We start from the raw sequence: 72,089 nt of genomic DNA, 5'->3' as shown, positions 1-72,089 counted from the left end.
TTGTGAACGTTCGAGTCCCATAGGCTTTAATAGGGTTCTAAAGTTCACACAAAGTTTAGGTCTGTTCGCAGGTTCTGGTGCGAACCGAACAGGGGGGTGTTCGGCTCATCCCTATTCACTGGAGGCCATCATCAATTCTTAACTGTAACGCAAGTACACAGTATCCAGAAGTTGGTATATGGATGGAGGTGTCACCGATTTCCATAATCTGGTTATGGATATTCTGGCTGCCAGGAGAATATGTGTCGTTAAATGACGAAAAGGGTAGGGTATGTCCTCTATAGTCAGGTTTAAGAGAGCTAAACCAGGGGTAGATGAAATTTGTATTTGGGTTATGTCTGTTAATATAAGGAAAACGGTTTTCCAGAAGTTTTGGAGTTTATTACAACTCCAAAAAACATGAAGCATGTCACCTTTAGCAGAGTTACATCTCCAGCATAAGTCTGATAAAGTTGAATTGTAGGATGTTAACCTTGATGATGTCAGATACCACCTAAGTGTTATTTTTTGAGTTAGTTCCCATAGTGCTGAACTTTTAGTAGCTTTGTAAATGCTTTTTAACGCTTGTTCCCATTGTTGGTCTGTAAAGGACGTTTGTAAGTCATTTTCCCAGTGTGTATGAGAGGTTGATTTTGTGAAAATACTTTTGAGGTGTAGGATATTATATACTAAGGATATTCCTTTTTTGTGAGAAGAAGAAGAGTTGAGAAACTCCCATATTGTTGGCGAGATATTGTATAGAGGAAGTTTGAGTTTGTTGAGGCATTGTTGTATGTGGGTATATGTAGAGATGTCTTAATGTAGTAACTTAAATTGGTTTTGTAAGACAGAAAAGGGTTGCGCATGTGTACCTATGAGAAGTTGGTTTATGTATTTGATGCCTTTTTGAGACCAATGTTGTAGTGATAGATCAGGTGATAGATGGTGTAAAGATTCGATAGGGATCGAGATTTGTGTTATATTTGGTTCATAGTGTATTTCTTGATTTAAAATTTTCCAGGCTTTGGTTGTGGCTATCATGGTAGGAGGTAGATCTTTGGGCAGCTTTGTCCCCAGTGAAGTGCTCAGTAGCCATTCCTTTAATCCGGGACTTAGTAGCGAGGTATGTTCAATGTTACTCCAGAGTTTACTTGGGGGATTTTGGAACCATTCTTTGGCTTGATCGATTATTACTGCTATATAGTAATCTTCAAAATCTTATAACTCTGAATATAACAGATTGTGCAGGTATTCAACATAATCTCCCAATAGACATATACAGGTATTAAAATATGCTTTCTATCCAGTCACACACGACGAATACGACCATTAAGCACAAACAATATTGGTTTGGGTAAGGCACAATACATAAACTAAGGGTTACATGTTTTACATGTTTTGCCTTATATGTCTCATATTCAGCCTTAAATGGATAGACTTCAGAATCAATACCTGCTGGAAAACTGTTTATGACTGTTGGTTTCTTGTTGTTCTTAACCTATTGTACCATGCATCTAGCGGCTGCGCCCGCAATTATTTGTTTCTGTTTTGCCTTTTTATTATCCTCAATAAAAAAATTTTGAACAGAGTAATCTTCAAAATCTATCGCCCCTGAACCACCCGCCAATTTATGATTTCTTAGTTTGGAATGAGCACATCTAGGTTTGGTTCTGTGCCAGATACATTGGTTGAGTAACCTTTGTAGAGATGTGAAGAAGTATTTAGGGATTGGGATAGGTATAGTTCTAAATAGGTAAAGAATTTGGGGCAAATGCATAATTTTGAACGCTGCTAATCTGCCGGTCCACGAGAGTTCCAATTTAGTGATCTTCTGGGAGTCTATAGGTAATTTATTCAGAAGGGGTTTAAAATTTGACTTAAAAATGTGTTTTGTAGATCTTGTGAGTTGTATTTCCAAATAAGAAATACTGTCGTCAGGCCATGTAAAAGGGTATTGGGCTTGTAGAAGGTGTCTAGTGGTAGCATCTAATTTTAGATCCAATATATGTGATTTGGTTGTATTTAGTTTGTATAAGGATACCCAACCAAACCAGTCCAGTGTTTTGCAAGCTGCGGCTAATGATGATGTAGGGTTTGTTAGTATGAGAATTACATCATCCGCAAAAAGAGTAATTTTATGTGTGGTGGAACCTAGGGTTAGTCCCGTAATCTTAGAATTCTTATGTATGTGTTCAGCCAAGGGTTCCATTGCCAAATTAAAGATTAAAGGTAATAGGGGACAGCCTTGGTGTGTACCATTTGATATGTGGAATGGTTGGGAAAGCATATTGGCGGAAAATACTTGGGCTGATGGGTGCGTGTATAATGCCATGATAGCATTGTATATGTAGTCCTTAAATCCAAATTTTTTGATAGTACCTTTCGCAGATATATCCATTGGACCCGATCGAACGCCTTCTCTGCATCCAAAGAGAGAAGCAGAGAAGGCGTTCCGCTGGATTCCACATGATGAATTAGATCTATCATCCGCCGTGTTGCATCAAGAGCCTGTCTCCCTTTAATGAAACCGGATTGATCTTTATGTATCAGGTCAGGCATAATGGAAACTAGGCATCTAGCTATGGTTTTGGCATAGATTTTTAGGTCAAGGTTAAGTAGGGAAATTGGTCTGAAATTTTGGGGTGAGGTTGGATCTTTCCCAGGTTTCGGGAGTGTGACAATGAGTGCTGACAACGATTCTGTAGGGAAATCAGAAGACGACGCAGCGATATTGAACAATGTCATCAAATGAGGAGTCAAATATGTGGAGAATTGTTTAAAGTATTCTGACAAAAGACCATCGGGACCTGGGGATTTGTTGCTTGGTAATGAAGCAATGGTTGCAAGAATTTCTGTGGCAGAAAATGGCACGTTTAAGTAGGTTAGTTGAGATTCTGTTAGGGTAGGTAGGTTAATTTGGTTAAGAAACTCATCAATTTCCTTCGGGGACGGTTGGTGGGTGGAAGCATCTGTATGAAGATTATAAAGATCACTGTAATAGTCACTAAAAACATTTGCTATATCTTGTGGATTTGATAATTTATCTTTTGAATGTGGGTGAAAGAAATAATGAATTTTAGATTTAGTTCGTATACCTTTAAGTCGTTGAGCTAATTTTTTACCAGCTTTGTTAGATGTGGAATATGACGTGGCTTTAAATTTACGTTGCATGTGTTCATATTTGTGCCTCTAATAACCACTTTATGTGCATTCCACACCATGGCAGGGTCCGACACTGAATCAACATTGAGTTCAAAGTATTCTGTCAGGTGATTAGCAATTTCTTTGGAATATACTGGATGTTATAATATGTAATTATTAACTTGCCATAGAAAGGAATTCCGCTGGGGAGAAGCGTCATCAATGGTAATTGAAATTGGATTGTGGTCAGACCATGTCATGGTGTGGATAGCAGACAAACTAACATTTTGTAATAACCATTTGTCTGTGAGAAACATATCGATTCTGGGATACGACTTATGGTGGGGAGAAAAGTACGTGTAGTCCTTCTCTGATCCGTGATAACATCTCCAGACATCGTAAAGATCGAATGAAGTCAGTATTTGGCCCAAAGGAACTAGGTTGAAGTCTCCGCATACAAGAAGTCCTTGCTTTATAGTTTTGACTTTGGTAAAAATTTTCCTAATGAAAGTTGCTTGATGGGTGTTGGGAGCATTAAGGTTGAGAACTGTGTATTTGATTCCATTAATTGTGCAAATTAGAATGATGAAGCGACCATTAGGATCGTATATTTCTTGTAAAGAAGTAAAGTCTGTGTCTTTTTTAATTTCTATAAGTACACCTCTCTTTTTAGTAGTGAAGGTGGAATGAAAAATAAGAGGGAATTTGTTGTTTCGACATAAAGAAGCTGACGTAGGAGTCAGATGCGTCTCCTGGACACAAAGAATGTCGCTACCAAGCTTTTCTGCTGAGTGCCATAGGGATTGTCTCTTAACCGGATGATTAAGTCCTCTGGCGTTTAAGGACAATATTTTGAATGGCATAGTAGCTGGTACGATCTGAGAGTGATATGTGGAAAAGGGAAACACACTTAAGAGTGATCAAGACTCAGCGTTGTAATGAATTAAGTTGACTGGTGTTTGGATGTATGTCTATTCTTAGTAGACCTGAAACAGAACCGTAATAAAAAAAAAAAACAAGTTGTAAACTTATCAATCACAGATACAACAACAATATTCGGCGGCTTGTGATATACACAGGCAGAAGCTGAAACAGCTAAACCGCTGTTGGAGGAAACAATTACGTCCCGGTGGGACGGAAGACAGAACAAATTTCGAAGAGGGGCTATTGCATACGCTGTAGATGGATCTTTTTAGGAGCCAGATACTTCCATTGGTTGATGATTCCGGGATTCCTGGTTTCGTTGATGTAGCAAAGGTACACGTTTTGGTAGAGATGGATCAATTGCTTTGGGGAGATCAAGAATTCCTTCAGGAGCTTGATGCCCTTTTTGGAGATCATTAATGAAATGTGTCGTTCCATTTCTAGTAATGATCAGTGTGGCTGGGTATCGCCATTTATAAAGGATTTTATGATTGTGCATACTCTTAGTTATTGGATTTAAGTCTCTTCTTAATGGTAGTGTGTACTTGGAAAGATCAGGGAATATTTGTACACCTTCGAACGGGCGTGGAAGTGGTCCTTTGGCTCTAGCTTCATGCATAATTTTTTCTTTAATATGGAAAAAATGAATCCTCATAAGTACATCCCTCAGTACCGAAGCTGCCAAGTGTGTTGGTTTTGCAATTCTGTGTATTCTATCGATAATCAAATCTCTTGGTGTAATTTCTGGTAATATTGTGCGAATCAAGTCTTTGGCGTATTTGGGCAAATCTGGCGTAGCAACACTTTCAGGGACACCCCTTAATTTGACATTGTTACGCCTGGAGCGATCTTCCAAATTGGCCAGCTTGGCTCGGACCCATTCCTGCTCATCTTTCACATCATCAAAGGCGTCTATGAGATCATTCACTGTGTGTGAACATTCTGTCATTCCCCGTTCCATATTCGAAACTCTGTTATCTAATGAGCTCACATCGGTATGTCATTTATGAAATATTTTTGACAAATCTGACACTAATGAGGAATGTAGTGATATTAACATTTCCTTTAACGTAGTGTCTATAACTGGCTGCCCTGATGTGGGGAATGATTCCATAGGAGATTGCAGGGCCTGGTTAGTTTGTATAGAATTAGAAGCCTGGGCCTGTATTTCTTGTATTTTCTGCTGTGCTGCTAGTACATCTATCCTCATTCGTGCCCTTGCAGGGCTATTTAGCATAGGATCAGCATGGGCATCTTGAGTAGAGAATCGTGGCATTTCTCCTTTAATTATTTTCCCCTGTTGTTCTGTGGGGAGAACGGTGTATATTCCCTGAGGTACCGATACTCCGTCGGTGCCATTTTGGATTTCACTGACCTGTTCTCCGGGAGCACACAGTAGTGTTGTAAGTTTTTTCGGTCGGTATTCTCCCATTCTTTTACGTGACATCGTTAAACGGGACGTTCGTTCGCTACTGGGTTGTGTTTTTAGCCGGAATCACAGGCGCGTTCGGGACCAATTCGTTCCGTCATTTCCCCTCACGTTGGAGCTCTGTGTCTAAGCGTCCATCTTCCGTTCCGGCCGGCCACGCCCCCATAATTTCATTTCATTGCTAGATACTTACTGTTTCCTCAAATTATGTATAGATACATTAGCCTCTTCAATATACATCCCTGAAGAAGGCGGTATCTGTATTTCGTAGGGCGCAAGAGGATCCTTTTTGACATTTTAGGATATGGTGACAATGTTATCAATTGTTTAAACATTCTATTCTCTATGTATTTTATCTAATGTGTCTAACAATAAAAAAAAAAAAAAAATCTACGATGTTACTACTCAAAAATACTTGTACTGCTAATTAATTGTGTGCCTAAAAAGTCCACTCTAGGGGGTTTCTTCCTATTTTTGAGGCTTGAGGGGAAAACGTCTATGGAAATCATGGAGGAGGACAGGTGCATGTACGTCCGAGAATGAGACCCAAGAGCGTTCCTCCAGACTGTACCCTTTCCAATGCACCAGGTACTGTATGCACCTACGGAACCTACGAGAGTCAACAATGGACTGTACTTCATACTCTCCTCAAGGCATTGAGGTGGTAAAGCGGTTGCAGACCAAAGGTTTTAATGAGACATGAAACACAGTCGAGATACGCATATTAACCTCCCTGACGGTATTCCCGAGTCTGGCTCGGGGTGGAGATTTTTCTACCAAAATCGGTAACCCCGAGCCAGACTCGGGACCGCATCGCTGAATGCAGGGAGAGTTTACTTACCTTCTCCCCTGGATTCAGCAATGTCCCCCCGTTGTACGAGCGAGCCGTGCTCCGCTCAATCTATCACGGAGCCGATCTCCATTCCCTGCGAGTGTTGTGATGCACGGGGACAGAGGACAGCGCCAAACTCAAAAAGTGAAACACACACATTACATACAGTATAATGTAATCTTACAGATTACATTGCTGTATGTAATTATTTCACATCCCCTTTGTCCCTAGTGTTCTGTCCAGTGTCCTGCATGCAGTTTTATAATATAAAAACTGTTCTTTATGCCTGGAAACTGGAGATTGTCCATAGCAACAAAAACAGAGATAATAAATTTGAATCACTCGCAGAATTGAGCGATAGCGATTTGTGGGGTGATCCGTCATCAAATACTGAAAAGTAATGACAGCGACAAATCTGCAACTGAGCAAATTTCTGTGTTTTTGATTTGATTACATTATTGAATAATTTTTATTATTGTTATATTATTATTTGGTATAATTATTTATTATATTATAATTTATGATTTCATTTTTCAAACTTTATCATACCCGAGATGTCTGCTAGACTCTGGTTTGGACAGATTGAAGTGAGTTATTCCTAAGAATTACAGGACTACAAAATAAAATGCCAAATTTTCATGCAAAATAATTGTACCGCTTTCAGCACCTAAAATCTGAAATAATCATATTGCCAGGGAGGTTAATTGGAATGTGTAATGTGTAAGCCACTGGTTAATCCTGCGAAGAATACAGAAAGGCCCAATAAACCAAGGTGCAAACTTCAGAGAGGGAACACAAAGTCGGAGGTTGCAAGATGACAGCCAGACCCTGTTCCCAACCTGGTAGGAAGGTGCAGGCAGGCGTCTGTGATCAGCATGGAGTCTGTACCTATCATTAGCATGTTGCAAAGCCTCCTGGACTTGTGCCCAAGTGGAAAAAAGACCACAGAGATGCTCCTCTAATGCAGGAATACTCTGCAGAACAACTTAGTCAGGCAACTGGAAGGTTGGAAACCATAGTTTGCCATAAATGGGGACAATCGGCAAGAAAAATTCAAAGTATGGTAAGAGGTCAGAAATATAGCAAGATAGGAATTGCTCCAAGGACTGATTGGCTAATTCGGTGGCCCCATTAGACTGCGAGGGATATGCAGAGGAGGAAGCAAGCTGAATTCCCAACCATGCACAAAAGGCTCGCCAGAAACGAAACACAAACTGACTACCCCTGTCCAAGGTAATCCATGGGTAATCCATGTAAGTGAAAGATCACCCAAGCAAAAATGGAAGCCAGTTCCTTAGAAGTGGGCAACTTCTTAAGTGGAATACAATGAGACATTTTCGAGAACTGGTCAACCACCATAAGTATAACTGTGTTGCCCTGTGAGTTGGGTAACTCCACAATGAAATCCATAGACAGGTGGGTCCAGGGCCTCTCTCCACTGGGTATGGGTTGGGTGGTTGTGGGGGTCTGTGGGTGGGGGGCTTATCAGAATCTTAGAAGCCCCCATTAACAAGGGGACCCCCAGATCTAGGCCCCCCTGTGTGAATTGGTAACGGGGTACAAATACCCCTACCATTTCACAAAAAAAGTGTCACACTTTATGTCACCGGGTGGTCCTGCCATCATTGCTCCTGAAAAAATGTCAGTTTAAAAAAAAAAAAAATGGCATTGATACATGTCTCCTGGGGCAGTACCCGGGTCCCCAAATACTTTTTATGACAATAACTTGCATATAAGCCTTTAAAATTAGCACTTTTGATTATTCATGTTCGTGTCCCATATACTTTAACAGTGTCTGTTGAATTTTCTGCCTGTTCGCATGTTCTGCTGTGAACCGAACAGGAGGGTGTTCAGCTCATCCCTAATAACTAGACGTTGGAGAACAAATACTACTCCAACAATCACATACATAGTTGTATTAGTACAATCACATTACACATATGAATCTTTAATGTCACAAGGAAAACCTGCGTACTCTAAACTACATAACCTATGGCTTCCTTGGGAACGATGGTATGCTAAAAGACTTACTTAAAAATCTTTTGACACTACTTTACATTCGGTCCGAATTGCTATACCAAATGTAGTTTCTGTTGTGCTCTCTTCCTTCTCCCTCCTCTCATCCCCTCCTTCTCATCCCCTTTACCCCCCTCCAACCCCTTCCTTTTATTTTCTTCCTATACTTAAATGTTTACCACAGTTAAACATGCGTACACACACCTTGTTTTGTGCATATATTGTTAACCACTTCACGCAAAATGACAAGTACCCGTATGTCGGTACTTTGACACTAAATACCGGGATTATGGCAGCAGATAGCTGCCATAACCTCAGTATTTTCAGGAATGCCATGCATTTTTCTTTAAGTTAAAAGTGGACTCCATGGCGGATTTGCTGCAAGATCACTTTTATCCTCATGTGAGAGGTGCCCACCCCCCTCCCGCCATGCTCTGGTCATCTCCCCCACTTACCGGACCCGCTGGTAGTGGCGGAGAAGATTGCGTTCTCTCCTATGGATGCCTGCCTGCCGAATGAGGGGAAGATGTCCCCCACTCGGCTCATAACTCTTAAAGGAGATTTTTTTTAAATTTGTTTTTCAAGTGACTTTTATTTTTTTATTGCATTTTAGTGTAAATATGAGATCTGAGGTTTTTTGACCCCAGATGTCATATTTAAGAGGTCCTGTCATGCTTTTTTCTATTACAAGGGATGGTTACATTCCTTGTAATAGCGATAAAAGCGACACATTTTTTTTTTAAAGACATTGTCAAAATACAATTTTTTAAGTAAAATAAATAATAAAAAACATGTTTTTTAAATCGCCCCGTCGCAACGAGCTCGTGTGCAGAAGTGAACGCATGCACGAATAGTGCCCGCATAGGAAAACAGTGTTCAAACCACACATGTGAGGTATTGCCACAATCGTTAGAGCGAGAGCAATAATTCTAGCTCTAGACTTCCTCTGTAACGCAAAACTGGTAACCTGTAGACATTTTTAAAAATTGCCTATGGAGATTTTTAAGGGTAAAAGTTTGTCACCATTCCACGAGCGGACGCAATTTTGAAACATGACAAGCTGAGTATACATTTACTCAAGGTAACATTATCTTTCGCAATATAAAAAAAAAATTGGGCTAACTTTATTGTTTTCTTATTTTTTATTCAAACAAGGTTTATTTTTATTTTTTTAAAACTGCACGTGTAAGACCACTGCACAATTATGGTGCGACAGAAAGTAGTGCAAGAACCGCCATTTTATTCTCTGGGGTGCTAGATAAAAAATGTATAATATTTGGAGGTTCTGAGTAATTTTATAGCAAAGAAAATTGATTTTAAAAACAACAAAAAGTGCATAAAAGAGGCTCGGTACTTAATTGGTTAAAACAAATTTATATAAATGTACCAAATTTTTGTACTGCTTTATAATTGAACAATTCAATGACTGTACAGTTGTATTATTGAAAAAACAATAAAAATCTATTTGGGGGAAAAAAAGACAAATCCACTGGAAAACAATAAGCCATATTAAAAAAATGTAGAGAAGAGAAAAGAAGTGGAGTTTTAATTTAGATAGGTGACTCATTATTTTCATGCACTTTGTAAAAGAGTTGAGTTAGTGTAGGGCTCCCCACTTCAGGCAGACATTAAAAAAAATAACCTAGTCATATATTTATTAAAAAATAATTGCATTTGTTTTTCAAACTAGCATATGTACAATAATCTCTCCACAGAACTCTCAGGCTGGGAGGTCAGTCTAATATTGAGAGACTGCTGACAGACGCAGATGATAACCTCATCAGTGTTTTACTGCTGACAACTAATTATTCATGCTGTCAAGTTTGCCAGGGGAACTCATTTGCACATTGAGGACTGTTTTGCAGATTTAACAGGAACAAAAATGTACTATAATAAATGTCCACGTATTTATAGTATAGTAATGAAATATACTGTATATTACATTTGTGATTGAATCTAAAGTTGTTCTTTTTGGAAACACATACTGTATAATATAATATTTTATAGTTTGTTTACTACTTTATTTTATACACTTAGAACCTTGATCATTTTGTACTACTGTTGATATGCAGGGCCAGAACTTTCATGAAGCCATTTAGACCAAGGATGACATGGCCACTGTGGGCAGTGCCTTGCACAACTAGGTCATTGAATTCTACTTATACTGACATTTATCAATAGGCTGATGGAGCTTACATTGGTTTTTCAGTCTCCTGGACAGTTACCTGTTCAGGGATTCTTAAATTGGCTTTGGGTCCAGGAGCCAGCATCTTTACTAAGGGAAACTGGCAGTGAAGCCATGCGGCTACTGTGCATGTGTGAGCTGAGCTGTGCTTTATGAATGGCCCCGCAGTCTTCTGGGACCTGTGATGTGTCCCAGAAGGCTACAGGAACAGGTACCCGCTCCTCCCTGCTCGCCCCCCTCCCAAAAAGTGCCAAATGCCAAGTTTGGATGCAAATAAGCCAAATTTTACCTTTTGGGTAAAGTTACACTTTAATATCTGGATATTTGACACCCTTTCTTACCTCCATGAATAACTCAGATTAGTTAAGTTCAGATTCGACCCTGGCAAACAACATTTCCTAGGCAGGCACTGGCCTCTGAACACTGCACTGCCATGAAGGTCTGTTCTAATACTATTAATATGAACTTTTTTTTTTTCCTTAGTGAGTCCAGAACTTAAATGCATTTATTTTAGAAGTTGTCTTCAACCTTGTAAACACAGGCCAAACGTCGGGGGCAAATGCCGGTTCAATAGAAACAGGCCGTCATTCAGCCCGTGCGTGTGTACTCCAGTCCATTCGGTCTGTCTTCTCTCAAAGGGGCATGACCGAAAAAGGTCTGCTTATCGACTCCCAACCAGTGCTTTCAGCCAATGGCTGAGAGTGCTGACCGGAGTGTTCTGGTGGGAGGCAGCAGGGAAGATCGCTGTACTGGCATCATATAGTTAGTACAGCGACTCCTCCTGAACTATCAGTTTTTTTAGTTCAGCCTTGTTGGGTTGAACAAAAAAATAACTATCAGTGTGTATTAAGCTTTATGCTCCTTTTAAGACCCAATCCTGTTAATGATGCATTACACAAGACCACCAAACTGCTCATTACCTGACTGTATTCTGCTCTCTCACTACTGAATGAGGTTCTGCAGCATTTTGGCTAACAAAGGATGTGATACAATAGGAGCAGGGGAGTGGTCTAATTATCTATCCTGGTACTAGCAACAGAATTGTTAAACGTTCCTTACACGCAGTAAGGCTAGGTTCACACTGCTGCAATCTCTGAAGATGAGAAAGGTTCAGCTATTTTACCATCAGCAGGTTCCTAAGACATTTTGTCAAATTATATGTTTTCCAAACCAGGAATATGTTTCAGATTAAGAGGAATAATGAGAACCAGTAAAGCAAGGAAATAAAACTGTTGCAAAAACCATTTATCAGTAAATTAGTCATTGGTTTGTATGGATACATTTGTAACCACGACAACAAGCTTGGATGCTTTTAAGAAAAAGTTCATTCTCTGCCTGGTGATCAGCTATGTTTAACTTTTTAAAATATTTAGAGATAGGATGACTGCAAAAACAGAAGACACACCCATGCATATACAAACAGGAACATATGCATACATGAAGCACAACCAGATAAAGTATATTGGGACTATGCATTAGAAATAAAGAGACACTGCGGAAAGAGCATGTTTAACCAAAGACCCATGTCCTTTACACTCCAGCATAAATTTGAACGTGTGACATAATATTGTGTGACATAAAAATATGCAATACCCACCATTTTATTCCATAGGGCCTTGGCTTAAAATATATATAATATTTGGGGGTTTTAAGTCGTTTTCTAGCTGGCTGTCAGGATAGCACTGGTTTTGCCTCTGTGGACATATTACTGGCTGTATCAGGACAGTACTGGTTTTGTCTTTGTGGAGATATTTCTGGCTGTATCAGGACATTACTGGTTTTGTCTCTGTGGACATATTTCTGGCTGTATCAGGACATTACTGGTTTTGCCTCTGTGGACATATTACTGGCTGTATCAGGACAGTACTGGTTTTGTCTTTGTGGAGATATTCATGGCTGTATCAGGACATTACTGTTTTTGTCTCTGTGAAAATATTTCTGGCTGTATCAGGACATTACTGGTTTTGTCTCTGTGGACATATTTCTGGCTGTATCAGGACATTACTGGTTTTGTCTCTGTGGACATATTTCTGGCTGTATCAGGACATTACTGGTTTTGTCTCTGTGGACATATTTCTGGATGTATCAGGACATTACTGTTTTTTTCTCTGTGGACATATTTCTGGCTGTATCAGGACATTACTGGTTTTGTCTCTGTGGACATATTTCTGGCTGTATCAGGACAGTACTGGTTTTGTCTTTGTGGACATATTTCTGGCTGTATCAGGATAGTACTGGTTTTGTCTTTGTGGATATATTTCTGGCTGTATCAGGACAGTACTGGTTTTGTCTTTGTGGATATATTTCTGGCTGTATCAGGACAGTACTGGTTTTATTGTTGCGGACAATTTTCTGGCTGTGTCAGGACGATACAAGTTGTGTCTTTGTAGACAATTTTCTGGCTATGTCAGGACGATACTAGTTTTGTCTTTGTGGACAATTTTCTGGCTGTGAGAAATGAATGGCTTTAAAGATTTTTATAATGGTATGGCTGATAATGTGCGACCTCATCCCATTAATTTTAAATAGAAAGAAAGTGTTGACATTTTGAGTCTCCTATCAAAAATATCAACAGGGGAGTATGAGCATGGGGACTATTGCGGGGCACAGATAAACTTTTTTTACATAAAGTAGTATCAAGACACTAATATTACATAAAAAGCGTTTATTCACAAACTTATATACAAACATAAAAATACACGTCACACAGTGGTAGAGACGAATATGGTAATGATTCGACTAGTTTCGCTTTACAGCTTCATCAGGAAATTACCTAAGTCTGAAAATACATAAATTTAGTATAACAAGATATTGTACATTCGTCATTACAGTATCAGACTATAATCATTTGCAAATGGAGACATGGTTAGACTGTTTCAAAGTGGGACTGCGCTCCTACCTCTCCAAACCTATTCCTGTGCCTGGTCAAACCCAACAGTGCACATCAGAAAAAGGATCCTTCCCGGCGACTGGGAGGGGATTATATTGTCAGGCTGGTGACTTGGATCCAAATCTAATTGACATAGACTGAATATATAAAAAGATAAAATGATATGAGATGAAAATACGATGAGGTGCTATGAGGAGGGGAAAAGGGCTCCAGTGATGGAAAAAACACCGATCCGGAGGAAAAGGTGAGTTAGGCCGCGTACACACGCGCGGACTGTTCGCCCAACCTTGTCCGCTGAACAGTGTTTGGGCGGACAGTCCGCTCGTGTGTGGGGCTTCAGCGGACAGTTTCAGCGGACAGTTGGCCGAACAAGGTCTTACGGAAATTCCGAAAAACTGTCCGCTGAAACAAGGTTTCAGCGGACTGTTCGCTCGTGTGTAGGCTTGTTCGGCCAACTAAGTCTCGCGCATGCTCAGAAAGGATTTCCACGTCGGAAGGTTGCATTGCAGTGTATAGGACGTCGTATTTTTCGTCCCGTCGTACGTGCCGTTCACGTCATCGCGCACGGTTTCAGCAAACTGTTCGTCCGTCGTGTGTGGCCATGTCCGTCCATGCTAAGTTTGAGCGGACTGTTCGCTCAAACTGTTGGACGGACAAAGTTGGGCCAACAGTCCGCGCGTGTGTACGCGGCCTAAAGATCACCAGCGTAAGATATAGTGAACAACTGTTGAAGTGAGAGCGTGAATTGGTCCCAGACCTCAAAGAAGAATCCACTTCAAGGTGTAAAGAGTGAGAGTGGTGTGAAAGATTAAGAAAAAAGAGGATTGTGACTGATCATCACAAAGAAATACAAAAAGGAAGAAAACTCCACCAAGTGTAAATATCAACCCAGTAGTTAAACATAGTTACCCTCTCATCAAATTGAAAAGAGAAGAGAAAATATAATAATTGGTCCCGGAGGTACAGGGCAGGGAACTGGTTGGCCAGTAAGGTAATCGGCAGGGGGTGTAAGACAACAGGACATGCGATAGGGATTTCCTTTTTTATTTGGTTGAGTAGTACGTATAGAGTCCACAGTTCCTCAATGCCATACTGATAAATGAAAGGCAAAACATATTATCGTTTTTGTGACGTGAATAAATACCTCGATAGTCCCATATAATGTCCCAAGTTGTATCACTTACCCCTGCATCACCTGCACCCTGGATTTCCTCCGGGTCCGGTCGCCACCGCTGACTGGCGTATGGTACGCCATTAAATACCCCTCAACCCCGCTATAGACGCAACGCCGTGTCGCCGGCGTATAACGTCAGCGGGGTCAATGGTCTGAGCAGGGCGCATGTCATTGACCTCCATGCGCACGCGCCCTAGTGCTCCGGGCACCAAAGACAATTTTCTGGCTGTGTCAGGACGATACAAGTTGTGTCTTTGTAGACAATTTTCTGGCTCTGTCAGGACGATACTAGTTTTGTCTTTGTGGACAATTTTCTGGCTGTGTCAGGACATAACTGGTTTTGTCTTTGTGGACAATTTTCTGATTCTGCCAGTAAAGTACTGATCCTGTCTCTGTGGAAATTCCTCTAGTTGTTTCACAGCAGTCTTGTTTCTGTCTCTGTGGACATGTTTTTTTCAGTGGACATTTCTGGTTGTCTCAGAGTGGTAATGTGCATGTGTGTCACCATGTTTTGGTTGTGTCAGGATGGTACAGATTTTGTGCCTGCGGCTAGGTTCATGGTTGTGCCGGTATGGTTTGGTTGTTTCTCTGCAGACATATTTTTGTCTGTGTCAGTATGCTACTAATTCTGTCTTTTTGTGGACACTTTCCTGGTCAGTATGGTTATATTTGCATCTCTGTAGACACATTCCTGTCTGTCAGTAAGCTTATGATTGTGGACTTTCTATTCATGTCAGTGCAGAACTGATTAGTTCTCTGTTTACACATTTCTGGCTGTGCCAGTATAGTGTCAGTATAGTGCTATTTCTGTATCTATGGATATATCTCTGTTTGTGTCAGTACAGCAGTGATTGTTTCTCTGTGGACATGTTCCTAGATTTGTCACGTTGGTAGTATTTTTTGGACATGCTTCTAGCTGTGTCAATATAGCACTGATTTTGTCTCTGTGGACATGTTTTAGTTGTGTTGAACATTTTTGGAAATTATCGCATACTTCTTTATTATTGATACTTTTTTAGTGTTTTACTTTTGTTATTATTATGGGACTTTTTTGTATGGGAGAGTCAAAAGAAACTGTTGGGTTTTAAAGCGGGGGTGACACAGGGTATCCAAGGAAATATAACACCAGGTTTGTGATTATGGACTAGTGGTTAAAATAGTGGATTTTGTATCAACATAATTGATCATAAATGACCAATCTGAAATTGCTAGGGGAAATTCCATTGGGCTCAGTCTACATTATTATGATATTAATAAAAAGAATGTTGCAATTTACAGCCCTTCCATTTGTTTTAATTGACAGCTTCTTTATATGTGTGAGATATTGGAATTGATTTACTAAAGGCAAATAGGTTTTCACTTTGCAACTAAAGTTGACTTTTCAAAGGGATTTACCCCAGCGCTTAGTGAATGTGGTGAGGCTTCACTTTGAAAAGAATACCCAATCAAATGCAAGGAAATGATAAAAACAGCATTTTTGTTTTCTCATGAAGGGATGACGGAAGTCAGCAAAACTTCATCTCATTCACTATGTTAAAAAAGTTTTGCCTATAGTTATACTTTAGAAACATGTAATAGTCATTTACTAGGCTAATAAGTAAGGGATTGTTAAACAAATGGCATTGGGGGCTGGGCACTGCTCTGGGAGATATGTATCAAAGCAAAAAAATGGGAGCAGCCGTTTTATTATTACTTAACCACTTCAGCCCGGATGGTTTTACCCCCTTCCTGACCTGTCTTTGTGTAAAAAATATATATGCCAAAGAATGGGGGCAATCCACCCCTAATGTTAGGGGCAAATCGCCTCTCCACCCCTGCCCCCATTCTTCAGCATATATGCTCCTGTTTTTTAACTGTAGTGGTGAAATCATCTCCTACAGCGCTGGAGTTGCTGATTTATGTATCGTGAGAGCAAACACTGTTACTGCCAAGATGAATAAATCAGTGCTGCAGCTGAATGGCGTACCTGAAAATGAAATAATGCTTAACAATAAAACACAGTATGTAAAGAAAAAAAGGGTAATTGTGCTAAGATATATGAAAAAAAACTAATGAATGTGATATCAAATGAAAGCAGCAATTCTCCTATATAGCACCAATATAGTAACGCATAAAAAGAAAAAAATAGAATTGCGGGGCGTGGCCTGCAGCGGAGCCGGATGGTCGCATAGAACCAGAGCTCCGGCGCTTCAGGGATTAAGCGGCTACTAGCGAACCATCCGACCACCGATTTCACTCCAAAAACCGGCGATCAAGCTTGGGTAACAGGCGTGATCATGCCTAGCAAGCGGCGGAACCAGGGGCGCCCGCAGCGCTTAACGGACTTCTTCCACATGAAAGCTATGGAGGATAAGCAAGATGGCGCCGAGGCCTACTCCCTCCCTGCAGCCCCAGCAGCAAGACATCCCACTAGGACAGGGAATCCTGCTAGGATGACGCATTCACCTGATTCCCGGCCCTCCTCCCCACCTTCCCCAGCGACCCGGGGCCCAGTTAAGTCCAGACCCAGGCTGGATGGCAACGGATTGCACAAATTGCATAGCCCAGGCCCCGAGTCCGGGGATGACACGAAGGACATGCCGGAATCGATCGAATCTTTCCCTACACAGAATCAGCCTGTGATGGACACTGTATTAAAAGACATGCTGCTGTCCCTTAGAAGTACCATTCAGTCAGATTTGGCGTCCTGTATGCACAAGTTTAATCGTGATATTCATGACCTGGGTGAGAGGGTAGATCATATTGAGGTGAAGATGGGCGAATACGCTGATACGATTAACGATCTGGTCGTTGTGTATGAGGATAAAGAAAGTGACACTGCATGGGTTAAGGCAAAATTGGCCGATTTGGAAGACAGATCTAGGAGAAACAACCTGAAAATAAGGGGTATCCCCGAATCTGTGCAACAACCTGACTTAAGCTCCTACGCTACAACGCTCTTTAAAACCCTCATTCCTGAGCTTACTGATCTTGATGTTACCATTGACAGAATACACCGGCTGCCTAAACCTTCCCATTTGTCTGAGCAAATACCACGAGATGTACTCCTCCGCCTACACTTCTTTCACGTTAAGGAAAACCTCATGTTATACATGCGAAAGCAGGAGGTCATTCCCCCACAGTATCAGAACCTGCAGTTTTTTGCAGATCTGTCCCAATACACCCTACAAAAGAGGAGAAACCTGAATACTGTTACAAAAGTTCTCCGAAACCACAAAGTTGCATACAAATGGGGTTACCCCACGAAGCTTGTAGTGACACGTGACAATCGCACTTATGCGATCTCTTCTTTGGAGGAAGGTATTGCTCTTCTGCGAGAATGGGACATTCTTCCTGAGGATGTGATCACTCCCCCATCTACCAGTACTCCCAGACAAGTTGACAGGGATTGGAAGGAGGTCACTGGCAAGAACGCTCGCTCGCATTCATGAGCTTCTCGGCTGGTCATCAGAAACTTTGTATCCCTGGAGTGTAGGGCCGTGACTTGTACAGTCGGACTAAACCCCCACAAATAGCAGCAGCAACCCACTGACTGTGGGTGACTTGTTATTCCTTTAGAGGAGCACCCTGTTTGGTGCTCAGCTGCACTGGACTTTGTTTCTTTTTTACGTTTTCACATGTTTATTTCCTTTCTTCTTTCCTAATTTGTTCAGTTTATTTTCCACGAGATGTCTACCTGCAACAGAGGCAGGAACCTTTGCGAACCTTCAGGAGACCGAGCTGACAGGAGACCCGGACCATTGGCATATTACTTCTCTGAGTCCCTCAGGTGAACCCTATGCTTCTATGATCGGCAATGTGAGTACACTTTTTTTGTTACTGGCTATAGGACTTATTTCATTGGTGCACCCCCACTTCCCCCCTGACGATTGCACCGCAACCTCCGATCCTTATCTCCGCTACATCCTAGTGCATAGTTCCCAGAACATATGGCTTTGAGGATCCTCACTATCAACACTAGGGGTCTTAATCACCCCGCAAAGCGGAAATCCCTATGGTGGGAAGCCCTACTCCACAACTGCGATATTGTCTGCGCTCAGGAGACACACTTTAACTCCTCGGCTCCCCCCAAATGCTCACATAGCAATTATCCCTATGTCTTTACAGCCAACGACACACCAACCACAATTGGGTACGATTAACGACTTCCTATCCTCCATCTCCATTCCCCGACTGACGCCAGTCCAACTACAATCACTGAACGAACCGTTTACTGAAACAGACATCCACAAAGTTATTGCCACTTTACCACTAAATAAATCCCCAGGTCCGGACGGATTTGGGGGGGAATATTACAAAGAATTTGCACCTACACTGTCCCCTTACTTGGTGAAAGTTTTTAATGATGCGGCTGCCTCTGCCTCTTTCCCTCCTGAAATGTTAGAAGCAATAATTGTTACTATACCCAAGCCAGGGAAGACTCCCGATACCCCCTCTAATTTTAGGCCGATATCACTCCTTAATACAGATGTGAAACTATATGCTAAGCTGATTGCTCAGCGCTTAGTCGACATAATCCCTACCATTGTTCATCCGGATCAAACGGGGGGTTTACCTTGGGCAGGCAGACGTCGGATGCCACCCGCAGAATGATTAATATCATCCACATGGCCGAGAGGCAGAAGAGGCCTTCTCTGCTTCTGACTTTAGACGCAGAGAAGGCCTTTGATCGCATACACTGGCTTTATATGAAAAGAGTCCTGGAAACCTTTGGTTTTGCTGGCAATATACTTCTGGCCATTTTAGCACTATATTCGAACCCCTTGGCTAGAGTGAATGCATCTGGGGTTCTGTCCACTCCTTTCGCAATTTCCAATGGCACAAGGCAGGGGTGCCTGTTATCCCCGTTAATATTTAACCTGTTAATGGAACCCCTAGCTATATATATCAGAAGCCATCCTGAAATTAGAGGTTTCCCAGTAGGCGCAGGAGCCATACTATCAGTTTTTTGGGGACGACATAATCTTGATCGTGACAGAGGTGGAGTCTTCCCTGGCTGCGATTTCTGATACTTTGACTATGTTTAACCGAATTTCTTACTATAAGGTTAATGAAAACAAATCCCAAATTCTTGGCCTAGGCATTAACCCTGCCATTCAAGCTCGCCTAGAGGGAACCTACCCTTACTCTTGGAACACCAATGGGATACAGTGTCTAGGCATCACACTAACGGCTAGGACTGCACAATTAGCTGAAGCAAACTACACAGCTTTTTTCCAACATTTAGAGCCCAAACTGCACTCTCTATCTAAAGTAGAACTAACGTGGTCCGGTCGACTAGCAGCCCTTAAAATGACAATACTCCCCCAATTTATATATCTGTTCCGCACTCTCCCTATTCCTATCCCGAACATTTACTTTACTAGAGCTCAATCCATGCTGAATAATTTTCTGTGGCAGGGAAAAAAGCTAGATGCGCATTTCACAAACTTATCAAGTCTAGACTAGTAGGAGGTATAGGACATATCGCTCTAAAAGACTACTATCTGGCAGCGTGCTTAGCCCAAGTCAGGCAGTGGTTTTTGAGTGGGGCCAATGCTAGATGGATCGAATTGGAAATCTACCAGTGTCCTTACAGGAAACCACTGGATCTACTCTTAGCAGCTAGATTTATGTCCGCACTACCCCCTAACATTTCTCCACCTATGGTGGCAGCCATAGAGGCTTGGGGACTCCTACTTCACACTCCATCAGAGGATGCTCCCTCAAAGTCCATTCCACTACCCCTATCCAGTCTTCAACTTTTTATTCCGAACTTAAAAATCAAACAATGGTTGGCCAAAGGCGTCACTACAGTTACCGCATTGCAAATAGGACCAGCTACGAAAACCTATAGAACATTGCAGTTGGAATTCGGATTGCAACCAGATGACATTTTTACTTACAATCAAATTTCCCACTTACTTTCGACACTTCCCGATCCGTCCACTGTTTTACCGTGGAAGGTCTATCTTTATTTCAACAACCCTACCACATCTATTAAAGGAATCTCACTAATGTATAGCCTTCTACAGCAGAAAACAACATTTGTTAAAACTCCCTCCATGCGGTCGTGGGAGTTGGACCTGTCCAAATCTTACACCGACGATCAATGGCGTATAGCCATATCTTCTACCTACAAGACCACCAGAAGCGCCAACTTGTGGGAACTTTACCAGAAGTTGCTGTTGCGGTGGTACCTCACACCCTCGAGGATAGCCTGCTATACCCCACAAGCCTCGCCATTGTGCTGGAGGAACTGTGGCTGTAGAGGCATGCTCATACATATCTTTTGGGAATGCCCAGTGATACAACCTTTATGGACTAACGTATTCAACACAATATCCATACTTTCAAGCATCCTTGTGCACCCATGCCCAGAACTAGCTATAACTATAACTAACTATAACTCATATCTTCTTGAGTGTACGTCTGGAGTTGGCCAGGGTGTGGAGGACGGTGGCTGCACCTTCGCTCTCAGTAATTCTACAGACAACGCACTTACACATTTCTTATGAACTGATGTTTGCCTCTTCTCTGGGCAAGTATAGGCAGGCTTGCAAAGAATGGGAACCGTGGCTGAACTGGTATAAGGGAAACAAAGTATGACTGCATATTCCTAATATGTAACTAAATAGTTTTTGGGCAACGCTAGTCACCTGAGAGTGGAGAAATCCATGACCCATAGCATGGGGGGATGCGGCCCACTGGCTCGGGTGCAGTTTGATCCCAGAAGGGGCGCCCGGGTCAGGGGGCCGCAGGCTCCCTATCTCACCGTTTCACCTCTACTCTCTGAGGACTGTCCAGTGGTTGTTCTATACACACATATCTAGATCGGGATGCTTCCCTCTTGATATATTATCTTATATTACCCAGTGTATAATTCAATTTTCTGCTTTGGCGGATCTCGGGTCTCCACTAGAGTCATATTAACTTAGTTGGTCTCTGCTCTCCATTAGAGTAATGATGAACCTTCTGTACCTATTGCTTCATCTGCTGAATTTTTATTGCCTATGACTATACTCTGTATTACAGTTTGAGCATATGTATGCTGTTGAATGTCCTTTACTGCTATTCTTGTGGAAAAACCTATTGTTATAAAAAAAAAATTAGAATTGCACTAACCTGTGGCTATAAATGAAGAAACGCGTTGCTCAAAATATACAAATCAATCAGGATACAATAAAAAAATTGAGGTTGCGTACATGAATGTGCATACCAACCTAAAATACAATGTAAATAACTTATATGTGTGAATAAATAATATATCATAAACACTGTGAAAAATTGTGAAAAAATGCAAATGATGAAATAATACACAAAAATTCAGACAGTCTGTGAAAATAACTAAAAAGTGTCACAACCTCCCGTGCCAAAATCAAAAGTAAAGTCCATCAATTGATGAATCTTAAACCAATTATGAATGTTTGTATTCCACCACCACTAGGGAGAAAGTCCATTCCTTACCAAATAACCACAACCCCCCACTACAGAGGATCAGGAAAAGCGTATACTCCAGGCACAGCTATAACTATGGAGCGCATCAGAGCTGCTTGTTTGCTTGCTAGCACCTCTTCAGATCATCTTATTGATACAGATACATATGGCATATAAAGGATAAAAAGCTCTGATAGTGTAACACCTTCAAGTTTATTAAAACATTTTAAAACAAAATTGTGCACTTACAAATGTAGCATCGAATATGGTGTTGAATATAGTATCGAATGGAGAGCGGAAAGACCGGTATATCAGCCGAACACACACTGACAAACCCGTCCTACTGGATACGAATGGTGACTTGAGGTGACGTCAGCGCATCCTCCTGCTCTTCCCTACACATTTTGTAATATAATTACGTCATCCAGGGGCACGGTCGACTCATTGCATCACCTCCCTTTATACCATGACAACTCAACCAAGCCTCATTCTGAGTCGCAGTCCACCAACGGACATGCGCAATATACAATATAAAGTCACGTAAGACCCGACCCATATTATAATACCAACCCAGCCGAGCGTCATTAAAAACCACATTGCGTAAATGAACATGCGCAATGTGCAATAAAAAAATGGGGCAATGTAGACAGACTATATCTAAATACCCACTACATATAACCTGGTAAATAAACAAAATGAATAGACTTAAAATAAAAAAGTCTGCCTTACGTACCAGGGGACCTACCTTAAAATCAAACTTAAAAAAGGGCCAGAAGCATAAAAAACTAAAAAGTACCCAAAACACCCACACCTTCTCTACCAAAAAAACGGTGGGTTTATTGTCGGCATTGGTGACGCGCTCAATAATTGAGTAGCACGACACCTAGTGGCACATAATATATAGCTCTAATTATTTAAAAAAAATCTCTTCCTTTTTCTTTCTATTCTTTCTTTTATTTTAAAACACAGTAACAATAAGGCTGGGTTCACACTGTTGCGGGGGGAGATCCGGATGTGATTCGCACAGCAAATCACATCCGATCTCCGTAGCGCTGCGAGTTCAGCCATACAGAGAGTATGGCTGAACTCGCAGCGGTCCCGCAGCAAACTCGCACGGGACCCTTTTTTGGGTCCGCAACGGAATCGGATCGCATGGGGGTTCACACCATGCGATCCGATTCCTGTGCGAGTCGGCAGATCGCACTGCGATATGCCGACGGATCTGGGGGTGTCATTAACATAACATTGACACCCCCAGCCGTCCGCATAGGGCAGTGTGAACTGCCGGCGGGAGGTATGCGATGCGGGAAAACGCCGCGGATTCGCGGCGTTCCCGCATCGCAGCAATGTGAACCTAGCCTAAGGCCCCTTTCACATGTGCGGACCGTTCGTCCGTTTTTCTCTACATCCGTTTTCGGACGAAAACGGAGCACAATGCATGTCAATGGCATTGCGGACGTTTGCGGACGACCATCCGCAAACGACCGTTTTACGTCCGTTCCGTTCAGCTCCGTTTTTCCTAACGGAAGAAAACCCTATTTTCTCTTCCGTCCAAAATACGGAACGGACGTAAAACGGTCGTTTGCGGACGATCCGTTCCGCGGACATCCGTTTTTGAGCAAAAAATATATATTAATGTACAGGTGACCTCTGACCCAGGTAGTGGTCAGTCACATGTACAACCACATCCTGCTAGTGGAGAGAGTGGAGAGAGGAGAGGAGAGTGTATAGAAAGAGCTGCCTGAACCTGTGTGTTTTGAAGAGACGTGTCAAGAGAAAGGAGACCTGCCAGGAGATTGGAGACCTGCCAAGAGAGAGAGAGAGAGAGGAGAGCAGCCTGGAGAGAAGAGAAAAAATGGCAAGAGATGTCTCACATGAAAGGCTTATTCAGCTCGTGCATGCCAGGCCTGGCTTATGGGACAAAACATGTGCTGAATACAGTGACCGCCATATCACCAGCATGAAGTGGGAGGAGATTTTTGAGGAGGTCACACCGAACTGGATGTCCCTTAGTAATAAGCACCGTCGGATACGTGGCAAGCAGTTTGTGGCTTGGCATAGTTAAACACATGGCATTTCATGGCATGGCATGTCACGTGGTCACGTGGCCATGTGGCATGTCACGTGGCCATGTGGCATGTCACGTGGTCACGTGGCCATGTGGCATGTCACATGGCCATGTGGCATGTCACGTGGTCACGTGGCCATGTGGCATGTCACGTGGCCATGTGGCATGTCACGTGGTCACGTGGCCATGTAGCATGTCACGTGGTCATGTGGCATGTCACGTGGTCATGTGGCATGGCACGTGGCCATGTGGCATGTCACGTGGTCACGTGGCCATGTGGCATGTCACGTGGCCATGTGGCATGTCACGTGGTCATGTGGCATGTCACGTGACCATGTGGCATGTCACGTTGTCACGTGGCCATGTGGCATGTCACATGGCCATGTGGCATGTCACGTGGCCATGTGGCATGTCACGTGGTCACGTGGCCATGTGGCATGTCACGTGGTCACGTGGCCATGTGGCATGTCACGTGGCCATGTGGCATGTCACGTGGTCATGTGGCATTTCACGTGGCCATGTGGCATGTCACGTGGTCACGTGGCCATGTGGCATGTCACGTGGCCATGTGGCATGTCACGTTATCACGTGGCCATGTGGCCATGTGGCATGTCACATGGCCATGTGGCATGTCACGTGGTCACGTGGCCATGTGGCCATGTGGCATGTCACGTGGCCATGTGGCATGTCACGTGGCCATGTGGCATGTCACGTGGCCATGTGGCATGTCACGTTGTCACGTGGCCATGTGGCATGTCACGTGGCCATGTGGCATGTCACGTGGTCACGTGGCCATGTGGCATGTCACGTGGCCATGTGGCATGTCACGTGGTCACGTGGCCATGTAGCATGTCACGTGGTCATGTGGCATGTCACGTGGTCATGTGGCATGGCACGTGGCCATGTGGCATGTCACGTGGTCACGTGGCCATGTGGCATGTCACGTGGCCATGTGGCATGTCACGTGGTCATGTGGCATGTCACGTGACCATGTGGCATGTCACGTTGTCACGTGGCCATGTGGCATGTCACGTGGTCACGTGGCCACGTGGCCATGTGGCATGTCACGTGGCCATGTGGCATGTCACGTGGTCATGTGGCATGTCACGTGGCCATGTGGCATGTCACGTGGTCACGTGGCCATGTGGCATGTCACGTGGCCATGTGGCATGTCACGTGGTCACGTGGCCATGTGGCATGTCACGTGGTCACGTGGCCATGTGGCATGTCACGTGGTCACGTGGCCATGTGGCATGTCACATGGTCACGTGGCCATGTGGCATGTCACGTGGCCATGTGGCATGTCACGTGGTCATGTGGCATTTCACGTGGCCATGTGGCATGTCACGTGGTCACGTGGCCATGTGGCATGTCACGTTGCCATGTGGCATGTCACGTTGTCACATGGCCATGTGGCCATGTGGCATGTCACGTGGCCATGTGGCATGTCACGTGGTCACGTGGCCATGTGGCCATGTGGCATGTCACGTGGCCATGTGGCATGTCACGTGGCCATGTGGCATGTCACGTGGCCATGTGGCATGTCACATTGTCACGTGGCCATGTGGCCATGTGGCATGTCAAAAATAAAGCAAAACAGAGTAGAACAATAGAGAGAGAGTAGAGAAAGAATAAAACAACTATGTTTGGCTTTTTTATTTGATATTTTTTTCGTTTTTTTTAACACTTTCATTTGTAACTGTAACGGTTCCAAATTTGGGTCTCTAAAAATGCAATGGCATCTTTGGAGACCCTGTGACAGTGTGTCCTAGTCTGTGCAGTGCTTTACCCTACACTAATACTCCACTAGTGTGTGGTAGCGTTCAAAACATTCATCAATGCAGACACCAGGTTGGTCAGGACAGGAGGGACAACAATAGCGGTTGTAAATCTGCACTTGCCACAGACAAGACATCTTCTTTGGGGCGCTCGATTGGTAGGGGTACCAGGGAAGACATACAGAAAATGCCTCCCATTCCGCCAGCTCACTGCATTTGCATTGGGAAGTTGGGCCACAGAACTGTCTGGATGTGATGCTCTTTTCCTGGAATTTAAGGAAGGATCCAGTTCATCCTGAAGCTTTGTATAGCACATAAACATTCAGCAGAGCCAATTGAAGTAAGTATACAGACACTTTTTTGTACCAGCATCTGGCCTTATGGACAATTAAGTATGGCGCCATCAACTGGTCGTTGAGGTCCACCCCTCCCATATTAAGGTTGTATTCGCAGACACAGAGGGGTTTCTCCACAACACAAGTCGCAGTTTGAATTTGGACCTTCATATCTGCATGAATAGAGGACAGAATGAAAACATTCTTATTATCCCTCCACTTTACAGCAAGCAAATTATTACATTTCAAGCAGGCTCTCTCCCCCAGCCTAAGATGGGTTTCTACAAGCTGCTGGGGAAAGCCCCGGTGATTAAATCGCATGATGCCACATGCACCAATTCTATGATCAAACGTGACTAAAAAGTGGCACGCTTGTGTAATAAGTGTCCACATACAAGTGGTACCCCTTTCCAAATAAGGGTGACACCAAGTCACACACAATCTATCCAGCACTCCCTATGTAATCTGGGCATTTCTCCGGCTCTACATAACTATCTCTTCCCTCGTAAACCATAAAACTCAATGTATAGCCTGTTGCCCTGTCACATAGCTTATACATCTTGACCCCATATACATATATACATACACATACATGTCATTTTTTTAATAGTTTTGCTCCCAATGTGATATCCTCTTTTTGCAATGTATTGCGGCTGTTGTTAAAATCTTTTATATGACTTCATAGCCCTATTTCTGAGAGGATCTGTCCCGGATTGCTGCACCTGCTGTTACGGTGTGTTATCTGCTATCAGTTTAGACTGATTTAACTGTGTTTGCTCTAGTAGCATATACTTGAGTTCAATCCATATTTTTTTATTAATCTCTTTACCAAACTACAGCCTGCACCCTCCCCCCATTGTTTGTGAGGGGCCACACACCCGCTGGGGCGCATCTATTTCTCTGAACTTATGCACATTGTTTTGTCCTGGGTAAGGCAGCTTATGGGGGATATTTGGTGTATTTATCACAATCAATGACTTTAAATGTTTTATTTATGTTATGATTAATGTTTCTTTTCTCTTTCATTTGTAGTATGATAATGTTCTCTGTTCTATAACATCATATGTATGAAAAAAGCTCCGGAAGAAGTGGTGACTATTTCCACAAAACATGTCAAGCATATAAATGCACATACGTTGTAGGGTGAATTGGTAATGTCAGCTTCTCCAGTGTTACCTTATCTGTGAACCTAGAGTTACATACCCTTTCTTCTCTTTTGTTTAAAAATGTGTATGTTTTTAATATGTTGTTGTAAATAAAAATTCAACTTTTTATACCTATTTTTTGTATCCCAAGCTTTTGTGTGGTACCACAAAGTTTAAGAGAGTGGACAGCACCAGTAGGTGAACAAGGCAGTCTAAGCATATAACCAGGTGGACCCCCCCCCCCCAAAAAAAAAAAAAAATCAAAATGATCAATATATAAAGCAAAGGTGTTATAGCACAGTAAGTATAGACTTAAAGCCAGCAATATAGCAAGATCAGGCTTCCCTGCTCTTTATATTTACCACAATAGGGAGCAAGCATTAAAAATACAAAATTACTTTAACCGCTTCAAGTGCTGTCACACTTTGATTGACAATTTTGCAGTCATGCAACACTGTACCCAAATGCTAGTTTTATCATTTTTTTTCATACAAAGGGATCTTTCTTTTGCTGATATTTAATCACCACTGGGTTTTTTTATTTTTTGCTGAAAAAACAAAAAAAAGGAAAAAAAATTGAAAAAAAAAAAGTTTTCTTAGCTTTTGTCAGAAAATTTTGTAAATAAGTAATTTTTCTCCTTCACTGATGTGCACTAATTAGGCTGCACTGATGGGCACTGATGAGGCAGCACTGATGGGCACTGATGAAACGGCACTGATGGAGAGGCACTAATATGCCTCACTAATGGACACTGATAAGTTGCACTGATATACGGCACTGATAAACACTGATAGGCAGCACTGATAGGTGGCAATTATGGGCAATGATAGGCACCATGAATAGGCTACACTGACGGGTGCCACTAATGGGCACTGAAAGGCAGCACTGACTTGAATCACTAATGGGCACAAATTGGCATCACTAATGGACACTAATTGCCATCACTTCTGGGCACAGATTGGCATCACTTCTGGCCACTGACTGGCATCACTGCATCACATGAATGTTTGGTCCCTCTCTTTCCTGGCCAGCCAGCCTGCATGCTAGGATGAGGGTCTTGTATGGATTTGACTCCATCCTGTTTTTTTTCACATTTTAAACTATTCCAGCACCTTTGTTTACAGTCAGATGGAAATCCCCAACTGACAGCTGAATGGGGTGGGTGGGGAGCTCATCCTTAGACATAAAGGGGGTTATTTACGAAAGGCAAATCCACTTTGCACTGCAAGTGCACTTGAACATGCACTTGGAAGTAAAGTCGCTGTAGATCTGAGGGGGACATGCAAAGAAAATAAAAAAAACAGACTTTAGCTTGCATATAATTGGATGATAAATTAAGCAGAGCTTCCCCTCATTTCAGAACTACCCCTTAGATTTAGAACGACTGCACTTCCAAGTGCATTTTCAGTGCACTTTCAAGTGCACTTGCAGTGCAAAGTTTATTTGCTTTTCGTAAATAACCCCCAGAGTCTTGCTAACCATTGCTCATTTACTGTTGATATACCTGTTAATTACAACAAGTCTCCATGTAGAAATACTTCCCCACCTTTCTGAATGCCAACATTTGTCTACCTTTATCATTTCCCTTTGGATTTTAAAGATTTATACAACTAGGACAATTGCGTTGAATCAGTCAGGAGCTGCTGAACTTCTGCTAAAGATTAGTGAGTGTAACCTTTATATTTCCTTTTAGTTCCACTATGTTGATTGACAAAACAGCAGCTGGAATCAGACAAATCGAATTGCACAATGCATGCAAAATCCAGCCCAGTGCATGTTAAATGCAAGTGAGAAACAGTATAGGGAAGTTTTATTTTAAAGAGGAGTTTCCCTTAAAAAAAAATACTGCAGATGCTGACTTTTAATAATCGGACTCTTACCTGTCCCAGAAGCCCCGCTTGTCCCCCCTCCAGGCGGCGCCGTGATTGGCCGCGCAGTCATCTGGGACCTGTCACGTGTCCCAGATGACTGACAGGAGAGGGGCAGAGCTGAGTCCTTCCTGCGCCAAGGGGAAGTGACATCAGGAACCCAGGCACTGAAGGAGGCAGACTACGAGGGACCCCCTAGCAACAGGCATTCAGAGGTGAGTTAATTCTTTATTTTCTAATTTTTTTTTTTTTTTTTTTTTTTTTTTTTTTTTTAGGAATTTTAAGCATTTTTTTTTTTTTTTTTTTGGTGTGTGGAACACCACTTTAAACTAAACCTTATTCAATCACAAGATAATGGAATCAAAATCATTTGTAAGTACATAAGTTGAAATATTTTTTATTTTTTTTTGCCTACAGTAGCTTGTCTTTTAAACATAGGTAACAATTCATTATATTTCAAAAGTTTTCTTAATCAAATGAGAATTGTAAACAAAGTCATTTTCTCAAAGGCAAAGCCACCCAAAATGTAACATTTCAAACCGGGTAGACCTTTTCTACTCATCTTTTCAGCTTCTACTGTTTCTCAGGTCTCCAACTGATTTCCTCAGGAGTTTTTCATTTTGCTTTCTATCGTTAGAGACCTTGAGATATTGAATTCAATATATTAGGAAAATATAATAGGAAAGCAGATGACTTAAACTCCACAGGATACCGAAATGTCAGTTATTGGCAGGTCTATCAATTGTGTTATTTTAATGAAAAAATTAAGTCATCTAAAAAGCAGCGTTCCAGATTCTGTGCTTTGTAGAAGAAAATTTTTAACTTCATTGAGGCATACAGAAAATAAGACACTAAAAGAATCTTCAACCTTATCTTAATTATATTTTAAACCAAAAACTTGTTTGCTTTGGATTATTTCACAAATACACACATATACACATCATATTGCAGTACTTTATTAAAAAAAAAAAAAAAACTGCTTGTGCTGCAATTTCTAAGGCAAAACTGGATCCAGGTTATGCAGTAGTTGCCCTAGTTGAAGAGATGGACCTAAATAAAGTAAAAATAAGCAATGCTTTTTTGAAAAAGAAGATATTCTAGAACTGGGCAGCAAAATAGCATTTACTATATGTAAATAGTTTTAGTTTGATCTGTTTGTACTTTTTTGTTTGTAAGAGCTCTTGAATGGTCTGTTTCTAGCTGCCTTGTGCCTCTTCCTCACCTACAATGTACCTTTAAGGGTAGCAAAGTTTCCTTATTACTAGAACTATAGGAAGTGAAGTTTGCTTTCATTGTCCACTGTTCGGTAGTGTACAGCCACAGTTTTTAAACCTGCAGTAAGGTAAGTGTATTTAACTTTATGTGGCCTTCGCTGGCATACCCATCCTTGCCTAGCTTCTGGGCTGAGACAGGCTCCATCCTATAATTCTATGATATTCGAGGGCCCCCCCCCGACCCGCGACGCCGGCCTTACACCCCTAACAGTGGGGGCTACCGGCTCCCAGGCTGCAGGTGTGAGGTCCCCCCAGTCATTGACAACTTCAACTTGTCAAAAACAGGAAAGTTATTGGTCATTAACTAAGTGAAGAGAGGGGGAGAGTAGAAATAGTAAGAATGAAGTTGGGAATAAAGAATGGGGAAAAGAGGGGGGGAAAGGCTCCACATTCCATAGTTCATTTAAGAAGGGTCCTCAGTTGGCAGGGTCCGAGGGTCGTTTGTCAAATATCTGATCCATGGGTCCCATACTTTATTAAACATTTTAATTTTATGCTGAACTAGTGCCGTAAGTCTTTAATTTAGCATAATCCATGGCAATTTATGTTTAAATTGATCAAATGGTAGGACCACAGACTTCCAATTCCTGGCTATTGGGATTTTAGCTGATATAAATATGAAGGTGAGAAGCCTCCCTCTGTGTTTGGGGGCCCCGCCTACCGTGCCACCCAGGAGTACGTGTTTTGTGGATTTCGGTAGGTTAATCTGGGTAAGGGTGTAAATAAAGTTGTAGATCCTGATCCAGAATCTCCTGACCTTGGGGCACGTCCACCAAATATGGTAAACTGCCCCCGCTCCGTATCCTCGAAAGCAATCCAGAGTGGCTCCAGGCACAAAAGTGGCCAATCTGGTCGGTACCATATATAATATTAACAAAACCTTTTAGTTGGCCTCAATAATCAAGGTATTTATAAGGGAGTGAGATGCTGCTGTTGTTATCAAATGCCATTCTTCGAGATGTAAGGTCTCTTGGAGATTCTGTTCCCATAAAGTCATATAACTCAATTTCCCATTAATATATGTTAACACAGTATATATAGAAGATATATGACCTCTGAGCTTATCATACAGTCTACACATATTTTCCATGGGGGTCATTGTTGCTAAGTCACCCTTTCGTGCCACAGTTAAAATAAAATGGTGTATTTGGGTTATTCTATAATGCTCGGTAGGTGGCATTTGATATTTATCTATCAAGGTCCTTTCAATTAGTATACCTCTATGGTCGCAAAGGTCTGCAATCCTTATCAGTCCTTTATTGGTCCATCATTCAAATGTGGGGGGTGAGAGGCCCGGGTTGAATTCTCTGTTCCTCAAAAGAGGTGCTAACGGATTATGGGGAGATCTGAATTTGTGGGTTCTTGAGAGTCTATCCCATATCTCCAAGGAGAAGGAAAGAGTAGGGCACAATATAAGTGGCCTTTCCTTCATTGTTAACCACATCAAGTGTGATATTGGAATAGGGTGGCAGGAATATGATTCCATAGACATCCATATCGTTTGGGATTGTTGGGAGTGAAACTTCTTGAGTTGGGCCAGCTGAGCTGCATTAAAGTACTTCTGCAGGTTGGGTAGGCCCAGTCCCCTTTTCTGTTTTGTTCACCCTAGGCCTCTTGTCACCCTATATAAACTGGTGAATATTTTTTTGAAATGCTTGCAAGTCTGAGCATACCAGAGACTCTGGCAATGTACGGAACAAGTATAGAACTCTTGGTAGAACATTCATTTTTATCGAGTGTAGTCTGCCAAACCACGATAGGGGGTGGATCTGCCATCTTGCTAGATCCTCCGTCAACCTTTTAAACAGGGCCAGGTAATTGTGCTTATGTAAGGTCTGTATAGAGGATGTCAGTCGTATCCCTAGGTATGGAAGAGCTTCTGGTTCCCATATGAATTGATGGGATTGTTCCACTGTTTTTTTAATGGAATTCGGCAGTGAAAGGTTTAATGGCCTAGATTTACTTGATTTATTTTAAGGCCTGAGATCTCCGAAAATGGTTGTAGTATGGCATATAGATTAGGGAGAGAAGTGATAGGTGACGATAAATATTGTCTCCATGGAGAAAGGTGTGATTTGGACCAGAGTCATGTAGTGGAGAGATTAATAGGGGAATGGTCAGACCAAGGAGTATTCAGTATTTTGGCCGAATGTTTTGTGTGGTAACAGAGGGGTATGCACTAAAAGATGGTCGATCCAGGAGTATGTGTGGTGTATCTGTGAATAATGTGTGTAATCCCAGACTGTGGGGTTCTTTTCCCTCCAAATATCTTTCAGGTTATAGAAATGAAGGAGACGTGCAATCTTACTGCTATTAAGTGGTGTTTTTTGAGGAGTATTTTAGAGGGGTCTGATTTATCCATTGTTCTATCCGGTGGAATATTGCTGTCCCCTCCCATGATCACCTGTCCCTGTGCTCTAGGCATCAAAATTTTAAGCATTTTACCAACAAATTCTGTCTGATTAGAATTAGGGGCATAATATGAAATAAACTACACCATTTGGTCGTGAAGACGCCCCACTGCCATGATGTATCTGTCTACTTTGTCTTTAATTATAGTGACAGGGGTGAATGGGGTTCGCTTGGAGAAACAGATCGCCACCCCACCTTGTTTCTCTGGGCCTGACATGAACTAATATTGATCTCCTGAAGCAGTACCTTTTTGGGTATAGTAAAATTGGAAAGCTTTGGTTTGTTTAGTTGGGGAATTAAAGCCATGTACATTGTGGGAGATTATGAAATAATCTGTGGGGTAAAGTTTAGCCATCGTGGCAGGGCAGAGCACTCTTACCTTGTGTCACATATTTATAAAGCAGACCCTCTAGAGTGGTAGTCACCAACTTCTTATTTGACCAGGGCCAGCTTTCATGGTTGAAGCATGGAGCCGTAATTAGGATCAGTAAAGGGGAAGGGAACGAAAAGATAAGAGAGCAGCTTACATAAGAAATAGAAAATAGAACGTTTGGCCTTAGGCCCATTATTACACTCTTAGTATAACTAGGTAAACAAGAGACATGTTGGGGCTCTGCCCCTGATGGACACAATGTCCGGATGTTTGTGTGCGAGGGTACCCTCATCAACAGAAGGGGGCAGTCTCGCAAGTGGTGGCATGTATTGCCACCCTGACCCAGTAAACAGTTACCTATATAAAGGCAGTCAGATACTTTCTAAAACTCAAAAAGATGTTGTAACGTTTGTAAGCAGTCCAGGCCAACCCCCCCCCCCCCCCCCCCCCCCAGTTTCCGGATCCACATGTCGGGGACGATTTAAGTAAACAAACAAACTTTAAACGTTAAAGTAATTTAAACAGGTTGTGCCACTTGCAGCTCTATGGCAATGTGTCAGGGGCAACTGTGTGTGGTCTACCCTTATGAGTAGACCTTCCTCGGTCTAGGTTGTGAAAGTGTAGCAATCTCTCTTCAGAGGCAACTACCGCTCCCGCCATCAGGTGGTTTGAGGCGATCTTCTAATTCGTGTATTTTGTTGGTCCTGCCACAACGGTGAAAGGGAAAGGGTGTTCGAGTCTCGAGAAATAATCCCCAAATTCAGCAGTAGGTCTTCCCCATCATGGAATGTTGTAAAGGAGTGGGACTTGCCTTTAAAAGTGAATGACAGCTTGAAGGGAAATGCCCGTCTGTACTTTATCTGTTTGTCCATAAGCTGTTGAAGTAGAGGCTTCAGGTTTCTGCGTTTTTGGACTGTGGAGGGAGCTAGGTCTGTAAAAAGCTGTATTGGCACTCCGAGCAACGTAAGGTCCTGTCTGTTGCTTGCAGCAAACATCAATTTTTCTTTTATACTATAATAGTGTGGCTTAACTATGATATCGCGTGGTAGGCCATCCTGCCTAGGGGCTGTGAGGGCTCGATGGATTCGATCATTCTCCATTTGATGTGTCTTTATGTCAGGAATCAGATCTTTCATTAGTTCAATCATTGCTGCCTCTAGATCCGTATGAGTTTCAGGGAGGCCTCGTATACGCACTATATATACGCATTATATCTGCGAGATTTATTTTCCAGATCTTCAATTTTGGCATTAGCTTCTTCCAGTCTATCCTGGAGGTCAGTGATCATATGTGAGTTCTGGTTAACTTTCTTGACTGTACCCTCTAGCTTATTTTCGATCATTTCAAATCGTTCGCCAATACATTGAATGTCCCTTTTTAGGTCTGTGGTGATTATTGTACATGCCTTTGATAACTCCTGTTGTAGCATTGTAGAAAAGTGTGCAAGTAATACAGCATCCCCAGCATAGTGAGCTGCCTGCAGTTCAGGTTCAATAATGTCCGAGTTAGGTTGGCTGAAGATAGCATCTGTCAATTCTGCCATATTTCTATCCATGGAGGACATTGAGGAGTCAGCAGGCTCTTGTATGTCCCTGAATATGGCCGGTGATGGGGGCTGTGATAGGAATTCTCCCTGGATATCTCCCTGGATATCTGCCTCCAAATCTCCAGATGATTGAGAGGAGAAGGGGTCCCTTGTCCATTCAGGCTCTGGCTGGGATTTGTTTGCTATTCCCCTCTGGGGTTTTCCCATACCTGGATCTGTATCAGCATTTGCTTCCGTACCGCCTCGTGCTGTCCCCCATGCTGGCGCCATCTTGGGGTGCTGTCTGTGTACTGAAGAGGGCCCGGCCAATCCGCCACTTTTGGGCTGCTTGTGCTGCCTTTTTTTTGGCTGACCTGTCACCCGCCGGTTCATCACCTTCTCAGGGTGTCTGCCACCCAGTTTCCTGGGATCCTGCTCTGCTACCTGCGCTTAATATCGCTTTTTTGGGTCAGGGCGTAAGGAGCCCGGTCAGAGCGTGACTTCCTCTGGGATCCCGCACATGCGTACTCGATGCAGTACATTTTAAAGAGTTTGATGTCTTTTGGAACTTTGAAAGCCTGCACAAGGCAGTTCCCATACATTTGAGGCCCATCAGGACAAAAGGGCGCCACCAGTGACAAGAATTTTTTCAAGTCACTACAAAGCCATGCAATGCCATTAAAAGGTAAGAGTGAACATTGAACAAATTAACGTTCATTTGCTTTAAATGTTGCTTAACATACCATCCAAAATGTTTATTTTATTTGAAGATTAATATATTTATAATAAATTGACATATGTCCATTGTATGCACTTATTGAGACAACTCACTTGTGAGCACGCAAAGTTTGTGCTTACTGCATGTGGCAGAATGCAACCAAGATGCAGGATGAGTTGTTATCCCTGTTGTCATTGTTCTTCATTTGTTTTAAGTTAACTACTTTGTGGACACTTGTCCGTGTTGCTGTAAATGCAGAATTTAGGGCTGGAAGGAGCACATTCGCTCCTTTTAAGTACTTTAATAAAAAGGCCGTGGGAGGTATCTTAGAGAATCCTCTGATAAAAATACTAATACTACTACAGTAATTAGATATATATATATTTCCTTTATATCCCTGCTGAAACACCTTCCACTGCCTCTACCAGTGGATTAAGTTCGGCCAAACAGCTGAGCGAGTAATCCCTAATTTCTCCTTAAGGTTATTAACCCAGAGATGTATACTCCAACTTTTTTCTTCTTTTTCAGGTCTGATTTCTTTCATTAAGGGCTGAGATAGTTTGACATGACACATGCTTACTATACCTAAGAACTACATAATAGGCTAGAATAATCACAAAATAATTAACTTGTACTCTTTCTACTTCCTTTTTCCCTTTCCTTTTATTCTTTAACTGAGATTGCTTAGTCTGTCCTCATCTACATAAACTCACCCCATCAGGGACACTGAAATCAGATCTAGAAAAGCAATTGCCAAAACTGGATATGGCCTACTCTATGCTTGATAAAAGACCTTTCTTGGTCTCTCCTAATGTGAGAGGCTTGAATACACCAGAAAAATGTACGTCCATACTTAGAGAAATAAAGAAAATAAACCCAAAATGTATTATTCCTACAAAAAACTAATTTTAAACAGGGGCAGTTCAAAAACTTGGAGATAAACATTACCCCCAGGTCTTTCATGCTACAAACCCCAAATCCAAATCCAAAAGGGTTTCTATCATGCTACATAAAAAAGCGGGATTGGATATCTCCCAACAATATGCAGACCCGAATGGGTGATTCCTGTTTCTCAAGGGTCAGTGGGCAGGGACACCTATAATGCTGGCAAATGTGTATTTTCCAAATTCTACCCAAGTTTCATTCTGCCAACATATGGTCACAGAATTAAAGGGTTTTGCCCAAGGGTGCATCATATGACCCTATATAGTATCCTGGATCTTGTGAAACTTTCCTTGCCTCATGACAGTCACACCCCTGGGCTTTATTTATAATTCAGCATAAAAGCTAAATAGAGCCCGCTTATTATCTAACAGACCTGGATTTAGAAAAAGTAGTTCTCTTTAAATTACATTTATTTTGAATGAACATTTTGTACAGAGAGACTCACTGTGGAATTACTTTTTAAAAAGCAAACAGAAAACTAAAAGGCAAAAAAATAATAATAATAATTGGCAAAGTATTGCACTGACCTGAGACAAAAAACAATGTGCTATTCCATCTGCTTCCCATTTTTATAGAGACTGTATTACAACAAGAGTTCTAAAAAAAGTTAGAATGAGATGACCTAGGTCACTTACTGTAAAAGTGTTCTGCAATCATTGAATATAAATGATAGAAATCTTCTCCATGGCAATCTCTGTTTGAAAAAAAAGGTAACACACAAAGCCACAGGTACCTTAGCGTAGGGGAAAGATCATCTAAATGCACAGAGTGACCTTCAAGAAATAATTAAATACAGGCATCCATTATATTAACAATCTTTCTTACTTACACAATGCAATACTTAGATAATCCCTAGAAGGTCACATCCATTGCAAATCTTTTTTGAGCTATTTTTGCACTTTACAATTATGAGGATGTCTACACCTGTGAAAATATCCCTGCTAAGCAAGTACCCTTGTGCCTTCTCTTTAGTCACTGAAAATAAGATCTAACTGACAGTAAAGATTACACATATTATTATACATTTTGACATGTAACTATGAGATTATATGGTACATTATGGAAAAATAATGTCACGTATTGAATTGGAACGCCAAATTTCATACTTTTTTTTTATCCTGGACTTTTAAATTAATATTGTTGTTGTTAAAAGTGATGCTTAATGCACATGAAAAGAATGACATCTATACTTTATGCCCAAAGGTCAGTAAAAGTACATGTTGGCTTGGTGGATTGAAAGACTGCAAAATATTATGTGTTTTTATATACAAGTTATTTTTTATTTTTTACATTTTAGTCTTGTATCTGAAAAAATTATTTGGTACAAAAATGAATGGATTTAACTTTTCTAGACTTTATTGGAAAAAGACAAAATCGCCATACATTTATTTTGGTTTGCTTTTATTCTTCTCAAGAGTAACTTCATTAGTGCACATTGTTTTACTAATTAATCAAGATGTCTAAACTACATTTGCCTCTAAATTATACATATAATTAGTTAAGTTTCAGGAAATAGTCATATAGACGCAAAGGGTAGGTACATTTTTTTATACTGCCAAATTGAAAACAATCCCTACGTGATAGCCAATAGGCTTGTGCAATTCGTTTCGTAACGAATCGAAATTCGGCCGAATTTTGCATCTTTCGGACATTCGCATGCATCCGAATGTCCGAATAAAAAATAACAAATTACAAAGAATACGAAAGAAATATAACGAATGAATTCGACATGATTCGAAATTATTTCAACCGCATTCGAAATTATTTCAACTGCATTCAAAATGATTTCAACATGATTCGACATTATTTCAACCACATTCGAAAATATTTTGTGACCCGACTTTAGGGCCATGTATCTCGGGGTCACTTGGAGCTAAATTTGGATATGTTGTAGTGCTAGTATTATTGTGTTTGCATACCAAATTTGGGGTTTCTAGCTATAAGTAACCCCGAGATATGTGGCCCCAAAATCAGGTCGCAAAATGTTATTAGTTATTAGAGCAGAGAATAACATTTTGCGACCCGATTTTGGGGCCACATATCTCGGGGTAACTTATAGCTAGAAATCCCAAATTTGGTATGCAAACACAATAGTACTAGCACTACAACACATTTGGAGTTTCTAGCACCAAGTGGCCCCGAGATACATGGCCCTAAAGTCGGGTCACAAAATATTTTCGAATGTGGTTGAAATAATGTCGAATCATGTTGAAATCATTTCGAATCCAGTAGAAATATTTTCGAATTTGGTTGAAATATTTTCGAATGTGGCCGATTTTTCGAATTCGGTAGAAAACTAAACGAAATCCGAAAACGAATTTAAGGAAGTTAACGAATATAACTAAACGAAATTAATGAATTAACGAATTAAAACGGAACAAAACTAAACAAATTTTTTCCTTTTGCACATGTCTAATAGCCAATATGTATGTCCCTCCCCCATTTAAATTGGAGATCCTACATGAGTTACTATCTTTCGTAATAGATAAACCCGATATCCCTGTTATAGCAGTAGGGGACTTTAACGAAGTTTTGGATAAATCCTTAGATAGATTCCCAACTGTAAATACATCAGTAGTGAGGGACGCAACGAGACTATCTCGTTTTCTACATGAAGTTGGCTTATGCGACGCATGGCGCACCCGGTACCCGAGGGAGCGACAATACTCTTGTTGCTCAGCATCTTTCTCCACTTTATCGAGACTCAATATGGCTCTGGTGAATAGTAGTGCGTTGTCACGAGTGGACGAGGTAGAATATGGCCCGAGAGGAGTATCAGACCACTCTCCCTTAATATTGACACTTTGCATAGGCAAGAAACAGTATTCTGGGCAATGGAAAATGGATCCCTCATGGTTGGAGGTAATGAAGGATACTGACCGGGTGACAACCGAGTTAAAAGAGTTTATCTATGTTAATACGGGTACGGCATCGGCGGGTGCGGTTTGGGATTCTTTAAAAGCTTTTTTAAGAGGTCTTTTTATTCAACAAATTGCTAGAAATAAGGCTGAGATGAAAAAACAGGAAGAGGAAGCCATTAAGGCAGTGCTAGCGACAGAATGGCAGTATATTACTAATCCAAATCCTACTACACAGAAGGCTTGGTTAGACAAACAGCAAGAGTATAAGATGATTACCAGGCGTAAGATTGATAATAGACGCATATTGCAGTAACAAGCGAACTTTGGGGAGGGAGAGAAAGTGGGACGAATATTGTCTTTGCTGGTTAAAGTAAATACGGCCCCCCCAGTGATATTATCGATTAGGACTCCAGAGGGAGAGATCACCTCTGAATCATCCATCATTAACAACATATTCTATCGCTACTATAGCTCGTTATATAAATCTCAAGGGGGGAGCGAAGGGGGAGCTACGGCAGCTTTCTTGGGGAACTTAAATATACCAACTGTAACAGCAGAAGATTTAGCGGCATTGGAGGCCCCAATCACTATTGAGGAACTTCAAAGAGCGGTGGCAGAGATGCCTAATTTAAAAGCACCAGGACCCGATGGATTACCAATTGAGGTCTATAAAAGATATGGGGAGGTCCTACTGCCACAACTGTTGGAGACATTGAGGCAGGCCTTGGAGACTGGAACCTTGCCTTCCTCGATGTTGGAAGCCACTATAGTTGTTATCCCCAAGGAGGATAAAGACCCTACGAACCCGGCCTCGTACCGTCCGATTTCGCTCCTGGGCTCGGACGTAAAAATCTTAGCAAAAATGCTTGCAACACGTTTGAAAAGAAGTGTCCATAAGCTTATCCACCCTGACCAGTCGGGTTTTATCCCGAATAGATCTACCAGTACTAACATCTGTAGACTTTTTTTGAATGCTCAAATTCCGGTAGACAACAGAGGCTCCAGAGCAGTTTTGGCCCTGGATGCAGCCAAAGCATTTGATAGCCTCGAGTGGGAATACTTGTTTAAAGTTCTTATTAGATTTGGGTTTGGACCAAACTTTATTAAATGGATAAAACTGCTTTATACAAACCCAAGAGCGAAAATTAAAATCAACAACGAGTTTTCTGAGACGTTCCTGTTGGAACGAGGTACAAGGCAGGGTTGCCCCCTCTCCCCCTACTGTTTGTTTTGGCAGTGGAACCATTGGCCATTGCCATTAGGGCTAATCCTGACATACAGGGATTTAGGAGAGGACAGTTGGAGGAAAAAATTGCATTGTTCGCGATGATGTCTTGCTTTTTCTGGGGAATGTTCAAGCCTCATTGAAAGTGGCGATGAGAATGATTAGAGAATTTGGTCTTATGTCAGGATTAACTATTAACTGGGATAAATCCGCTCTACTCCCATTGGAAAGGGAGCTTAGCTATGCTCCACAGGATACTGCGAATTTGAAGAAAGTGGAGAAGTTCAAGTATCTGGGGGTGTGGATTACAAGGGATGTAAATTCCTATTTGGAAGATAACCTATCCCCACTTCTAGTAAAGTTAAAACAAAAGTCTGCTATTTGGAGTCGCCTCCCCCTTTCGATGGCGAGACGCTGCAATTTGGTTAAGATGGTATGGCTTCCTCAAATCTTGTATTTTCTCCACAACTCACCATTATGGATTGGTGGAAGGTGGTTTAAGAAAATAGAATCCTTATTTAGACTCTTTATATGGAGAAGGGGTCTGCCTAGGATTAGTTTACGGACGCTGCAGCTGCCGCCAGGAAGAGGGGGGGTTGGCGATTCCACATCCCAGCCTTTACTATTTAGCGGCTCAGTTGCAACACTTAGCAGGAGCAACAGTAACAAATGAAGCTAGTCCCTGTCATAGATTATTGATGTTAGGATGTCCACATAACACGCTCATGGAAGAGCTTGAGGCAAACTCGTTCAATATGCATTGCCCAACGATTACTCAGATTGCTAAACTTTGGAAAACAGTCAAGGTTCTATTGGGATATCAGAAGGTATCCGTGCTGGCTCCCCTATGGGATAATAGAAATTTAGCTGAGCTACTTAAAGTTGAAAGATGTAGGGAATGGGTAAATCAAGGGATAGATAAATTGGCGCAAATGTTTCAGGGTTTAGATATTAAATCATTTGCAGATTTAAAGTCCGAGTTCTTCTTGTCGAACCGTTCGTTCTATAAATATCTCCAGGTCAGACATGCAATTCAGGCTCAATTTAGATTCCAAGAGGTGCAGCTTATCCAGATCCCGGTGCTATCACAAATTATGTCTCGAGACACGCTTAAAGGCCTGATTTCATTCCTATACGCCAGACTGGGGGGATAAACTATTAGATCGAAACGGTATGATTAAAAGTAAAAGGAAATGGGAGAGGGACGTGGGCCCAGTGTCCATACCTGATTGGGATTGGATAATGGAACAGGGAACTAAGGTTTCTACCTCTCCGTCACAGAAAGCCTCTCAACTTTTTTTTTTTCATCGAGTATATCATACACCTAGGAAAATGTTTAAACTGGGGTGGAGAGATAACGATCAGTGTCCCAGATGCGGCCAGGTTGGAGATTTTATTCATATGTTCTGGAGGTGTCCGAAACTTTTTAGGTACTGGACACAGGTTATAGGCCATATAAATGGAATGTTCAGCTTAACATTGGAGGCAACAGCGAGGACTTGCCTGTTGCCTATACCGGAGGGATATAAAATCCCCAAAAACACGTTTACACCAGTTACTAGATGCCTGTTTCAGGCAAGAAAGTTAATTGCCCAAAACTGGCAGTCACATTCTAGCCCCCTACCTGAAACATGGCTAGCTAATACAATGAAAATAATTAGTAATGAAAGGTTTTTTTTATTAACCCTTTCATGACTAAGCCTATTTTTGGAATTTGGTGTTTACAAGTTAAAATCCATATTTTCTACTAGAAAATTACTTGGAACCCCCAAACATTATATATATTTTTTTAACAGAGACTCTAGAGAATAAAACGGCGATTGTTGCAATATTTTATGTCACACAGTATTTGCGCAGCGGGGTTTTAAATGCAACTTTTTGGGAAAAGGGACACTTTCATGAATTAAAAAAAAAAAAAAACAGTAAAATTATCCCATTTTTTTTGTGAAAGATAATGTTACGCCGAGTAAACCAGATACCAAACATGTCACACTTTATAATTGCACGCACTTGTGGATTGACGACAAAGTACGGTACCTAAAAATCTCAATAGGCGATGCTTTAAACATTTTTTACGGTTACCAGGTTAACGTTACAGAGGAGGTCTAGTGCTAGAATTATTGCTCTTGCTCTGACGATTGCGGCGATACCTCACATGTGTGATTTGAACACCGTTTACATACGCGGGCGCGACTTCCTTATGCATTTTCTTTGCTTTGCGAGCTCGCGGGGACGGCGGGCGCTTTAAAAAATTTTTTTTTATTTTTTTATTTATTTTATTTATTTTAAAATGACTAAATTGTTTAAAAAAAAAAAAAAATGTGATCACTTTTATTGCTGTCACAAGGAATGTAAACATGTAAACATCCCTTGTGACAGTAATAGGCGGTGACAGGTACTCTTTATGGAGGGATCGGGGGTCTAAAAGACCCCCCACCCCTCCTTTACACTTCAGTGGATAGCCAATCGCCCGCTGAACAAAACGGTACCGGGATGATGCCTGCAGGTGTGGGCATCATCCCGGTATACCCCCCGGAATCCGAGTACGCACATCTGCGTACGCTCGGCGGGAAGGGGTTAAGCAGGGTAATAGCAAGAAGTTCGAAAGGATATGGGGCTCCAGACTGGTGAAACTGGGGATCCTTTCATAAGTAGTTGAGATAGAACGTGTGCCCTTACAGTCTATAGATCTTTCCTAGTCGCTCTTGCTATGTATTTCCTTGTTTAGTGTGTTTTTCTATGTGTTGGGGGGTGGGGGTGGGATTGAGAGGGGGGGGGTGGGGGAGGGGTGAAGCGGGTAGAATAAAAAAGAACATACACACTTAGGAGTAGAATAAGGTAAATAACTATTGTGGTTAGTTTAAAAAGATTAACAGGTGGTGGGGTTTGATATCTTGGTTGTTTACTTGGTTTTGTATGTACTTTAATTCTTTTAAATTAAAAAGAAAAAGAAGAAAGGAAAGCGAAAAGGAAAATATTTAAATAAACAAGCCACAATGATGTGTAAATTGGGAGGAGATAAAGATGAGCTTTAAGGTGAATTAAGTCTCCTGCATAAACTCACTGAGGTGGCAAAAAAAAAGAAAAAAAAAAAAAAGTTTCAGGAAAAAGGAATACAGTACCCCCCTTATGAAAAAGCCTTTAAACCCCAATCCTGAGCTCTCAGCATTTTATGAAAGCAGTGGGCCTGCATGTAAGATCATACCTTGGGTCCCTCTGCCAGAGAAAAACAAAGTGCGGCAAACATTTGCTATTGTTTTATATAGTTTTCAGTGACTTTAGGTAGTGCATGCTGGTTACATAGTAAAGATGCCACCCGGCTGTGGGGTTAATTGCTGTGTGTGGCCACTCGGCACCTTTCCAACAGGGTTGCCAACCCCCTCCAAAACTTTTTTTCATGGACAAAACATGGAAAATATACTGACGGCGTTCATTTTTTAATGACAATCTAGAATATGCCAAAAAATCTGAAACAAATTAATATTTAAACAGGAAGTAAACCCTGATGGGTTTACTTCTTCTTTGTCTCCCTGCAAAGGTAAAGCATAATGGGCTACTATGCATTGCATAGTAGCCCATTATGTGTCACTTACCTGACACAGGAGCCAGCGATGTCACCGCTGCCCCCTGTAGCACGAAGCATCCATCTTCTTCTGGGTATCGCTGCTCCGGCCACTCACAGCACCGGAGCAGCGATGACGTCATTCCTGCGTATGCGCACGGGGGCCGCAACTAACGGCATATCGCCGCTAACAGCGGCATGCTGCTAACGGCTATAGGTAGTGGCGATAGGTGATAGTGCCTGTGCGCCAGGTGCCTGTCATTTTGTAAATATCTCCTAAACCATATAGGTTTAGGAGATATTTCTTGGACCTACAGGTAAGCCGCAATCTAGGCTTACCTGTAGGTCAAAGTGGTTTGTAAGGGTTTATAACCACTTTAAAAACTATAAACAATATATAAACAATATGTAAAATTTACCACTGCCCATAACAAATAATTTGCTTGGCTTAACAATGAAAAAGTCAAAACAGTGCGCCAGTATGTAAGCATGACTAGCATTATGAAAGACTTGAGGAACACTAATACTGAGCAAAAAACAAGTCCAACATCGCATATAGTGCACCGTGGCAATTGGTGATCATGGTCAGGTTGCACCTAACATGGGGAGTGGCCTAAATGGGAATAATTAAACAGATTAATAATTAAACAGAACCTTAGCCTAGTCCCTCTATGCACTCTACACATATGCCACAGTCATGGTACCTACCAAATCCTCCTAATTTACTTTACCACAAATGGTACATATGCACAAAATGATATCATTTTGCCTGACTGAACCGATCTTAACCACTTAAGCCCCGGACCATTTTGCAGCTAAAGGACCAAGCTTCTTTTTGCAATTCGGCACTGTGTCACTTTAACTGACAACTGAGCGGTCGTGCAACGTGGCTCCCAAACAAAATTGGTGTCTTTTTTTTCCAACAAATAGAGATTTCTTTTGGGGGTATTTGATTACCTCTGCGGTTTAAATTTTTTGTGCTATAAACAAAAATAGAGCAACAATTTTGAAAAAAATGCAATATTTTTTACTTTTTGCTATAATAAATATCCCCCAAAAATATATTAAAAAAATGTTTTTCCTCAGTTTAGTCTGAAACATATTCTTCTACATATTTTTGGTTAACAAAATCGCAATAAGCTTTTATTGATTGGTTTGTGCAAAAGTTATAGCGTCTACAAAATAGGAGATAGTTTTATGGCATTTTTATTAATATTTTTTTTTTACTAGTAATGGCGGCAATCAGCAATTTTTATTGTGACTGTGACATTGTGGCGGACACGTCGGACAATTCTGACACATTTTTTGGACCATTGGCATGAATACAGTGATCAGTACGATTAAAAATGCACCGATTACTGTAAATATGTCACTGGCAGTGAAGGGGTTAACCACTAGGGGGCAGTGTAGGGATTAAATGTAAGTGTGTGTGCTTTTTTTACTGTAGGGGCATGGTTTGGCGTGTGACATCACTGATCATCTTTCCCTATGACAGGAAGCACAGGGAGAGGCTTGTTTACACTTACCTCTCTCCGTTCTTCAGCTCTGTGACCCGATCGCGGGACACCGGCGGCGACCGGGTCCACGGGTCCCACAGCCATGGTCACGGAGCTCAAGACTGGGTCGCGAGTGCGCCGCCAGCGGCGCGACCCACGGCTGGGCACTTAAAGGGCAACGTACCTGTACGTGCTTGTGCTCAACCGTGCCATTCTGCCAACGTATATCGGTGTGAGGTGGTCCTTAAGTGGTTAAAGAAGAACCACTTTAAAAGCAGCAACTATTGTAGTAATGAACACTTTTGTCAGGTCTATGTAATGTACAAAATACAGTGTATAAAGTGAGGATTTTGTAGGCCCCGTGATATTTGTGCAAATGTTTATCAAAACAATTTTTCACTAAAAATACACTAAAATACTCATTACCGGACACGAACACAGCAACATTTACAAAATTTAACCAGGAATTTATACTACATATTAAATCTAAAACTGTACTGAGTTAATAAATAAAAATATTTATAAATTTTAAATTGCACCTTTTTTTAAATGGTGGCTCCACGCCTAAATCATTTGCTTCCACTCTCAAACAAACAAACAAAAAAAAAAACTAATACTCTCTGTGTTATTTATTGAGATATGGCTTAAAAGAGAAAAAAAATCATGGGTATACAGCTTTAAAATGCAAACAAGTGTCCAGTATTGATTCACATTAATCTTTTACAATGACATGGCAGCCGGCTTAGGCGAAGTGTGACAGCCGGGAATCCGACTGCTGTGTCATTGTGGAGGATTAATGGGAATTGATACAAAACCGTTGTTTGCATTTTAAAGCTGTACAGTATACTCATGTGAGTAGATTTTTTATGTCATATCTCAAAAAAATAACATACACAGAGAGCATTACATAGTTTTTCATTTTATTTGAGAATGGAGGCGGAGAGGAGGATTTTTATTCAGAGTGGAGTCACCTGGAGAGATCTGGATTTAGAATAAGAGTGGATCCATATGGAAAAATCTGGCTGCGCATGGAGGGGGACACCTGTGGCAAAGGGAAGTAATTAAACATCAAGTAAATATAGACCTCCTATGATTTAGAGGTCTCAGGTAGGGTGAGCATATATTGATTAATATATATATATATATATATATATATATATATATATATATATATATATGTGTGTGTGTGTGTGTGTATGTGTGTGTGTGTAGTCACATGGTGAGTTCATGAGCAATAAGATTATTGGGCAAGATCTACATAAGAATTAAAATTCTTACACAGTCTTTATCATGCTTCACGGACTATTTATTGGACTGTGCTTGTTACGTTTATTACTTTTAGTCTCACTTCTGGTGCTGCACTAATATGTTTATGTATGTTTGGACGCACTATATCTATGATTCTAGATCATTTTTATCTGTATTGGTGAATCATGTATATTTGAATATCGTGTAGTCTCAAATTTAGCGATAAACTACATTTTTTGATTTACGGTACTTGTTTCTTTGTTTTTTTGGTAGATTTATCTTTGTGTTCAGCAGTAGTTGCATATAGTAGGGGCATTCCTTTTTTATTTACACTACAATAATTATTAGCACACATATACACATATTCAAGCTTGATTCCTACTCAGGCCTCATGTACACTGCTGTAAAAAAAAACAAAAAAAACTTAAAAGTCAGCAGCTACAAATACTGCAGCTGCTGACATTTAATAATTGGACACTTACCTGTCCCAAGGTCCAGCGATGCGGGGAACGAAGCCCCGCTCATCTCCCCCTCCTCTCTGCAGGGCCGATATTGTCACTGTGGGTGGCCGGCTGTGACTTCACAGTCAGGCACGCACTGTGCATGCGTGTGCCGCTCTGTGACTGGCCGGGCAATTATCTGGGACCTCTGACGTGTCCCAGATGATTGCCGAGAGGGAGGGTGGAGAGGTGAACTTACTTTCAGCGCCGCAGTGCCCCGGGAGGAAGTGGGAGCTGGAACCCTCTAAAAATTGTGTTTCTGCTCCGCCTCCCCCCCAAAAATGAACATGCCAAATTTGGCATGTCAGGGGGTCAACCTTCCCTTAAAGCGGAAGTTCTATTTTTGGGTGGCACACCGCTTTAAAGAGGAACATGTAAGATATGGGAGAAACACAATATTCACCACATGCTGCTGCCTGCCAGGGGGAGAGGGGGAGAGGGAGAGAGAGAGAGAGAGATATGCACAGAGAGAGAAGGCAGTAGAGAGACAGGCACATAGAGAGAGAAACAGGCAGGGAGCGAGAGCGCGAGACTGGCATAGAAAAAGAGAGAGATGGGCACAGAGAGAGAGAGAGAAGGGCAGATATAGAGGCTGGCAGACACAGGCAGAGAAAGATGGGCAGAGAGAGAGAGAGAGAGAGAGGCACAGACAGAGAAAGAGAGAGACTGGCAGAGAGAGACAGACAGAGAGAGAGAGAAAAAGGCAGGGAGCGAGAGAGTGAGATGGGCAGAGAGAGAGAGAGAAAGACAGGCACAGAGAGAGAGAGAGAGAGAGAGAGAGAGAGACTGGCAGAGAGAGACAGGGAGAGAGAGATAGGCACATAGAAAGAGAGAGAGAGAGAGATGGGCACAGACAGACAGAGAGAGAGTGACTGGCAGAGAGAGAGAGAAAGATGGACAGAAAGAGGCAGAGAGAAACAGATAGAGAGAGAATACATAGTGAAATCACACTGCACTCTCTCCTCTCACAGAACAGCTGAAATAGTTAATAATTTACATGTTTCTCCTGCATTGTGGACATTTGGGAGGGTCTCCTGCAGGGCCATATTAAGAACTAGGGATGAGCCGAACACCCCCCGGTTCGGTTCGCACCAGAACTTGCGAACGACCCCCGCGTTCGGTACGAACGTTAGAACCCCATTGAAGTCTATGGGACTCCAACGTTCGAATTGGAAAGTGCTAATTTTAACGGCTAATATGCAAGATAGTGTCCTAAAAAGGGTTTGGGGACCTGCCTCCTGCCTCAGGGGACATGGGTCACTGCAAAAAAAAGTTTTAAAAACTGCCGTTTTGGCGGGAGCACTGATTTTAATGACGATTAAAGTGAAAAAAAAAAAAGTGAAATATTCCTTTAAATATGGTGCCTGGGGGGTGTCTGTAGTATGCCTGTGAAGTGCCACGTGTTTCCCGTGTTTAGAACAGCCCCCCTGCACAAAATGACATTAAACGGAAATAACACCATTTAAAACTGCTTGCGGTTTTAATGTTATATCTGGTTCCTGCAATATGGTTGAAAATCATTGAGAAACATGGCATGGGTAGCCCTCCCTGCCCATTACCAGCCTATTTGGGTCTTGTACGCATATTAAGGGGAACCCCATACCCATATTAAAAAAAGGAAATGCGTGTGGCCCCCAGGCCCTATATACTCAGAACAGCAGTATACAGGCCGTGCAAACAAGACAGGGACTGTGTAGGTTTGTTGTGTTAAGTTGAATCTGTTTGTCATTTTCAACCGGTACATTTTTAAAGTGTAGCTCCAGTCAAAAAAACTATCTTTAAGCTTTTTGGAAAACATAGGGAAGGGTTATCACCCCTGTATAATTTGTTTTGTCGTCCATCTTTTTTCATCTCACTTGCTGCTGTCTCCTTGCGTTTGCAAGTAGGAGATGTTTGTAAGTTGGATGTTTGAAAGTAGGGGCCTGCCCTATATTATAGCGGTATGTACTGGGTACAGAGCACGCAGACAGCGACACACTACTGACTGCCAGCTCTATTATTAACCACTTGTTAGCCCAATGTTTGCATAAAGTGAAAGATGAAGTTATGCTGAGTAAATAGATATCAAACATGTCACTCTTCAAAATTGCACATGCCCGTGGAATGGCGCCAAACGTCGCTACTTAAAAAATCCCCATAGGCGACGCTTTAATTATTTTTTTACTGGTTACATGTTTTGAGTTGCAGAGGAGGTCTAGGACTAGAATTATTGCTCTCGCTCTAACATTCTCGGCGATACCTCACATGCGTGGCACATGCGAGCACATGGGGACATGGGCGCTTTAATTTTTATTTTATTTTTTTATTGTTCATTTTACTTTATTTATGTTAGTTTGACATTTTTTTCCCCAAAAATATATTTTTGATCACTTTTATTCCTATTACAAGAAATGTAAACATCCCTTGTAATAGGAATATGGGGTGACAGGTCCTCTTTACAGTGAAATCTGGGGGGTCAATATGACCCCACATCTCACCTCTAGGCTGGGAAGCCTGAAATAAAAAATAAAAAAAAGATTCTGGCTTTGATCGTACTGGCGAGTTGGTAGAAGCACCGGAGGGCGGTGAGGGGTGGGGGGCGTCTATGGCTGGGTATTTCAGGGTATCACCGAGTATGGCTGGGTATCTCTGAGTATGGCAATTTATGGCAGGGTATTACAGAGTATTGGCGGGGTATTGGCGGGGTACTACAGAGTAATAGCAGGGTACTGCAGAGTATTGGGGGGTACTACAGAGTAATGGCAGGGTACTGCAGAGTATTGGGGGTACTGCAGAGTAATGGCGGGTACTGCAGAGTAATGGCGGGTACTGCAGAGTAATGGGGGTTACTGCAGAGTAATGGGGGGTACTGCAGAGTAATGGCGGGTACTGCAGAGTAATGGCGGGTACTGCAGAGTATTGGGGGGTACTGCAGAGTAATGGGGGTTACTGCAGAGTAATGGGGGGTACTGCAGAGTAATTGCGGGTACTGCAGAGTATTGGGGGGTACTGCAGAGTAATGGGGGTTACTGCAGAGTAATGGGGGGTACTGCAGAGTAATGGCGGGTACTGCAGAGTATTGGGGGGTACTGCAGAGTAATGGGGGTTACTGCAGAGTAATGGGGGGTACTGCAGAGTAATGGCAGGGTACTGCACTGCAGAGTAATGGCGGGGTACTGCAGAGTAATGGCAGGGTACTGCAGAGTATGCACTGGTATTGCAGAGTATTGGCAGGGAATTGAGGGGTTAAATTCGGTGAGCAGCGATGTGGGCACTGCAGATGCAGCCCACATCGCTGCTGACACCGATCTCTTTCCCCTCCGCTGTACCGATCGGTACAGAGAGGGGAGGGAGGAACAGGCGTCATAACATGACGCCGGTTTGTTTCCAAGTGATCAATCCGTCATTTGACGGAGCAATCACGTGGTAAACGGCCGCTATGAGCGGCCGTTTACCGTGATCCGTGATGCGACCCGGCGGTCACGGATGCTCTCGAGTGCGCACACCTCGGGGCACGCGAGAGCAGAATTCTGGAAGGCCGTTAATTAACGGCCTCTCAGAGTTAAACAACCCTCCTGAAGCCGTTAATCGGCAATGGGCAGTTGTTAAGTGGTTAAAGCTAGATCACTAGCTATATAGGTGAGGTGAATATAGTGGTGTATACTGCAGTCAGGGCACAGACAACAACCACTACACAGCAGCAAGATAGGAAATCAGCCAAAAACGATTGGTGTGTACTGTGTTGAAGGTACACAGAACACCCACTGCTTCAGATGCTAAGTAACACACTACACGAGGCCGCCTCAAAGGCGGCCTTATATAGTGTGGGGCGTGCACTACACAGCCTGAGCTATGATTGGCCACAGGCAGGATGCCTGTGGCCAATCATGGCTCTCCTCGCTGCCGGCGCTGCGATTGGCCAAGCATGCGGGGTCACAGTGCATGCTTGGCCAATCATGGGGCAGCAATGCACTGAGCCACCGCAGTGCATTGTGGTCCGCGCGCGCGTCTCTCGAATTTTGACGCGAACGGCCCAAACGTTCGGAATTCGCCGAACGGCCGAACAGCAAATGTTCGAGTCGAACGTACGTTCGACTCGAACACGAAGCTCATCCCTATTAAGAACATCATTGGCCTGGTGCTAAGGATTTTGGTGAGGCCTTTTATAAACAATAAATAAATAAAAATGCAAACTATTTTTTGTTATAACAAATTAAATTAAAGAGAGAGAGGGAGGATGAGAGAGAGCGAGAAAGGGGATGAAAGAGGTGTGAGGGGTAAGGAAGGGAGGATAAGAGAGAAAGAGGGATTAGAGAAAGAGGATGCACATGAGCATGAGTGGGAATGACATCAACGCAGCCTGGCCAAGGCAAGTGACCGAAGGCACAGAACCCAGAAGGGAGACCGGGTGAAGATGGAAGTGCCCAGGCCCCGCCGAATTGATCACAGCACAGCACTGGAGGGCTCAGTCTGACAATTTAAGTGTACTCTAATGTGCTTATATGCTGTGCATACTTACTTGTACATTATGGCACAACCTACCCCAGGGCCTCTAAAAAGTAGTAATGTTAGAAAAGTTTACTACCGCTTTTGATATAACAGAAGCCCCTCATGGGGTCCCCTACTGACCCTGTGGCCCTTGGGCAGTGCCTAAGTGCATAGTTGTCAACATTTCAAAAATATTTTCAGGGGCGCTTTTTTTTTACAAGTGCTATATTTAGAGTAGCTGACATCCCCTATGTTCCTCTATACATCACAATAGTAATTACAAAATTAAATAAGTACTAATAATGGGGCAGAACAAATATGAGGACTGTGAGATTTCCTTTAGTTGAACTAACAAAAGTGTGCCCATTCTAGAGCTGGTAACATTGAGGATATTCAGTATAATTTTAAAGAACAGGTTTTGTGGGTAAGAGGCATAGGGGAAGAGTATGGATGGTATAAAAGTGGGAAGTATGTGCAAGTGAGGGAGAGGAATGTGGAGGGTCTAACAGTGGGCACTATGTACATGAGAGGAGTGCAGAGGGTATGGCAGAAGGCACTATGTACAGGAGAGGAGTGTGAAGGGTATGACAGTGGGCAGTATGCACAGCAGAGGAGTGTAGAGGGTATGACATTGGGCACTATGTATAGGAGAAGAGTGTGGAGGGTATGACAGTGAACAATATGTACAGGAGTGTGGAGGGTATGACAGTGGGCACTATGCAATATATAATGCTTGAGGGTTCTGAGTAATTTTCTGGCATAAAAAAATGATGATTTTTACATGTAGGAGAGAAGTCTCAGATTGGGCCTGGGTGGCAAGGGGTTAATTATCATAAGTTATATACAAATAATTATTATAAGCACTGTGAGTTCATCCTCTCAGTCTGCTGCAGAGTGTTCCAGCTTGTATTTAAACTGGCCGCTCTGTATGTAGCTTCTGACAGGCTGTGCAAGCAGACCTTTATTTATCTCTGGAACCATAGATGATAGCAGCCCCATATTTTAATCAGTGCTGGAGTGGGTCTTTAGCTACATACCCCCCAAATGTGGGGTCTCTGTGACTCCTGATCGCTGAGCTACAATCCTCGAAGTCTAGCTTTTTTTTTTTGATTATTTTATTTTTTTGGGGCAAATGGGCCTAGCTTGAGAAAGGGGCCTGGAGCTGCAGCTCCAATAGCCCCTATGTTAATCCGGCCCTGGTCTCCTGAGGTTATCTTTAACCATTTCAGCCCCAGAAGATTTGGTTGCTCAATGATCAGGCCATTTTTTGCAATATGGCACTGTGTCGCTTTAACAGACAATTGCATGGTCGTGCAACATTGTTCCCTAAACAAAATTGACGTCCCTTTTTTCCCACAAATAGAGCTTTGTTTTGGTGGTATTTGATGATCTCTGCGGTTTTTATTTTTTGCACTATAGACAAAAAAAAAGCAGCAATTTAAAAAAATATATATATTTTGTACTTTTTGCTATAATAAATATCCCCGTTTTTTTTCTCAGTTTTGACCGATATGTATTCTTCTATATATTTTTGGTAATAAAAATCACAATAAGCGTTCTATGGCATTTTTATTAGTAATGGCAGTGATCAGCAATTTTTATCAGGACTGACACATTATGGTGGACAGATTGGACACTTTTGACACATTTTCGGGACCATTGGTATTTATACAGCGATCAGTGCTACAAAAATGCACTGATTACTGTGTAAATGTCGCTGGCAGGGAAGGGGGTTAACACTAGGGGTCAATCAAGGGGTTAACTGTGTTCCCTAGGGAGTGATTCTAACTGTAGGGGGAGGGGACTGACTGGGTAAGGAGAGCGATCGTTGTTCATACTTAGTATGAACAACAGATCGCTCTCCTCACCCCTGACAGCATGGAGATCTGTCTGTTTACATTGACAGATCTTAGTTCTGTCTCCGTGGGGAGCGATTGCAGGTACCCCCTAGTGGTCAGGCCTTAAGCTTTTTTCACATAGGGTTTACTAAAGTGTATAACCACATGAGCTCCTGCTTCCAATCTTATATCTGTGGGAGGTGCATGGTCCTGAACAAGTGTGAGTTCAGGGACATGCACCGGCACCCACACAGATGTCATATTGGAACATTTATTTTTATAATTTTTTTACTTTTTGAGGGAGGGTTAGTGAAACATCAAGGGTCTAAACCAGGGATCCTCAAACTACGGCCCTCCAGCTGTTGCGAAACTACACATCCCATCAGGCATTGTAAAACTCTGACATTCACAGACATGACAAGGCATGATGGGAATTGTAGTTCCTGAACAACTGGAGGGCCGTAGTTTGAGGACCCCTGGTCTAAACAGACACCTGATGTCCCTTTTTAGACAGAGAAAGGGATTGAGGACATAGAGCCCTCCTTACCTTTCTCTGCAGCCTGAGCTGCAGATGAAAGAATAGAACCTTCTATACAGAGACTTCCTATTCATTCACAAAATGTAGCATAGTAAACACACTGCATAGTTGGATGGTTAAAATATACAGTATATAGTAACTCTATTATTACCTACCTCAAACTATAGTTAAGTAGAAAAAGCATCTTCTATAATGAAAATAACAACAGGTTGACTGGTATATACCTACAGTATGATCCCAACTGAGGTGGGTGTGACCTGCCAACTTGAATTTGATAGAATTTTGTTAATTGGTTACCTATATACCTTTATGTATCACCGTAAGATACTCATATTTGGATAAGATATGTTAATGAAGAAATATGTATTGTGTAAATGATTGTCTTGAATAATTTCTCTTTTGTTAAAAACAATTTATAAATAAAAAGTAAAAAAAAAAAATACAGTATATTAGGAGGAAGTATGTAGGATGACAACAACTGTCAAATACTGCAGCTTGTGCATGTGCATTCGTGGCTGGTATATACAATTATTTTGCACATTTGATTATATATTTACAACTTTTTTATACTTTTTATTTGTAAGTGTGCATCACTAGAGCAGGGATGGTTTCATGAGTTAAAAAAAAACTACAAAATTTTGTAAATATACAAATATTAAAATGTAAACTGAATAATGTCTGGGAAAAGGGAGTCCTAGGTCTAAACCTCATTCTGTTCCTAAAAAAAACAAAAAAACAAAAAGTTTATTGCAAGATACAGTACATCTGCATACTTTTCATTTAAAAAGTGAGGTCTAGTGACAGGGTCTCTCCAGTTTACAAGGCGATAATCTTTAGCTTGGCTTCCATGATCTTTTAATACCTATGTCCTGTAAAACAAGTGGTGTCTTCGCCCTTGTACACACGGTCGGACATTCTGCCAACCAAATCCATTGGATTTTGTCCGACGGATTTTGTCCGACGGATTGTGTCCGAAACTGTTGCATACACACGTTCGGACCAAGTTGTCAGAAAATCCGATCGTTCAGAACGTGATGACGTTATTTCGTTGCGACGGGACTACGTTCACGCTAGTAGCCAATAGCTTTGATGTAGGAATTTGATCTGAGCATTGCGTGGCACTTGGTCTGATCAAAATTCTCTACACATGATCGGAGTATGTCCAATCGGACCAGTTTGTTGGAAAATATTTCCAACAAGTTGGAAAATTGGGTCCGACGGATATTCCGACGGAAACAGTCCGATGCATACCACACACAGTCGGATTATCCGACAAAACGGTCCGATAGGACACATTCCGTCGGAATCTCCGACCGTGTGTCCAAGGGCTTCCAGATAGGAGTAGATGTGTATAACCATTTCAACAAAAGCGCAATTTGAGCATCAGCAGTCGAATATAAACTTGCAATTCATACACCCTTTGTTTTAATACATGCATGATTGTGGTACCCTTCCAAGCTATTCCAACCATTCTATATAGGTTTGCTGAAAATTACTTCTTAGATTTAGGAATAATGCCTTACTTGTCCCATTGCAGTGTTCAGGGAAATGCAATCATGTCACAATTTGGGTGAAGTAGGGGAGATGTTTTTTTCTTTTCCAGAGAGTAGTTCAGACTTTTTAAAATTATTATATTGAGTGTCTGAGCACTGGTAACAGGTTAATTCTATTGCTATTAGCAAAAATATGCCTACCTTGACAATGAAGGCTAGCAAAACCATCATCAAAAGTGTTAACCAATACGATATAAAAAGCAGCTCTCATTGTTCCATGTGTGACCATGCGGTAAAATATACAATCCTGCCTACTATAGCTGTAGATAAAACAGTTTGTGCAATTTCCTCAAATATATTAGTACATCCCAGCCTCACCGGGGACTCTTATTGTGGCTAGCACAATGCATTAAGATTTCATTTATTCCCCATAATGAGTTTTCAAGATCTATAACACTAAGCCATAACTGTACTTCTCCATTCACATCTCTGTTTAGCAGCATGATGGATGTATATTACTCTGGTCAGCCCAGTATTGATTAGGCTGGATTCTTACTTTTTGAAGGTAAATGATGAATAGGGAATTCAAATCAGGTTATTAATAAGATATTTATTAAACATTTTTGTTCATTATCCATTGATGCATTAATATATCCTGTTCTACTTCTTGGCAATTATCTAAAAGATAAAAGTGCCAAGCCCAGGAGGATTCAGGTTTTCATGTTATCATTCACTGTCACTGAGCCCTGATCCTCTATGTTTATGTTCTTCCTGCATATTGATGTGTAATCAACTCAACAGAAGAGCGTTCCTTTGGGTTGACATATCAAATACTTTGAAATGGAAACACCTCAAAAACGAAGACAATCAAATATGAACAAAATACATTTTATTGCCTGCTGTGAAAAACTAAAAGAGGGTCTCTGCTATATCATCCATTACAACTTAATTTTTTGTCCAGCAAAGGAAGTGGTGATCTAATCCTCTATATATTCATTAACAGTATTTTTGTCAATGCAAATCTCAGTGTGGGAATGTGAGAACAAGTTAACAGTTTTATGCAGAAGGCAAAGCATAAAATGCCATATCACTGAGCAACAAATCAGAATTTATATTTAAAGTGGTTGTATACCCTTTTTTGTAACTTTTACCTACAGGAAAGCCTATAATAAGGCTTACCTGTAGGTAAAAAACCGGCGGCCGGAAAGAAATCTCCCGCGCACATGTGCGGGAGTGACGATATCGCGGCTCCGGCCACTCACAGCGCTGGAGCCGCGATACCCGGAAGAAACGCCGAGGGAGCATGTCAGCTCCCTCGGCGTGGATCGTGCCAGATGTCAGGGCCTCGTTCTAAGGTAAGTATTTCATAATGAGCTAGTATGCTGTGCATACTAGCTCATTATGCCTTTTGCTTTGCAGGTGTTAAAAATAAATAAATAAATAGCGGGTTTACTACCACTTTAAGTTGTTTGACTTACTTACCTGGAACTTTTATTGTTTGCTACAGGAACTGCATATCTGACTTTAGTTTTTTTCTCTGCACTGCCTTTACACTGCGGCAATGATGTTATTATATCATACACCATCATATATATATAAATATACTGTATATGCCCCCAGGGATTCAACAATCAAATAGCACCTGGTCTGTTCAAATCTATACAGCAGTTGTTGAGCTACTGTGGTCACCAGTGTGCTCTCCTTCTCATCCCTATCGCTGTCTAACAACACTGTTAGAAAGTAGAAAAGATTAAGATCTTCTTAGAACAAAGTATTCCATCAAGTATCATAAATAGCAACATATAATCTATTACCCCTTCACAGCGTTTCAACCAGAGTACCGTGGCGCTTTGGGGTGTCTTTTTGTATTCTCCATAGGTGGTTTGGCAAAATGCTTTAATGCTGACACTGACAATTGTTCAAAAATTTTCAGAAAGCTACCGAATGGATCAATACCAGTTTACAAAGATGGGGGAATAAATCACCTATAATGTTGGGTGGCCCAAATGTGTGAATGCTGCTGCAATATTTAAAAAAAAAAAACTATTATTTTAGCTTTTTGCATTTCAGAATGGTGTGCCTCAATGTTCATAATTTAAAAGGGTGCTATGACTGGAAAAAGGTTGAGGAACACTGCTATAGAAATTGCTTTACTGTACATTGGAGTGAACAATATTCAACCAGCCAGAAACAGTTGTGACATATGCTATATGCTTCTAGCTTAATATTACTATTCTTCTGAATTATTATTTTTTTAGACATAGTTAGAGAAATTATTTACCTCTTGTTTCTCATACTTGGTCAAGTATACAAGATAGATATATTTGACCCATACTTGAAGCACTTAGTAACCACTCACACTATGCCTAGGTTGGAAGACTGGTATTGTTGTTCATATTTCTGTTAATATCCCTGTTGTTACCCCTTCCCTTTCCCATGTTTCTCTATGGCAGCAAAAATATGTAATATGTAATATTAAAGAGTCATTCATTCTACCTATGTAGCTGGATTGTCAAACTAATGACGCATACACACGATCAAACAATCGGGTGGAAAAGTCCGGTGGACTTGAGTCCGCCGGACAATCCGCCCGTGTGTGGGCTCCAGCGGACTTTTTTTACCCAAAAGTCTGGCAGGCTTAGAAAGTAGTTTTGCACCAAAATTTGTCCTCTGGACTCGCAGTCCGGCGGACAATGTGGCTGTATGTGTGCTAGTCCGCCGTACTTTTGAAATTAATGGACTTTCCCACACATAGGAAGGTTTGAGCGTGGCTCCAGGTAGCCGGGACTAGCAAAGTAAGCATCGCTGGCCCCGTCACCTGGTATAGACTTAAAGGGGAAGCCCTACTCTGAAAAAACAGTGTGGGGGCCCCCCAGGTCCATATCAGACCCTTATCCGAGCACGCTACCCGGCCGGTCAGGAAAGGGGGTGGGGATGAGTGAGCGCCCCCCCTCCTGAGCTGTGCCAGGCCACGTGCCCTCAACATGGGGGGGGGAACTTTGGGGAAGGGGGGCACGCCCCCCCACCCCAAAGCACCTTGTCCCCATGTTGATGAGGACAAGGGCCTCTTCCCGACAACCCTGGCTGGTGGTTGTCGGGGTCTGCGGGCGGGAGCTTATCGGAAGCCCCCTTTTATAATTATCCGAATCCAGGCCCCCCATCCTATGTGAATGAGTATGGGGTACAATGTATCCCTACCTATTCATCTGTGAAAAAAATTTAAATAAAACACAACACACAAGGGTTAAAAATAGTTTATTGCACAGCTCCGGGGGTCTTCTTCCATCTTGGGGGGTCTTCTCGCCGGACTCCCCCGCTATCTTTTGCTCTTTTGCTAGCTCTTTTACTAGGGGAGGAGCCCGGCTTTCTTCTTCGTCGACATCCGGGGGTCTTCTTCCGACTTCGGGGGTCTTGTCCCCCTCTTCGGTTCTTCTTGCCGGGCCTCCGCACCTTCTTCTAGCTCTTTTACAAGCGGTGGCCTGGTCTTCTATCGCCGCTGTCGCCGCTGTCGCCGCTGTCTTTGCCACCTTCTGTTCTTCTCGAGCTGTTTACTCATCGCTGTCTCTGGCCACATTGACAGGGACGCGGCGTGCGGCGACTTATATAGGGACATCACCCGGCGATGTCCCTATATAAGTCGCTGCACGCCGCGTCCCTGTCATTGTGGCCAGAGACAGCAATGAGTCAAAAGCTCAAGAAGAGAAGTACAGAAGGCGGAGAAGACAGCGGCAACAGCGGCGATAGAAGACCGGGCCACCGCTTGTAAAATAGCTAGAAGAAGGCTCGGAGGCCCGGCAAGAAGAACCGAAGAGGGGGTCAAGACCCCCGAAGTCGGAAGAAGACCCTCGGATGGCGGAGAAGAAGAAAACTGGGCTCCACCACTAGTAAAAGAGCTAGCAAAAGAGCAGAAGATAGCGGAGGAGTCCGTCGAGAAGACCCCCCAAGATGGAAGAAGACCCCCGGAGCTGTGCAATTAACTATTTTTAACCCTTGTGTGTTGTGTTTTATTTACATTTTTTTCACAGGTGAATGGGTAGGGGTACATTGTACCCCATACTCATTCACATAGGGTGGGGGGGCAGTATCCATGGGCCCCCTTATTAAAAGGGGCTCCTGGATTCCGATAAGTCCCCTGCCCGCAGACCCCAGCAACCAATGGCCAGGGTTGTCGGGAAGCGGCCCTTGTCCTCATCAACATGGGGACAAGGTGCTTTGGAGTGGGGGATCCGCAAGGCCCCCCTTCCCCAAAGCACCCCCCATGTTGAGGGCATGCAGCCTGGCATGGCTCAGGAGGGGGAGGCACTCGCTCGTCCCCACCCCCTTTCCTGACCAGCCAGGTAGCGTGCTCGGATAAGGGTCTGATATGAACCTAGGGGGGGACCCCCACGCCGTTTTTTCGGTGTAGGGCTTCCCCTTTAAGTCCATACTAGGTGATGATGCTAGCAACGTGTCAATCTCGCCGCCGAAGGTGGCGACATTGACTTCCTTCGCTAGTCCTGGCTACCTGGAGCCGTGCTCAAAATGAACGAACTTTCCTCCGTGTGTGTGGGCAAGTCCGTTCATTTCAAAAGTATGGCGGATAGTCCGGCGGACACAGTCCCGTGTGTGGGCAGGTCCGCTCGTTCGGACAGTCCAGCAGACTTTACGGCGGTTTGTCCGTCAGACTAAGTCCGCCGGATAGTCTGATCATGTGTACGTGGCATTAGGAGTATAACCTACAAAACTTTTGAGATTTTTAATATTGTAACTTGTTAATCTGTTGATGTATCAATGTCTACATCTATGCTACATAATTTTTAAATGAACTCTTTGGACACACCTTTCCTTTTTTCCATATCAAACTGATTTATTTTTAAAAGCTAACCTGTCATGATAGGAGCTGTCATGGCACAATTAAAAAAGCTGCCCTAAAAAAAAAAAACCTGGAAAATAGGGATGTAAAAAATGTAGAAATATTTGCGCTGTCAAACTTGGGTGCATTTGCTCATATGCTTATTTTGAAGGTACCATGTGTATGTGAACAAATGATACAAAATGACAAAAAAAAATTACAAAACAGGGAAACAAGGTCTGAAAAACAAAAAATCTGAAATGAAAAATGTCTGTTGTAACAAACCTTTTGTTGATGGGTTCAAAATTTTAATTATATTAAAAACAGCCTTGGAGACAAAAACATGTATATAAGAGGAATTAGTTCGTCTGTGAATCATCTGCTGTGTCACATGACAGTGTCCATCCAAAACAATAAATACATAAGTAAAAGTTCCATGCAAACTCATCCAAAGGTGCTTTACCACCATGCTAAGGAAAAAATAGATTGCAGCTTACCAGATCCTAAGATCCTAACAGGTTCTGTATGTGCATGTCTCCACAAAGGGAAATCAGCTGTTGATAATCACATGCTGGAACTCAGGCTGAACACTGACTTCACCTGTAGATGTAGAAATCCCAACAGGTTCCATATGTTTGTGTCCCCACCAGGGTAATTCAGCTCTCAGTGATCAGTAGATAGGATTCACATTAGACACCGACTTTAAATGCTCAGATGATAGCGTGTAGGAGAAGTAAAAAAAGGCACCGGTAGACCACAGGAGGATCCACTGATAACAAATTTGAAAGGTGGATGAAGCCTCTTGGCTTATCTATCTTAGGCCTAAAGAATGAGTGCATGCTCCGTAAACGCATCTCCTTGGATTCCCCCTTGCATTCCACAGCCCCAGGAAGTGCCGGAATCCACCGCTGTGTCCCCGGAAGCCTACAGCTTCATAAGTCTCTCTGCACACACCGCTCCATGGATGGGGAATTCCTGCAGTGCTATATGCCATTTTATACTTCACCTCTGTGAGTAAATTTCTGTATGAATTTTATTATATCATAAAAATGCTACACTCAGATTGGCACGTGTGTTCTTTCCTCAAGACATATTGTTAACAGCTCAATTTCTTATTTACATTATAATGTCAGTCAATGTACTAGCACTTGCCTGAATGCACACAGCAATAATTAAAATGAGCTTTGTCTATACTTCTCCTGTGGATCACAAGAGTATAGTTTATTCTGTTTTCAGCAGACAGCAGGCTGAAACCTGCTCTTGGCTGACATCATGCAGCCAGTAAAGGCTGGGACAAATGTGTGGCAATATGGCTGGGATCTGCCCACAACCCTGGACTGGCACCTGATTCAGCCTCTCAGTGAGCAGCTGAGAGCATGAGCAAGCCACTCCTGTCCCCTCCACAGTCCAGCATTCCAGTGAGCCCAGGGGGCAGAGTAGAGAACCAGTGACTGACAGTCACTGGCTCTCTGCTCACAGAGCTCCGAGAACATAGCCATCAGCAGTGTTTGATCACTCAGTTCTCAGTCTTAAAGCTGGCGAGAGACATATGCAGCATTGAACCAATGCCGTATCCACCAATGTAAGTATGATTCTTGAAAAAAAAAATGCAGATCTTCTTTTATGCAGCTCAATATGATAGCAGATTGATTTTAATGTATGCATTTGGTAATTCTTTTTAATCTTTAAATAAAAATGTTCTTCTAACCAGATAAGTGTATGTTATAGCCTTTTTAGAAATGAACATTATTTATAAATCTTAAGTACAAAAATCTAAATATGGATTCCATTCAAAGTGATTTAGGGACCAAACCTATTAACTTCACCATTACAAGACATCAAAGCATAAAATGATTCTTCTGCAGCAAATATCTTCATGCCCACACGTTCCAATTCTCCAAATAATCCTTTTGCATCCTGTATAGGTTTAGAGAACATCAGAAGAACAACCACTCCCTGCTGGCTCTGTTTAATTACAAATGTGTTTGTGCCAAAAATGCTTTTTAAGCTTTACCAGCATTGTTTTTCTGGAAACCTGTGATTATGGTAAGGTAGGAGTCAAGTCATTTCAACCTATCGTATTTTTACTGGTCTATGTGGGCAGAAATGACTGAAATGACTTCAGCTATTCTTGTTACATTTACAGTTGTTGCAGGATTTTCTAAAAGTGGACCTTGTTTCTAAAAGAAAAGGAGGATTATGGGGGAAAGCTACTGATCTGGTCTTCGGGGAAAAGTATGAAGTTCCTCCTGAGAAGCCGCATTAGCAGAATGTCATTAAAAGATGTGCATGTTTCCAGAGAGAGAGAGAGATTCTTAACGTGTAAAGTTGGATTTGAAAATATCTGACAGCTAAACTACAGGTGGAAAGCAAAAAAAGATTATTTTTTTCTGCAGGATTACACAGATTCTGTTATCATAGCCAACAATAAAAATGTGATACAGATAAATTTAAATTGTATTTTTGTAAGAATCAGCAGAATCAATAAAGAAAGGCGCTTGGAAAATGAATAGCATGTGCATTTACTTACACCAACAAATAAAGACTGGCTTAAAATAATTAAACACAATTAAAATACAAAGGCTTAAAACCAGTAAAATAAATAACTTTGTTTTACTGACATACTGTACTATGTTTCTATATAGAAACAAAGTCAATGATTTTTTTGGCTTAGTAGCTAGACAACCTGCAGTACGTATCTTTGTATGATTTTGTTCAGTGCTGGAAAACAGGAGCAGCTAACCTCATCATGTTAACGTATATGTGAACACTTATCTTGTAAAAAAAAAAAAAAACATTCCATTTAAAATAGAATAGAAATGAAAGTCTATATATATATATATATATATATTAGACATGTGCAGAGTAAAATATTTCGTTTCGGAATTTCGTTTTCGTCCGAAAACTTAATTTATTTAGTTACTCCCGAAATTCGTTTTTATTTATTTCGTTTTTCGTTCAAAAATTGCATTCGTCCGAAAATCCACATGAATTACGGTCAAATCTGTCTTGGAAGGCTTATGGTGTTTGTCGAATGTATAAAGAAGATTTGACGGTGCTAACTATATAGCATACTTTAGAACCCTATTAAAGTCTATAGGACTCCAACGTTCAAAATCGAAAGTGCTAATTTTAAAGGCTAATTTGCAAGTTGCTGTCCTAAAAAGTGTTTGGGGACCCGGGTCCTGCCCCAGGGGACATGTATCAATGCAAAAAAAAGTTTTAAAAACGGCCGTTTTTTTCGGGAGCAGTTATTTTAATAATGATTAAAGTGAAACAATAAAAGTGTAATATTCCTTTAAATTTCGTAGGGGGGGTTGTCTATAGTGTGCCTGTGAAGGGGCACATGTTTCCCGTGCTTAGAACTGTCCCAGCACAAAGTGTCATTTATGCAGGAAAAAAAGTCCTTTAAAATCACTCGCAGCTATTATGAATTGTCGGCTCCCGTAATACAGAGAACACTCATTGAAAGTCATTGATAAAAAAATAAATAAATAATAAAAAAAAAAGCGTGGGGGTCCCCCAAATTCAATTACCAGGCCCTTCAGGTCTAGTATGGATATTAAAGCGGTAGTAAACCCGCAATTTTTTATTTTTATTTTTTAAACCTGCAAAGCAAAATGCATAATGAGCTAGTATGCACCGCATACTAGCTCATTATGAAATACTTACCTTAGAACGAGGCCCCGACATCTGGCCCGATCCACGCCGAGGGAGCCGACATGCTCCCTCGGCGTCTCTTCCGGGTATCGTGGCTCCGGCGCTGTGAGTGGCCGGAGCCGCGATATCGTCACTCCCGCGCATGCGCACGGGAGATTTCAGTCCGGCCGCACGAGCGCTGCCGGATTTTCACGGAGAGAACCCCCTTGTGCGCATGCGCCGCTGCAGTCAGCGGCGCATACCGAGGGGAATATCTCCTAAACCGTACAGAGAGCGAGAGAGCGCCCCCCCCCCCTCCCTCCTGAACCGTACCAGGCCACATGCCCTCAACATTGGGAGGATGCTTTGGGGGTCCGTGACCCCTCAAAGCACCTTGTCCCCATGTTGATGAAGACAAGGGCCTCATCCCCACAACCCTGGCCGGTGGTTGTGGAGGTCTGCGGGCGGGGGGCTTATCAGAATCTGGAAGCCCCCTTTAACAAGGGGACCCCCAGATCCCGGCCCCCCCCCTCCTGTTTGAAATGGTAAGGGGGTACAAAAGTACCCCTACCATTTCACAAGGAAAGTGTAAAAAATGGTTAAATAAAACAAACACACTTTTGAAAAATTCCTTTATTAAAAATAAAAAAATAAAAAAAAGATTCCAGCGGCGGTAATCCACTCTTGCTATCCAGCGACGGACGGTCATCTCTCCAGCGATGTCTCATGTCATCCAGCGCAGCGATCCTCCATCCTTCTTCTGTCTCCTCCACGGAGACGCTGCAGGCATTCCGGCGGCTGATGTTTCTTATATACGGAGGGCGGGGCCACCCGTCACCTGACCCCGCCCCCCTCTGACGCAAGGGGAAACCCGGGGTTCCCCGTGACGTATGGGTGACCCCGCCCCCCTCTGATGTAACGGAAACCTGCCTGTGTTACATCAGAGGGGTGCGGGTCACCCCTACGTCACAGGGAACCCCGGGTTTCCCCTTGCGTCAGAGGGGGGCGGGGTCAGGTGACGGGTGGCCCCGCCCTCCGTATATAAGAAACGTCAGCCGTCGGAATGTCTGCAGTGTCTCCGTGGAGGAGACAGAAGAAGGATGGATCGCTGCGCTGGATGAGATGAGACATCGCTGGAGAGATGACCATCCGTCGCTGGATAGCAAGAGTGGATTACCGCCGCTGGAATCTTTTTTTTTATTTTTAATAAAGGAATTTTTCAAAAGTGTGTTTGTTTTATTTAACCATTTTTTACACTTTCATTGTGAAATGGTAGGGGTACTTTTGTACCCCCTTACCATTTCAAACAGGGGGGGGCCGGGATCTGGGGGTCCCCTTGTTAAAGGGGGCTTCCAGATTCTGATAAGCCCCCCGCCCGCAGACCTCCACAACCACCGGCCAGGGTTGTGGGGATGAGACCCTTGTCCTCATCAACATGGGGACAAGGTGCTTTGAGGGGTCACGGACCCCCAAAGCATCCTCCCAATGTTGAGGGCATGTGGCCTGGTACGGTTCAGGAGGGAGGGGGGGGCGCTCTCTCGTCCCCCCCTCTTTTCCTGCGGCCTGCCAGGTTGCGTGCTCAGATAAAGGGTCTGGTATGGATTTTTAGGGGGACCCCCACGTCAATTTTTTTTTTTAATTTGATGCGGGGTTCCCCTTAATATCCATACCAGACCTGAAGGGTCTGGCTATGGATATTTAGGGGGAACCCCACGTCAAATTTTTTCTTAAATTTGAGGCAGGGTTCCCCTTAATATCCATACCAGACCTGAAGGGCCTGGTAATTGAATTTGGGGAACCCCCACGCTTTTTTTTATTATTTATTTATTTATTTTTTTATCAATGACTTTCAATGAGTGTTCTCTGTATTACGGAGCCGACAATTCATAATAGCTGCGAGTGATTTTAATGGACTTTTTTTCCTGCATAAATGACACTTTGTGCAGGGACAATTCTAAGCACGGGAAACATGCGCCCCTTCACAGGCATACTATAGACAACCCCCCCCCCCTACGAAATTTAAAGGAATATTACACTTTTATTGTTTCACTTTAATCATTATTAAAATCACTGCTCCCGAAAAAACTGCCGTTTTTAAAACTTTTTTTTGCATTGATACATGTCCCCTGGGGCAGGACCCAGGTCCCCAAACACTTTTTAGGACAGTAACTTGCAGAATCTTTTCTCTCTGTCAAATCTTTTTTCTCTGTCGAATATTTTCTCTATATAATCTTGGACTAATAGAGGTAAGGTTAGGCACATTCGACCACAGGTTCTATAGACACAGATTGTTGTCAGAGTCATGTCGAATCTCCTATTCTATATCGAACTGTTGTAACAATGAAAACGAAAATAAAGCATTTATTTATGTCGGATCTTTCGTTTTTCGGATTTTGTGCTTTCGTTATCGTTTGTCAAAACGAAAACGAAAATAGCTGAAATTCGGACGAAAATGCATTCGGACGAAAACGAATGCACATGTCTAATATATATATATATATATATATATATATATATATATGAAATAATTGTTCCCCTTTTTTTTATATGTGATCACATACTCCAGGGATTTCACACAAAGGAAGCAATACAGAAGGAACAGGATACTTTTTCATACAGTATCTAAGTATATTAACAGTAAAAAGGTCAGGTCTGAGCATGTAGGCCTTTACAAAATAATTTAGAGTGGGAGACTTGGGACAAAGAGAAGGCAAATTAGTAAATACTTTCTTCAGCTCTGTGTATACAAATGAGCATGAGGGAGCTCATGTCATGTCCATAATGGGGGGTGGTAATGACACAGCCCCATATGATCCACAATGGCTCAAATGTGATATCGTCCATAAATAGTTAGACAGAATAAAGGTGGATAAGGCACCTGGACCAGATGGTATCCACCCATGGATCCTCCAAGAGTTGAGCTCTGTCATTTCAAGGCCATTGTTTATAATATTTAGGGACTTGTTAATGACTGGAATGTTACCACTGGATTGGCGCAGGGCCAATGTGGTGCCCATATTCAAAAAGGGTTCAAAGTCTTTTTTAAACAAGTAACTATAGAACTGTTCGTTTAAATTCTATAGTCGGGAAGCTACTGGAGAGTTTAATAAAAGACTACATAGATGAGTTCTTGTTGGAAAAAAATATTTTAAGCAACAGACAGCATGGATTCTTGAAAGACAGAAGTTGTTAAACAAACCTGATTTATTTTTATGTGGAGGTAAGTAAAACCTTCGACAGAGGGATGGCTCATGTGTAAGGTAAAGTCTACAGGCTTAGAAAGATCAATTTATATATGAATAGAAAACTGTCTAAAAGACAGGATTCAGAGAGTAGGGGTTAATGACTCTAAGGCCGCGTACACACGCGCGGACTGTTGGCCCAACTTTGTCCGTCCAACAGTTTGAGCGAACAGTCCGCTCAAACTTAGCATGGACGGACATGGCCACACACGACGGACCAACAGTTTGCTGAAACCGTGCGCGATGACGTGAACGGCACGTACGACGGGACGAAAAATACGACGTCCTATACACTGCAATGCAACCTTCCGACGTGGAAATCCTTTCTGAGCATGCGCGAGACTTAGTTGGCCGAACAAGCCTACACACGAGCGAACAGTCCGCTGAAACCTTGTTTCAGCGGACAGTTTTTCGGAATTTCCGTAAGACCTTGTTCGGCCAACTGTCCGCTGAAACTGTCCGCTGAAGCCCCACACACGAGCGGACTGTCCGCCCAAACACTGTTCAGCGGACAAGGTTGGGCGAACAGTCCGCGCGTGTGTACGCGGCCTTACTCTGAATGGTCTAAGGTTATCAGTGGTGTACCCCAAGGTTCAGTGTTGGGACCCTTACTTTTTTATTTCATTATAAATTATATAGGGTCTGGGATTAAAAGTAACATTTCTGTCTTTGCAGATGACACCAAGCTATGCAGTGGAATAACCTCCTTACAGGATGTCTCCAATTTACAAGCCAACCTCAATGCATTGTCTAATTGGGCAACTAAGTGGCAGATGAGGTTCAGTGTAGGTAAATGTAAAGTTATGCACTTGGGGGCTGAGAATATGCATGCATCATACATACTAGGGGAGATACAACTTGGGGTATCAATGGTGGAGAAGGATCTAGAGGTTTTGGTAGATCACAAACTCAATAATAGCATGCAATTCCAAGCTGCAGTTTTCAAAGCGAGCAAAGTCCTTTGTTATAAGAGAGGTATGGACTCCAGAAAGAGAGATATTATTTTGCCCCTGTACATATCATTAGTAAGACCTCATCTGGAATATGCAGTTCAGTTTTTAGCACCAGTTCTCAAAAAGGATATCAGGGAACTGGAGAAATTTCAGAGAAGGGAAAACTAACTGATAAGAGGCATGGAATTGCTCAGCTATGAGGAAAGATCAAAGTAACTGAATTTATTCCCTCTAGAGAACAGGAGATTAAGGGGGGATATGATAAACATGTACAAATACATAAGTGGTCCATATAGTGAACTTGATGTTGAGTTATTCACATTAAGGTCATCACAGAGGACAAGGGGGACTCTTTACATTTATAGAAAAAAAGATTTAATCTCCAAATATGGAACGGTTTCTCCACAGTAAGAGCTGAGAAAATGTGGAATAGACTCCACCCAGAGGTGGTTCTGGCCAGCTAAGTAGATTGCTTTAAAAAATGCCTAGGTTCTTTCCTAAATGTACTGCACATAGTATATTTACTAGCTTTTACAGGTAAAGTTGATCCAGGGAAAATCCGACTGCCTCTCAGGGGATCAGGAAGGTTTTTTTTCCCCTGCTATAGCAAATTGGATCATGCTTTGCTGGGGGTTTTCACCTTCCTCTGGATTCTCTGGAACTGTGGGTATAGGATTGTGTATATGGGAATGTTTTTTTTTGGTTGAATTAGATGGACTTGTATGTTTTTTCAACCTGTAACTATGTCACTACAGTATATGTACATGGTGGTCATAATATTTGATCATTATGTATGTAAACTCTACTTTCTAGGAAAAACTGAAAATTTAGTATCAAATACTTACCGTAATTTTCCTTTCCTGATACACTCCATGGCAGACTATGTGTGGGTTAACCCCACCTCCTCTCCAATGCTAAAGGACCCCACTCCCAACTAGAGCTCATCACTAGAGACTGCGTTCCGTGGGAACTCCGTCTGCCAAGTAGTCCATAAGGAAAGGAAAATTAAGGTAAGTATTTGATAATACATTTTCTGTTTTCTTGACAGACTGCATGGCAGATTATGTGTGGGAAATAACTAGCCACACCACACAAGGTATGCTGATCAAAGAAAATTTAATTTGGCCCATCAACTGACAGGATTCTTAAACCAAAGTTCACAGAAGATAGCGACGCAGGCTCTATGCAGTAATGTGACATAAAGGTATTAATAGAGGCCCATGAGGCCACTTTACAGATGACATCTGGAGCCATATGCCAGGCTGCTGCCCACGAAGCCGCCATACTTCTGGAGGAGCTAAGCCCTTAGCCCTATAAGCTTGCTGAATGGACTGGACGTTCTAGGCCACAATCATTCTAGACTATGCTCAATTTCCTCTGTTACTGCCTGAGTTCAAGATAAACAGGTAGTCGGAGCGTCTAAAGGAGGAAGTAACTTACAGGTATTCCTTCAGTATTTCGCCTACATCCAGAGGATGAACTTCAGAGGATCCTTGGGTCCTGAATGTAGGTAAGACAATTTATTGGTTCTCATGGAACACTGAAGAAACTTTTGTGTTTCAGCCAAGCATAGGGATGAGGACCACTCAGTCCGGGAAGAAAGTCAGGAATGGTTCTTCATGACTCAAGGACTCAATCTCCAAAACCCTTTTGGCAGAAGTGATGGCAACTAGGAAGGTGACTTTTGTGGAAAGGTACTAAAGTCAATCAGTGAGTCAAGAACAAGGGGAAGATCCCATTTGGGGAATCTTGGTCTTCTCTCGGGCCTGAGTTTTGTTGCCCCAGGGAAAACCTGGCGGATTAGAGGGTGAACTACCCATATTGTTCAAGAAAGGCTGACAGAGCTTAGACTTGAACTCCAAGAGAGCTCATGGATTGAGACAGATCTAGGCCAGAGTGGAGGAAGCTGAGGACATCCTGGACTCCTGGATCCCTGAACGATTTGCCCATAGAGGATGAGAAATCAACAAATTTGGCCTATATTCTCCCATAGACTTTACTCATGCTTGCCTTTATCAAGCTCATGAGGGTGAAAATCACTCTTGAAGCACACCTGAGAGATTCCAGCCTCTCCCTCTCAAAAACCAGACCATCAGCCTAAGTAATGCTGGACAAGGTGCAGGTCTGCCCCCTAAGAAAGAAGGTCCAGACTGGGAGGCAGAGGCCCCAGGTACCGGAAGGTGAGCTGGGTCAGGAGGGGAAACCATGGGGAGACACCTTTCCGGGGGAGGAGTCTGGTAATGGTGCGTGTCTGCACCTAGCGTTCCGGGTGTGCTCCAGATCCCCCGCCGCGCCAGCAATGCAGCCACCCGCGATTCCCCTCTGATCTGACCCTCGTTTGAGTCTCGCTGCTTTGGTGGTGGGTGCTCTCTCCTCCCCCGCTCCTCTGTTATTTCCCCCCGGTCGGGACATACCGTCTGGCACTGGTCGGGTGCCCGGCGGAGAATTGGTCCCCTGTTTTGTTTGTGGCGAGCCCAGCGTTGTGTCGGACGAGCTGGGAGGTACGCCGGCGTCGGTCGGGTGACGGGTTCTTTGGCTGCTTGGAGCTCGGTAAACTTTGGAAGGCATACGAGGAGCGTCGGACGCCCTCTGCTGGACAAAGAGAGACGCTGCTCCCTGAGGACATTGGAAGGTGTTTTTAAAGGAAAAAAAAAACAAGAAGGTCAGTAGAAATATAGTAGAATTTGTATGAGAATCCTGAACATCTGGCAGCACTAAAGAATGAAAGCAAAATCTCCTGAAAGCAAGCACGGGGTAAGTGGACATATATTACAACACACAAAGCATACCCCACATTATAACCTCTGTGAATAATGGGACTGTGGAAGACCCCCTATTTAATATTTTTAGGAAGCAAGTATCCACGTCTCGGCGCATAATTGATTAAGCAAGCAAGTTATGTGTTATAAAGTGACCCACGTAAAATAAAATAAAGAGAGAGAGATTCATATATTACGCAATTCCTTTGAATTTCAGTAAAAAGTGGAGAGGAAAAATGAGCGGGGAGAGAGCTGAATAATGGTGTACTAGCGTTAACCTGACTGCAATACTGCGATACCGCGACAGTAAGAAAATCTAAAATCACACGGCAGGGGTTGCAGGTGGTCGCAAATATTATCAGATAGTACCCAGAACGAAGAGCGAACCTAGATACAACTAGGAGAGAGGAAAAAAAAAAAAGAAGAGACACATATAAACATTAGTAACAAGGGTGCCCTGCCACTTCTGTGACAGATGAAGGGAAAATCAGCAAAGTCAGGGGCTATCCCGAAATCGCCATGCCGGAGCTTGGTTACTATCCCCGGCGCAATGAATAAATATGTTACACAGACAGTGGCAGCGGACAAACAACAAGTTGAAAAACAACAACATACAAGAACCCAACAGGCTGAGAACAGAGATAAAAGGGAGAGAGAAAGAGATAAAAAAGATAAAGAGAAAAGAAAGCATCAAATGCAAAACATCTCCGCACAAGATCTAGATACATTACTTGATATACCACCAGAGGAAGAGCCAGATCAAATAATTGAATCAGACCGAGATACAGAAGCTATATTAATCCAACAGATTCAACAAGATAACCTCCAAGTATTGCCCACTAAAAATGACATAATTTCCATGTTCGCAGCCTTGGAAAATACTATGAAAACCGAAATGGAAAGATTACATAAAAATCTCGGACATATTTTGGAAAGGGTAGAAGAGGTGGAAAAAAAAGTGAAAAAAGACACGAACATAATAAAGAATCTAGAAGCAGAAATACAATATC

The sequence above is a fragment of the Lithobates pipiens genome, unplaced genomic scaffold, assembly GCF_037356315.1.
Source record: "Lithobates pipiens isolate NorthernLeopardFrog02 unplaced genomic scaffold, aLitPip1_a1.2 Scaffold_13, whole genome shotgun sequence".
NCBI classification, from domain to species: Eukaryota; Metazoa; Chordata; class Amphibia; order Anura; family Ranidae; genus Lithobates; species Lithobates pipiens.
Note: the sequence above shows the minus strand (reverse complement) of the source record.